This window comes from Zea mays, chromosome 10, assembly GCF_902167145.1.
Source record: "Zea mays cultivar B73 chromosome 10, Zm-B73-REFERENCE-NAM-5.0, whole genome shotgun sequence".
Lineage (NCBI taxonomy): Eukaryota > Viridiplantae > Streptophyta > Magnoliopsida > Poales > Poaceae > Zea > Zea mays.
In genome coordinates this window covers 56908049-56980137 of record NC_050105.1, presented here as the reverse complement: position 1 = coordinate 56980137, position 72089 = coordinate 56908049, and the positions used below count along the sequence as shown (strand labels likewise).

Here is a 72089-nt window from a genome sequence, read left to right as displayed (position 1 = left end):
AGAGATAGGTCAAAGGACACTTGCCTCCACCAACCGACTGCTGCTCAGGGGCTTCTCCTGCGAATTCCTCGGGCTCTTCGACCGGATCGTTCTCTATGCGAGCGCAAACATACATACATCCACATATTTAATACAAAAGAACAGTACACCATACAAGGAAACAAATAAAGCAAATATGCATCAAGTATGACATTTGACATTGCATTTGTTATGGTTAGAAAGAAACGGGAAAGGGTCTCGCAGGGAGTTAAATCTTATGCACTAACGATCAATTACAATTGGTTCTTAACAAAAGAATTCCGTTATATGCACTAGTGGGAACCTAATCATTTTAAGTTGTTCAACAGCGCACGAGATAAACAATTAACTACATAAATCAATTAGCATAACGGATTTTTAAATTAAGCTTCATATTTCAATAACATTAACAATGATTAGCCTACCTAAAATAAAATAGCTATGATCACAGAAAGTAAATAAAATAAAATAATAAAAAAAATAAAAAAAACAGAGGGGGGGGCGGTTGAACCGGCCCTAGGCAGGGCGGCCGAGCTGGGCGGCCGGGGCGGCTGAGCCGGCCCGGTTGAACCGGCGGCCAGGCGAGCGCGGGGGGGGGTCGGGGTGGCCGGGGGCGCGGCCAAGGCCGGCCGGGGGCCAGGGGCCAGGCGGGCGCGCCAGGGCGCGGCCAGGGCGAGCCGGCCATGGCGGCGGCCATGGCGCCGAGCGGCGAGGGGAAAGGGGAGGGGGGATGGGGGAAGGGAGGAGAGGGGGAGGGGGCCTCACCGGCGACGGGGACGGGGACGGGGCGGGGCGGCCGAGCGGGGCGGCCGATCGGCGACGGGGCAGGGGGCGGCGGCGGCTTAGGGCAGGGGTAGGGGCGGCGCTAGGGAGAGAATGAGAGAAAATGAGAGGGAGAGGGAGAGGGTTTGGGGAAAAAGGGGAGGTGGGGGGGCGGCATGGGCCAATTGGGCCCAAGGGGGGGCGCCAGGGGCGGCTGGGCCGGCCGGGGTCGGCCCACGGCGCGGGAGAGAGAGAAAAAGAGGAGAGAGAAAGAGAGAGAAAAAGAAAGAAAAGATCTTCTCCTTATTTTCGAAATCCGATCTTCCTACATGAATGCATTTGCACTTTCAAAGCAATCAAAAGAAATGCAAGGTTCGGCATGGTGCATCAAACAACATAAAGTATTTAGGGTTTTTCTTACACGGGAAATCCAAACCGAATCCCGCTAGAACTTTGGAAAAGGTCAAGGTTTAGCGAAGGGAAAAAGAAAAAGAAAAGGTAACGCCCGAATTTTGGCGAGTAAAGAAAAGAAAAAAAATTCGACTGCAAAATTCGGGGCGTTACAAACCTATCCCCCTTAAAAGAATCTCGCCCTCGAGATTCAGGGCTGGCTAGCAAAGAGCTCTGGGTACTTGGCCACTAGATCATCTTCACGCTCCCAGGTTGCTTCTTCCTCAGAGTGGTGATTCCATCTGACTTTGCACATTCTGATGGTCTTCCTTCGGGTGACTCGGTCTGCAACCTCAAGGATTTGCACTGGCTTCTCAACGTAGGTCAAGTCCTCCTGGACCTCAAGACCTTCCACTGGCAACTACTCTTCTGGCACACGCAAGCACTTCTTCAACTGAGACACATGAAAGACATTATGCACAGCAGACAAACTCTCTGGCAAACTGAGCTGATAGGCCACTTCTCCTCGTCTTGCAAGAATCTGATACGGACCAATGTAGCGGGGTGCTAGCTTGCCTTTCACTCCGAATCTTCTGACTCCTCTGATCGGTGACACTTTCAGATAGACAAAGTCTCCGACTTCAAAACTCAGCTCTCTTCTTCTTGTGTCTGCATAGCTTCGCTGCCTCGATTGCGCTATCTTCAGATTCTCTCGGACCATCTTGATGTTCTCTTCAGCTTCAAGCAAAATGTCTGGCCCAAACACTTGCTTCTCTCCAGGCTGATCCCATTGCAACGGAGTTCTACAACTCCTTCCATAAAGCGCTTGAAACGGTGACATCTTCAAACTGGCCTGATAACTGTTGTTATAGGAAAACTCTGCATAAGGCAATCGCTTATCCCATCCGGACTGATCTTGCAACGCACAGGCTCTCAACATGTCTTCGAGAATTTGATTAGTCGTTTCGGTCTGGCCATCCGTCTGCGGATGATAAGCTGAACTGAAATTCAGATGCGTGCCCAAGGCTTCATGCAACTGCTGCCAGAAATGAGAGGTGAACTGCGTTCCTCTATCTGACACTATCTTCTTTGGCACACCATGAAGACAAACGATCCGAGACATATACAATTCTGCCAATACTGCACTGTTGTAGTTGGTCTTGACAGGTATGAAGTGGGCTGACTTGGTCAAACGGTCCACCACTACCCAAATAGAATCGTAGCCGGCTCGAGTGCGAGGCAATCCGACTATGAAATCCATACCAATTTCATCCCATTTCCACTGAGGGATCAGCAACGGTGGCAACAATCCAGCTGGTCTCTGGTGTTCTGCCTTAATTCTTCGACAACTATCACACATAGCCACATGCTCTGCGATTTCCCTCTTCATTCCGTACCACCAGAATTTCTTCTTCAGATCCTGATACATCTTCTCACTACCAGGGTGAATCGAATAAGCTGTCTCATGAGCTTCCTTAAGAATCAACTCCCGAATAGACTGGACATTGGGAACACACAAGCGGTCTTTGAACCATATCACGCCTTCTGCATCCTCTCGAAAATCTTTGCTTTTGCCTTCTAGAATCAGTCGCCGGATCTCACTGATTTTCTCATCATTCTTCTGCGCTTCTTTGATTTCGCGCTCCAAGGTAGGTTCCAACTCAACTGTGACTCCTCGCGAATTGTTCAGAAACCCGAGACTCAACCTGTCGAACTCCTTGGCCAACTCATAAGGCATCGGGCGAGCGACCATCAGATTGACTTGACTCTTTCTGCTCAAAGCATCTGCCACTACGTTTGCTTTGCCTGGATGGTAATGAATCTCCAACTCATAGTCTTTGATCAACTCTAACCATCTTCGCTGCCTCATGTTCAACTCTGACTGAGTGAATATGTACTTCAGACTCTTGTGATCTGTGTAAACATCACATTTCTGTCCATACAGATAGTGCCTCCATGACTTCAGTGCGTGAACCACTGCTGCCAACACTAGGTCATGGATTGGGTAATTCTTCTCATGAACCTTCAACTGTCGGGACGAGTAGGCCACAACTCTTCCCTCTTGCATCAACACACATCCCAAACCTGTGTAACAAGCATCACAATACACCGAGAAGGGCTTGTGCACATCAGGCAAGACTAGGACAGGCGCTGTAGTCAACTTCTCTTTCAGCGCTTCAAAGGCCTCTTGACATTTCTGGGTCCACTTGAACTCAACTTTGTTGCCTAGCAACGCTGTCATTGGTTTCGCAATCTTCGAAAACCCTTCAATGAATCGCCGATAATATCCGGCCATCCCAATAAAACTCTTGATTCCTCTAGCATCTGTTGGCGCTTTCCAGTTCAAAATGTCTGCCACTTTCTTCGGATCCACAGCCAATCCTTCTTTATTGATTATGTGACCCAAGAACAGGACCTCACTGATCCAGAACTCACACTTGCTCAACTTTGCATACAACTGGTGCTCTCGCAATCTCTGCAACACCATCCTCAAATGATCTGCATGCTCTTCTTCGCTTTGAGAATAAACCAGAATGTCATCAATGAATACCACCACAAACTTATCGAGATAATCCATGAATACACTGTTCATCAAGTTCATGAAGAACGCTGGCGCATTGGTCAAACCAAAAAACATCACTGTGAACTCATACAAACCATACTTGGAAATGAAAGCCGTCTTCGGAATGTCCGAAGGTCGGATCCTGAGCTGATGATAACCTGACCTCAGATCTATCTTGGAGAACACACTGGCTCCTCTCAACTGGTCGAACAGATCTTCTATTCTGGGCAAGGGATACTTGTTCTTGATCGTGACCTCATTCAAAGCTCGGTAATCGATACACATCCTTTTGGTGCCATCTTTCTTTTCTACGAACAAGACAGGAGCGGCCCAAGGCGAGGTGCTTGGCCGAATGTAACCTTTCTCTGACAGCTCATCAATTTGCTTCTTAAGCTCAACCAATTCTGGTCCAGATATTCTGTAAGCTCTCTTAAAGATAGGGGCGGTTCCAGGAAGAAGCTCTATAGCAAACTCAACTTTCCGCTCTGGTGGCATACCTGGTAAATCCTTTGGAAACACATCTGGGAATTCGGAAACAACCTTGATACTCTCGATCGGGTCTGCTTCACTGCTATCAACAGCCATCTGATAACAACTTCCTTTCTTTGGCTCAGGCGGGACTAACTCGGTCACCACTTCCTCTCCTAGTGGGGACACCAACTTGATTGTCCTTTTATCACAACTGATAGCTGCCTGATACTTATCTAGCCAATTCATCCCTAGGATGACATCTATTCCCTGAGTACCCATTACTATAAGGTTGGCGGGAAACGCTATCCCCCTTATTTTCACACTTATATTCAAACAAATGCTATCGGCTCGAATTCTACCACCGGCTGAGTCAATTTGAATGGGGGTTGACATGGTAGTAATTGGAAGATTATGTGCTTCTACCCATGATGCAGTAATGAAAGAATGCGTTGCTCCAGTATCAAATAACACTTCTGCAATATGGGAGTCGACTGGGAACATACCTACTATCATGCCGGGGGTCTCCTGAACTGCTTCAGCCTCCAAGTGATTCAATCTTCCATGATTATAGCGCTGTTGAGGGCGATTGCCTGCTCCAGGCTGAGGCACATTCTGCTTTGCTGGGGCATTGGGGCCGGACTGCTGCTGGGCTGCCTTCTTCGGACATTGCATCACCCAGTGGCCTTGCTCTCCACAGTGGAAACACGCCCTGTTTCCAACCTGAGCTGGTGCTGCCTGACTGTTCTGCTGATTTGCTGGGGCAGGAAGACGAGGTGCTTGCTGATTCTGCTTCTGAAACTGACCTCCTGACTGATTGCTCTGACGGTTCTGGTACTGATTCTGAGGGTACTGCCTTTGAAACTGCTGATGCTGCTGAGGTGGACGCTGGTTCTGCCTGAACTGCTGAGGTTGATTGCCTGAGAAACGAGGACGACTGCTGCTTCCAGGCTGGGGTCCACTGATCTTGCGCTTACGATCTTCCATCTCCTTGCGCTTTCTCTCCGTCATGATCGCTCTATCAATCAGGTGCTGGAATGTCGGGAAGGTGTGGTTCATCAGCTGATACTGCAGAGGGTCAACCAAGCCTCTTAGGAAACGGTATTGTCGCTTGGCGTCAGTGTTGACATCTTCAGGAGCATAGCGAGACAATTGCAGAAACCTGTCCCGGTACTCACTGACAGACAATGGCCCTTGCTTGAGGGCCAGGAACTCCTCCTTCTTCACTGTCATCAGACCTGCAGGAACATGGTACTGACGAAAGCTACCCCGGAATTCTTCCCAGGTGATGGTGTCGGGGTTGGCATGGGTGGCGAGGTAAGACTCCCACCATGATTGGGCTGCTCCTCTCAACAGACGGGGACCATACAGAACTTTCTCCCTGTCATCGCACTGAGCGGTATGCAACTCCCGCTCCATAGTGCGCAGCCAATCTTCAGCATCCATGGGGTCAGAAGAATGAGCGAATGTTGGTGGATGACCTCTCATGAATTCAGCACGCTTGTCTCTGGGCATCTGAGGCATCTGAGGCTGAGGTGGGGCCTGCTGCTGTTGCTGCTGCTGCTGCTGAATGGCGGCCAAAGTCTGACCGATGGCTTGAACTGCCTGAGTCTGCATCAGAAACATCTGCTCGATGGACATCGGGGGCGGGGGCGGCAGGTGCTGCTGCTGAGGCACCTCCTCCTGTTGAGCGGCTCGCTCCTGCTGAGCACGCCTTCCTCCTCTGCGCCTGTTCTCTACCATCTGCAGAATGCAACCACACATCAGAACTGATCTGGCAAGTCTTGCAGCATAAGAAAAGAGTATAGAATTCTTCAACAGCACTGAACAGATGAGCATCTTCACTGATCTCCAACACAGACCACACAGCTTCTCAGATAAAGAGGAAAGGAGAATAATGGGTTTCCCAACTATATAACTAACTTTATTAACATAATAGGTAAACCAAAATGCAGGGGATACCCACACTCTGGTAACAATCATTACAAAGATCCAAACCAAACATAGTTCATCATGACAAACATAAATGCACAGGATATAGCAAACTACCCTGTCTAACTAAGACTAACTAAGACCGAGACTAACGCTAAGACTGAAGCTTCTATGTATATATATTTCGTATTAATTACAAGATCCAACTCTAACGATCTATGGTTCTAGAGTTATCTTGGTCTTGCAGTCGGGATTGCCATAAGACTGGTGTCCACGCTGAGGTGAGCGGTACGGGTGCTGAGTCCCGACGGGAGCGGGGGAACCACCATCCAGGTGACGACGTTCCGCGCGCTCAGCCCGCAACTGGGCGATCTCAGCACGAGCCCTACTCAGCTCATCTAATGCATGGTCCAGCTCCGTGTTTAGCACGGCGGCTAGGTTGACTGTGCTGCTCAACCTAGGATTGCCCTCACCGACAGGTGAGACAATCACGCCTCCTGTGCTGCCAGATGGACGGCGGGGGTAATACTTCAGGTCAAGACCATCAGCTGCCCCACCGAAAACCGAGCAGTAGTGCGAAAGCGCACGCCGTGCAGCGTCTTGCATGGCTGCCTCAGCTGAGTCCCGCTCAGAGATAGAATAGTGCTCTGAACAGGCCTCCGCACCCTGGAGACTGTTCTCCGGGCAGCGCACCAAGCAAGTTGCCTCCCAGCGGTCCGGGTAGACCCCGCGACTATGCTGGTAGACCACACAGCGATACTCGACGGACCAAGTATGCCGGTCAAATGCCCGACGTAGCAGGGTGTCGAGCGCATCGTGGAAGTGACACCCGCGAGCAGCGTCGCGAGTGATGGGTCGAGCAACCCATCCTTCCGGCTCAAGATTAGCAGAGAAGTCGGTGTCGTGGCTCGAGCTGTCGTCGCCATCTCCGTCGTCTGGGTCTCCTCCAGCAGCTGCTCCAGAAGCTGGGGCGCCCAGTGGTGGTGCAGGGGGCGGCTCCAGAGGAAGCACAGGGGAGCAGCTCCTCACGGACTCTATCTCCTGGTGGAGCGAGAAAGAAGAGCTCTGCTGCTCCTGTCGTCGACGCTCCTGCTCCTCACGCAGGCGGTGGTGTAGTCTCTCCAAGTGGCTGGACTGTCCGGCCACGGGACGGCGAAGCGGACGCTCAGCAAGGCGGGAGGGTAAGAAGGGGATGACTGACTTTCGTGCAGTGTGTCTAAGTCGAGCCATCTATAAAAGACATCGCAAGCAAAAGGGTGAGAACAGAATTAATATGACCAGCAAGTAATAAGTAAATGAAGGATCAGAATGAAACACAATTTTTTTGCAAGGTATAATATATAGTAGAACATAGGTTTGGTCGGTATGACCAACTTTTGAAGGGATATCAAAGTCAAGGAAGAGACAGAGGTCTATAGTCCTTAGAACGACCATTCTACTCTAGGCTAGCGGTCCTACAGTCAGCACGGCTTTGATACCACTTATGTCACACCCGGTTTTAGAAGGCAAACCGAATGCGAACCATGTACGTGCCAGGATCAGTTATTCACGTACACAGCAGTTACATAATATGGACATCATCACACAGTGCTCAAAATAGTATTAATAAGGGAAATAGTCGATTACATCATACGTCTGAGACGTCCATATAGTTCTTACAATAAATCAAAGTGCGGAAAAGAAACGTAGATAACGCGGCCTTCACAGGCAGCCGACTGGGGGTTGCCGCTAACCCACACCTAGAACTCGTCGTAATCTTGGAACTCCTGGAAGTCTCCTTCCACAGCTTCATCTTCGCCTGAGCAGTGGTTGCAATGCTGACAACCTGGGGGGGGGGTTGGTGTGTAGAGCAAGGGTGACTACACATCAACATACTCAGCAAGTATCCTGTTTGGCTGTAGTGGACTAGCTTTATGTGGGGATAAGTCAAGCAGTTGCTTTTAGTTGGTCAGGTTATTATTTACTAGTAGAAAGCCAAGTTTTAGCATTAACCCAAGTTATTAACCCGATGTACCCTTTCCAAACGGAAAGAATACCACTTACCAGCACCATAGTCATAACCAAAACCATCAATCTCATAACCACCTGTACCACAATGTCTCTGATCAAGTACCACTAATCACTGGAGCTCCCTTGGCCGCTCATAACCGCGAGCATGGCTGATATATCAGTTTTCATAACACTCTGCAGAGGTTGTGCACTTTACCCACAAGCCGTGATTCCCTCTTGCCTCGGGCCGATCAAACCCTTAAACACTACCAAGGTGAATAGGCAGGGTTTCACTACGTAGCCTTTACAAAGATTCCCCGGGGCTGTAGCCACCCGTTAGGTTTCCTAAATGCACCGCACTCCTCCCCAAGGGGCGAACCCAAACTTGGCAGAGCGAGCCGCATACACCGAGCCCCATTGACGGCACGACGGCTAAGTGAACTACACCCCGGATCCTCTAATTATTCAGCTAAGGGCACCCCATTCCACCCTCATGGTTGCACTGTTTTCCCGGGCGGTCATCCATAGAACAGGTCCTTACGGAGAGGCACTCGAGAAACCGCTCGAGCCCCCTTGAAGGTCACAAGTACAACATCATAATAAGAGAAGGGAAAACAGCGTATCATAGATAATCTCATCATGTTCATTAATTAGAGTTGAGCAATAGCATAAAGCTAAACAGTAATAATCCAACCCAAATAGGTAAACAAGGACATGGATAACAAAAGCTAGTCAATCCTTAGGTATAAAGGTGTAATGCGGGAGGTGAATTAAATAATGAATAGGACAGAGATAGGTCAAAGGACACTTGCCTCCACCAACCGACTGCTGCTCAGGGGCTTCTCCTGCGAATTCCTCGGGCTCTTCGACCGGATCGTTCTCTATGCGAGCGCAAACATACATACATCCACATATTTAATACAAAAGAACAGTACACCATACAAGGAAACAAATAAAGCGAATATGCATCAAGTATGACATTTGACATTGCATTTGTTATGGTTAGAAAGAAACGGGAAAGGGTCTCGCAGGGAGTTAAATCTTATGCACTAACGATCAATTACAATTGGTTCTTAACAAAAGAATTCCGTTATATGCACTAGTGGGAACCTAATCATTTTAAGTTGTTCAACAGCGCACGAGATAAACAATTAACTACATAAATCAATTAGCATAACGGATTTTTAAATTAAGCTTCATATTTCAATAACATTAACAATGATTAGCCTACCTAAAATAAAATAGCTATGATCACAGAAAGTAAATAAAATAAAATAATAAAAAAAAAATAAAAAAAAACAGAGGGGGGGCGGTTGAACCGGCCCTAGGGGCGGTTGAACCGGCCCTAGGCAGGGCGGCCGAGCTGGGCGGCCGGGGCGGCTGAGCCGGCCCGGTTGAACCGGCGGCCAGGCGAGCGCGGGGGGGGGGGGGGTCGGGGTGGCCGGGGGCGCGGCCAAGGCCGGCCGGGGGCCAGGGGCCAGGCGGGCGCGCCAGGGCGCGGCCGGGCGGGCGGCCAGGGCGAGCCGGCCATGGCGGCGGCCATGGCGCCGAGCGGCGAGGGGAAAGGGGAGGGGGGATGGGGGAAGGGAGGAGAGGGGGAGGGGGCCTCACCGGCGACGGGGACGGGGACGGGGCGGGGCGGCCGAGCGGGGCGGCCGATCGGCGACGGGGCAGGGGGCGGCGGCGGCTTAGGGCAGGGGTAGGGGCGGCGCTAGGGAGAGAATGAGAGAAAATGAGAGGGAGAGGGAGAGGGTTTGGGGAAAAAGGGGAGGTGGGGGGGCGGCATGGGCCAATTGGGCCCAAGGGGGGGGCGCCAGGGGCGGCTGGGCCGGCCGGGGTCGGCCCACGGCGCGGGAGAGAGAGAAAAAGAGGAGAGAGAAAGAGAGAGAAAAAGAAAGAAAAGATCTTCTCCTTATTTTCGAAATCCGATCTTCCTACATGAATGCATTTGCACTTTCAAAGCAATCAAAAGAAATGCAAGGTTCGGCATGGTGCATCAAACAACATAAAGTATTTAGGGTTTTTCTTACACGGGAAATCCAAACCGAATCCCGCTAGAACTTTGGAAAAGGTCAAGGTTTAGCGAAGGGAAAAAGAAAAAGAAAAGGTAACGCCCGAATTTTGGCGAGTAAAGAAAAGAAAAAAAATTCGACTGCAAAATTCGGGGCGTTACAAAGAGCCAACAGGATGATACTCGATGCACTCAGGAAAAAGGTGTTCGACAAAAGCGAGAAGCTCGCAGGAAAGTGGATTGGGGAACTGCCATATGTAGTCTGGAGCCTGCGAACCCAGCCAAGCCAAGCTTTACACGGAAACACCCCATTCTTCATGGTGTATGGGTCGGAGGCAGTGCTACCAGCAGATCTGATCTTTGAAGCACCCAGATTAACGTTCGAAAGCATAGCCGAAGCAGAAGCAACTAGGCAGGAAGACATCGATGTACTGGAGGAAGAACGGATAAATGTGGTAATTCAGTCGGCCAGAAACCAGCAGACCCCGAGGCTCTACCACGACAAAGCAGTGCAACATCGATCCTTCACAGTGGGAGATTTGGTCCTTCACCGAGTGCTGACAGGGGAGGGACGGCACAAACTGTCACCACTATAGGAAGGACCATTCATCGTTGCAGAGGTCACATGACCGGGATCCTACCGGCTCACCCAGATGGACAACACTGAAGTGGGGAATTCATGGAATATTGAACACCTCAGGAAATTCTTCCCCTAGCAATGCCTCAAAACTCTTGAGGACAAGTTGTACTTTGTAAGCAGAAGGTTTCATTATCAATAAAGCTTCCATTTTCCAAGGCATACAAGTTCTTGATCAACAACTGACCTAGGTCGGGCACAACTCGAAATCAGCACGACACACTCAGGGTGATCATTATACCCTACTAACGAAGCAATCGGCTTAAGTCGAAAACGCCTTAAGTCGGTGCGACATGCTCACGCTTACACAACTCAGGGTGATCACTGTACCCTACTAACGGAGCAATCGACTTAAGTCGAAAATGCCTTAAGTCGGTGTGACATGCTCACGCTTACACGACTCAAGTTGATCACTATACCCTACTAACGGAGCAATCGGCTTAAGTCAAAACACCTTAAGTCGGTGCGACATGATCACGCTTACACGACTCAGGGTGATCACTATACCCTGCTAACGGAGCAATCGGCTTAAGTCGGAAACGCTTTAAGTCGGTGCGACATGCTCACGCTTACACGACTCAGGGTGATCACTATACCCTGCTAACAGAGTAATCGGTTTAAGTCGGAAACGCCTTAAGTCGGTGCGACATGCTCATGCCTGCGCGACTCAGGGTGATCACTATACCCTACTAGCAAACTCAAATCGGAAGCACTTCAAAGAAAAGTAACTCATCCACATGTCCGAGGCTGGTTTTATATTAGCACCATGCTAAAAGAACGATCAGTTCAAACATAGCACAATTACACGCACACGAAATTCATAGTACATTATTTCACTAAAAAGTACTAACTCAATGAAAAAGTGTTTTCCATCCGAGCAAATCACTGCGCAGGATCATTTTTGCAGGAAGCCTCAGCTGCAGGAGTAGCAGAAGAAGAAGGTCGGCTCATGGCAGTAGGCGCGGCAAGAACATCGGCAACAATGTCTTCAAGCACCACAATGCTAGGCCTCCTCATCAGGATCCGCTCCACGCGAATGGCCTTATCCATGGTTTTGTCGCACATCGCCTTCATAACAACACGGTCATCCTCTAAGGCCTTGATGTTGAGGTGGGTGGCCTCCAGCTCTTGCGTGACAAGCTTCTTTGAAGCACGCAGCTCCTTGATGACAGAATCCTTTGAAGACAGCAGCTTACCAAGTCGAGACAGTTTAGTCTGGGATGCCCTCAGTTCATCCCGATGATGGTCCAGGTCTGACATGGTGAAGCGATGACTCCTCTCTAGAATAGTCAAGGAATTGCTGGCGTCGCGATATAATTTGTCTAGATTATCGCGAGAAGCAAGGAGCGTTCGCCTCACCTCCTGCAAGCAAGAACAACACTAAGCATCGAAGCAAAGTAGAAGCAGTCAAGAAAGTTTACCTCATAAGCCATCTTCTCTAAGTCAAGTTGAGCACTCAAAGAAGAATTCAAGGTGCGGACACTGTCCAAAAAGGAAGAGACTTGATTCAAGTCAGCCTGGCTCTAGGTATACTTCTCCTTAGCATCGGATCACCGCTGAGCCAAAGCTGGTAAAGCAGCAGAAAAAGAGCACAAGGTATAAGATAATAAAAGCAATAAACAACAAAAAAGGAAACTGCAGACTCACTAACCAAGGTTTGAGGCCTTCAGATCATCTATTTGTCTTTGAAGCAGTAGAGGGTTCCACTGCATCAAGGACGAAAGTTGGTCGGGGACAGGAGCACCACAAGATTTCAGCTGAGCAGATACAGAATCAAAGACATTCTGCATCTTCAAAAATTAGCAAAGAGAACCCGTTTGCCAACATGAACAATAAGAAGCAAAGGTCAGCTCATCTGGAGATTGGAGAGAAATAAGGGAAGACCCAAAGCTGGAAGCATTGGTGCACTGCTTGTTGAGGGGACATCAACAGGAACAATGTTGAAGGCATGACTCAGAGAGACCTCAGCTCCGTCAGCAGGCAGCAGATTCCTATCATACGAGTCACTGGCCTCTAAGGTGACCAGACCGACGAGAGCAGCAGATAAATTTGTCACCACGAGTTCCTCAGATTGAACCAGTGGTGATCCAACGTGAATGTCCATAGAAGCAGCCAAAGACGAGTGTTGGGGACTTGTTCTCAAATGCTAAGAGTTAAGAACAAGGCAACATAAAAAGTGTTAAATGTTAAGGTCCTTCGTCCTTCAAGACATTATGTCCCTTCGGATATAATGAATTCTGGACGAAGGTTATGAAGGAAAAGACCTTCGTAACCTCGATAGATAATAAGGAAGAATACATGTATGAAATACAAATAATAATACAGATATTATCATCAACTTATTTTTATTTGCATTATCAAATTCACAATGACAAATTATAAATGTACCTTTGGATTGATGAAAAGTAAAGGTACAGGCGTGATGTGAAAAGCGAATGCCAAGTCAGCGTGAACAGTACGGGAGTACTGTTCATCTATTTATAGGCACGGGACGCAGCCCGTGTAAAATTACATTGATGCCCTTTACATTTATCAGTAACTCTATAGTAACTCTTCAGGGTCTAATTTGGCTTTTCATCTTTAAGTCGATTCCCCTTTTCTGCTGTCATGCCGAAGCTTATCTGTGCATAGCTTCGTTATGATCTTATCCTTCGTCACGATCGCCTTCTGTCCCACTCAAGCTTCGTCTTGACCATACCCGATTTCGAAGATACCTGTTCACACATTTCACTTGGAAAACATTGTCAAATCATATTTTTGAGGACCTTCGGAAGCCGAAGGCCCCCAACAGTAGCCCCTCGCAATATTAATTTGCTGGAACGATAAATTCATATTGCGACATGGACGAAGGCTTTAAGCCGAAGGTCCGAAAAAACACCTTCCCTTTGCTAGAATAGCAACAGTCTGTGACAAGCGGGACCCTCCAGTTTTCAACGCACTAGGTGTATAAATAAGAGCTCACCACGAGTTTATTTGGCACGCTCTCTTGCCATCTGCTTTTACTCACCCAACTTTTAGCCTGCGCGCAACAACACTTGCTTGGCTTTTTAAATTTTGAAGCTTCGGTTTCGAGAGCACTTTCTCAACGTTTGCAAAGATGTCTGAAGATAAGAAAGCTGTTGGTGATTCGAAGCTAAGCCTTTCTGAGGAGATGCATCTGGGCTTTCTTCAATCAATATCGAAGACTAATACAGAGAAGATTACTAGGGAGATTTTGGAGGGTTTATCTGAAGATACTGGTGACAGTGACAGTTATGATGTGGATAGTGGTGGTGAAGACTCCGAAGATCGACCTTGGCGACCAAGCCATGCGGTTTTTGGTAAATCCAATATTAAAGAAAATCATCTTGTCAATATGAGGGGCAGATATTTTCGGGACTTGTCCGTTGTGAGGGCTGACGAAGGAGAGAAGACTTGTCCGACTCCTGAGGAAAATGAAGTCGTGGTATTCCGAAGCTTCTTGAAGGCTAGACTACGATTTCCCTTGAGCAGTTTTGTTGTGGAAATACTGAAGATATTTGAAATCTACCTTCACCAACTTACCCCCGAAGCAATCATAAGGATGAGCATCTTTGTGTGGGCCGTGAGGAGCCAAGGTTTGGAACCTAATGCAAAAAGTTTCTGCAACATACATGAGCTATTGTATGAGACAAAACCCTGGGGTAAAGAGCAGTATCACAACAATTTTGGCTGCTACAGCTTCGGCGCCCGGTCTGGGTCAAGCTGCCCCGTGCCAACCTTTCGAAAGAGGTGGCCCGACGACTGGATGACGGAATGGTTTTACGTGAAGAATGACTTGAAATCACAAAAAGATATTAAAAGTATCATTATGCGCCCTATCTGGCAACGCTTCGGCCTCCGGAGGCCGAAGGTGGAAATGAATGAAGCAGCCGAAGAATGCCAGAGAGCCTTCGGTGTTGTTTGCTCTTTTATTGGGACAAGGGATTTGGTCCAAGAACACGTTGCCTTCAGAGTATGGCCACTTGTGGAAAAATGGGAAATGTCGAAGGAGACCATTAAAGAAACTGACGAAGGTGGACTAGTCAGGCTGAAATACACATTCAAATACGGAGATAAATTCGTTGAGCCAGATGATGACTGGTTGAAAAGTATTGAGGCCATCAGTGATGAATTGCTTGGTGTATACTCAAAAGGCCGAAGATACTGCATTATCAGCGGCCTTCGGAGGCCGAAAAAAGAAGAGGCTCAACCGAGTATTTGATGCAATTGGGTTTGTCTACCCCGACTACCGTTATCCAGCGCGGGGTCAAAAAAGAAAGAATACATCCTCTGCGAAGGAAACTGCTTCAGCCGCTCCTAGCGAGCCGGCGCCGAAGAGGAAAAGGGTAAAGGTTCTCACACACCGGCCATGTTATATTGAACCGGCCACAGTGCCTGAGTTTGTCGGTGAGACCTCTTCGGCCACCGAAGCTAAAGAACCAATTCCGCCGCCAAAAATCGAAGAACTGGCCGAAGTGCCAGCAACAGAAAAGATAGAAGAACCGAGGACTAAAGAAACAAAAACGTCAAAAGTTTTAAGTCCTTCAGCAAAAATTGAGGCAGTAAAAAGCCAAAAGGGTCCAGCAGTGACCCCGAAAAGAAAAAGGATGGTTAATGTGCTGGATATTTTGGAGATAATTAAGTCTTCAAGCACAACTCCGAAGCAAACTGTTGAAACTTCTGAAGTGCATACTGAAGCCTTTGTTGCCGAAGCTTCAAAGCAACAATCTGAAACTGAAGCTGGGCCTTCAGAGCCCACCAAGGTAAAACCCTTGGAAGCCGAAGAAACAAAAATGGCAGAGCCAACTTTGGTTGAAGAAACTGACACTGCTGCCCCCGAAGCATCCTCCAAAGCCCTCGATTATATTGTATGACATGCTTCGAGAAAAAGATTATCTGAAGAAGAGATTTTTGAAGCTAATCACTATGCCCGAGAATTGAAGTATCCAAAGGGGGCCTTAGTATTCAATGGCACAGACGAAGATGACTTCTTATACTGCCTCCCAGACAACAAAGAATTATCTGTCTGCCGGGAGATGGCTAGGAGTATGGGGTTCCCGAAGCTTGAAGCTGGCCTCTGCGCCATGACAAAGGACGATCTTGCAGATAGCCTTGCATATAATAGTCTAAAGGTATGAAAAATGTATATTTGGAAATCTATAATTTTTTAAATTATTCTTTTATTCCTATACTAATTCTTTTCATATAGGGTTTAATACTTGGCAACGCTTTGAGAGCGCAAAAGAATGCTGAAGACGAGAGCTATAATATTGCTTTCAACAACCTACGAACAGAGGTTATTAAGCTGAGGAACGAAGCTTTGGAAAAAGATAAAATTCTGCTTACATTGGTGGATAAGATAAAGGAAGACGAAGCTACTTCTAAAGCTCAAGCTGAAGTTCAGAAACGCGAAATTGAAGATCTTCGGAAACAGTTAGCCAGAGCTAAAGAAGAGCGCATACTTGAAGAGACGAAACGAGAACTTAGCGATCAGTGGGCAAATCATTTAGAAGGAAACATTGAAGAGCTTCGAGCATCCAAGAAAAGGTGCTATGACAAATCTATAGAATGCGCTAAGAAAATAAAAACTAGCTTCGCCAACGTTGGCGCATTCTCAAGCGAGGAAAACTTCACAAGGGGTAACCCCGAAGGCCCGATTGAATGGATCAGTCACGAAGCTGAGGCCTTTGAGGAAATTTTGAATAGCCGCGGAGACATATGTGCCTTTTCGGGTGTCAGGGGGATTGCTACTATTTTGGAGAGGAAAGGCTGTGAGCATGTGAAATCTTTAGCACAATCCGAAACTGCCTTATCCTCCGAAGATATAAAAGACCCCTCGGCCGAAGCAAGCCTGGTCGGTGGAAAATTTTTCACCGACATCTGGGACAATGGCGGCCGGGAAATGGCCCAAGAAATTATTCAAAAAAGCGAAAAAGGCATTCATGATGCTAGAAAAGTAGCAGAGGCCGCTGAGAAAAGCGCAGAGCCCGAAGGGCAAATAGGTATTAACTAGTGGTTTTTGACTCTTTGTTGTAATTTTTTGATTTCGAACTCGTTCACGGTTTGTAATAGTAATAAATCCGTATCTACTCTTCCCTCAGAACCTGCTGAGCCATCTCCGGGCCCCCACACGAAGGGGGATGATGAAATTAGACAAATGGCCGAAGCTATCATGGATAAAGTTGTTGATCAGCTTTTAAACGAAGCTGCAGAAGTAGTCCTAAGGGAAGATTAGATGCTGTTGTAAAAACATTTAGAATGTAATGTTTGTTGAGAATCATGTGTAATATTGTGTAACTTTAGATGTAATATATTAGCTGTTTATAGTTCTATTCTTTACGATGCATGAAACATCATATACATACCGTTTTTGAGCCTTCGGCGAAAAAACACCTTCCCTTCTTTTCATGCTTCGTAAATAATATTCGTGTTCTCATAAAATCAGTAACCAATCCTCGTGAAATCAATAATCAATAAATCTTTCCATTTCAGAGTTTGACGAAGATATAATTCTTCAATGGCTATTGTTTGTTCCGTGTCACTATTTCTTCAAAACGATCTTCGAATATCAATATTGAGACCCCCCTTCTTGCATTGTTGATGCACTATGATGTATGATGTTATGCTATGCAAATGATGTAATGATGTGATGTTATGCAAAATGATATTTGTCGAAGGTCGACATTTATTTTTCACTGTAAGCCTCCCTTAGGAGCTTCTTCGCCTTTTACTTCAGCGGAATCGGCGTTTATTTTTCGCTGTAAGCCTCCCTTAGGAGCTTCTTCGCCTTTTACTTTCAGCGGAATCAGCGTTTATTTTTCGCTGTAAGCCTCCCTTAGGAGCTTCTTCGCCTTTTACTTTCAGTGGAATCAGCGTTTATTTTTCGCTGTAAGCTCTGCATTCCCTTCGGAACGACTTTTGAGCAGAAAACTTACACTGCACTCCCTTAGAAACGACTTTTTGCTGCTTCGAAGCAATTGCACTGCGTTCGTTAGAACAAATTTCTGGTAATTCAAAGGTCCTCCTTGGCACCATAAATTCTTATGCTTCAGCAACTTAAGCCTATGGAGAAGATATATTTTCATTATGGTAAAAAGCGAAATTGTTACAAGAGATTAAAAAACGATAAAAAGCACGTAAACTTCCCATAATTGTTCCTTATTAAAAAGAAAGACTGAAATGCGAAAAGCTGTTGTCGAGGTAGGATATTTGTCAGTAAATATGTTTCGACTCTGGCACAGTGCTATTGACTGTGCGAGCTTCGAACTCCTCTCTGAAGTCCCGCTGAAGGTGAGTGTGCTGACTCCCTTCTGGCTGCTGACCTCGTTGCGTTGGTGGTGGCAGTGGAGGCTGTTGCCAAGATGCTTGGGGTTGACTTGCCGAAGCAACAGAAGCTGCAGGGTGATTGCCTACATATTCTGGAATGTAAGGCGAATGGTACGAAGCAGTATGCATGACTTGCTTCGGCTGACTCTGTTGTGCTGCAGCTTCTGCTATCTCCTTTTGCTTCTGGATGGTAACATGGCACATCCTGATGGTATGGCCCTTGTCTTCACCACAGAATAGGCAGTAAATTTTTCTTGGCTGATCCCCAAATCTTCCCCCAAAGCCCCTGGCGCCTCTGCCCCTTGGCGCTGGCGACCGGAAAGAGCTTTGTTGCTGCCCCGAAGCTTGCGAGGAATACTGTGGCCTTTGCTGTTGACTTCCTCTGTCATCACTTTGAGTAGAGTTGTGAATTGACCTAACGTGCCTCGGATGGAATCTTCCTCCGAAGCCCCTGGTCATTTCAGAGAACCTGAATGCTTCCTCCCTTCTTTGGCGAAAATCATTGTCAGCTCGAATATACTCGTCCATCTTCTAGAGCAACTTCTCCAAAGTTTGAGGAGGCTTTCTGGCAAAGTACTGAGCTGAAGGTCCCGGCCGAAGCCCCTTGATCATGGCCTCAATGACGATTTCATTGAGCACTGTTGGTGCCTGTGCCCTCAGACGCAGGAACCTTCGGACATACGCCTGAAGGTATTCTTCGTGGTCCTGTGTGCACTGGAATAAAGCTTGAGCAGTGACTGGTTTCGTTTGAAACCCTTGGAAGCTGGTTATCAACATGTCCTTCAGCTTTGCCATGAAGTGATTGTCCCTGGCCAAAGAGAGGAGTACCAGGTTTGTGCAACACTCTTGACAGCCATGACGAAAGACTTTGCCATGACTGCAGTATTGCCACCATACGAAGATATGGTTGCTTCATAGCTCATCAAGAATTGCTTCGGGTCTGAATGACCGTCGTACATGGGGAGCTGGGGTGGCTTGTAAGACTGGGGCCATGGTGTAGCCTGCAGTTCTGTTGACAGAGGAGAAGCATCATCAAAAGCAAAATTTCCATGATGGAAATCTTCATACTAGTCGTCCTCATTGTAGAAGCCCTCCTGATGAAGCTCTCTGCGCGGAGGCCTTCGGTTCTGGTCATCTTGAGCAAGATGACGAACTTCTTTCGAAGCTTCATCTATCTGCCTCTGTAGGTCAGCTAGACGAGCCATCTTTTCTTTCTTTCGTTGAACCTGTTGATGGAGCATCTCCAAGTTTTGGATTTCTTGATCCAAGTCGTCCTCCGGAGGCGTTGGACTGGTGGCCTTCCTCTTCTGACTTTGAGCCTCTCTAAGAGAAAGGACATCCTGATTGGGATCCAGCGGCTGCAGGGTGGCAGCCCCTGTGGCTGAAGCTTTCTTTGGCGGCATGACGAAGGTGATGCTTGCCGAAGATGTTCAAAACTCAAAAAATGGACGTGAGTTCACCGGAGGTGGGCGCCAATGTTGGGGACTTGTTCTCAAATGATAAGAGTTAAGAACAAGGCAACATAAAAAGTGTTAAATGTTAAGGTCCTTCGTCCTTCAAGACATTATGTCCCTTCGGATATAATGAATTCTGGACGAAGGTTATGAAGGAAAAGACCTTCGTAACCTCGATAGATAATAAGGAAGAATACATGTATGAAATACAAATAATAATACAGATATTATCATCAACTTATTTTTATTTGCATTATCAAATTCACAATGACAAATTATAAATGTACCTTTGGATTGATGAAAAGTAAAGGTACAGGCGTGATGTGAAAAGCGAATGCCAAGTCAGCGTGAACAGTACGGGAGTACTGTTCATCTATTTATAGGCACGAGACGCAGCCCGTGTAAAATTACATTGATGCCCTTTACATTTATTGGTAACTCTATAGTAACTCTTCAAGGTCTAATTTGGCTTTTCATCTTTAAGTCGGTTCCCCTTTTCTGCTGTCATGCCGAAGCTTATCTGCGCATAGCTTCGTTATGATCTTATCCTTCGTCACGATCGCCTTCTGTCCCACTCAAGCTTCGTCTTGACCATACCCGATTCCGAAGATACCTGTTCACACATTTCACTTGGAAAACATTGTCAAATTATGTTTTTGAGGACCTTCGGAAGCCGAAGGCCCCCAACAACGAGCCTGGCCCGACACCCTCGGGGGGCTAGGTCGCCCTCAGCACCACACTCGGGGGCTGGGCCCTCCTTAGCAGCAACCTCCGAAACTGAAACACCCTCAGTCGTACCCAGAGGAGCCGGGTGACTCTAACCAACAGCATCAAGGGCCAGCGTGTCCTCGTGAGCTAGACCGCCCTCCAAGGTCGACGAAGCGTGAGAAACTGTCCGGGTTACCTCTTGCCCGACAGGATTGCATGACAAAGGGATATCATCCGGAACCTCTGAACAGACGATGGAACTTTCAACTTCAGTAGGCTCTGATAACAGGTTTTTAGGGATAATCTCTTCTAATGCATGGTCAAAGGCAAACATTGTCAACCCCCTGGAGGCTAACAAGTCCTGATAAGGCCTGTGTCGGAATGTCACTACTCCTGCTGCTACGGGTGTTCTTACGAATCAAGGGAATTTCTTCTTCTTCCTCCTCTTCGTCCTCATCAAGCACACAACCGCCAACTCTATCATCACCACAACCTCTGATATCGTCCTCGAGGGTGGTGCTCGCCGAGCCACCACCGAGGAGTGATGTCGAGGGACCAGCATCTTGTTCTAAGCATGATATTCGCCGAAGTCTTTTCTTTCTCTTTTTCCCCTCATCAGGCGCAGTTGGGTAGTTTGTCCGGCGCGATCGGTTGCGACAAACACCTTCAGGATTCTGAACTTCTTCGTCCTCACCAAGATTCTACCCAATCGCAACAGCTATCGACTCAGTACGGGCAGGGTCAGACGATTCTCCATCCAGCATACTAAGAACTACGTTCACCTCGACCTCATCAGCACTGATCGGCATCTGGAAATGAGTCTACCTCTCTGCTTCAGGAAGATTCCGGAATGAAGCGATGAAAGCCTCGATGTCACCCAATGAGGGTCGCACTCTATGACCCAGACTACCATCTTGAACATGAGGATTGGAAATGAATTCAGAAAAGGGACTCTGTGGAGGCATAATAAGATAGGGGAGCACCAGCATTCGAAACCTTGCCCCTTAACATCAAGTCAATCCGGCTCAGCAGGTCCTCGTGAGGAATCCGTCTATTGGTAATTCGGGTAGGGTCATTGAGCCCGGTGTACAGATAAGCTGGGTACACTCTATCTTTTAGAGGTTGGATGTTCTTGAAGACAAAGTCAGCAACAACAGCTTCGGCAGTCAGGCCCTTGTCTTTCAGCACACATATTTCGGCAAGCAATACCCTGGATTCGGCTAGCTCTGAGGCTGTGGGGGACTCTGTCCAGCTGGGTGTGCGGACATCGGTCTGCCTCCCCGATCGAGGGGGGAGGGACTTGTTGTGGTTCTCCATGGTAAACCACTCAAGGCGCCATCCTTTAATGTTGTCCTTCAGGTGGATATCAAGATATTCGACTTCCCTACCTCGATGAAGCTCCAAGCTGGCACCACCAACAAGATGATGTTGTCCTCCAGCCATCTCGGACCGACAGTGGTAGAGATATTTCCAAAACCTGAAATGAGGAAGAATTCCAAGGAAAGCCTCGCAGAGGTGAACAAACATGACAATTTGAAGAACAAAATTGGGGTTTAAATGTGTAAGATTCAGAGCGTAAAATCGAGGAGGCCGCGAAAAAAGGGAGAGGCCGACAGGGCCAGTCCTCGGATGAGAAAGGGCACGAAGACGACAGCTTCGTGGGTGTTCTCTGTTGGCTTCATGTTCTTGACTTAAATAGGAGGGCCCATTACGACCTCTCTTGTCCTTCTTTCTAAAGAGCAAAGGCATTGCCATAGCCTTTGAACCCTTCGATCGACTCATTGGTCGAGGTCTTGCTCAGCCTTATCAAAATGTTTGCTCCTCGGATGGATGGTTAGACGGTGTCAACCAAACCGATCATCAAGGTCCTATTCGATCTTCTCTCCCAACAACTATTCTTATAGTTGTTAACATGTTTCTCAATTTCAAAGTATAAATTATTTTTATTTTTAAGATTAATATTTTTTTACATACATATCTTAACATGGTGTATATATTTTCATACATAGCAAAAATTATATACTTGAAAAGGCTAAAATACTTTATAATTTGAAACAAAGCAAGTGAGCTTATTTATCTCCTTAAAAGGGATATTTGTGGAAATTCATTTCTGTATATCTTCTAAGAAATTATAAATAGTTCAAAACGGCTGATAAGTGGACACTCGCCCTTCGCACAACGAAGAAAATTAAAAGCGCAACCATACGTAATCTTAATCTTAATAAACATTACTCACCCCGTCCCAATATATTAGTCGTTTTAGCTATTGATTTTTATGTCCATATTTAAATAGATGATGATAAATCTAGACATATATGTAAAACAAATATATTAATTAATATATCAATCAACTAAAAAGGTAAAACAAATTTTATTTTGGGACAAAGGAAGTAACAAATTGAAAAAATAGTACATTGTCCGTGCGGTGACATGCAATCATATTTGGTACCATAAAAATTAAATTTAATATTAATATGAACACATGATCCATATATCAGATATTAAACTGATACGAATAAATATTATATTTTATCTAAATCAAAAGATTAAGAAAGTTATGAATTAAAAAGGAGCATAACCTTTTTTATAGCTCGCTCGATCGGTCCTCCTTCTACACCTAGCAGGATGGTATGCGGACGTTGTATTGTGTTATGCTCCAGTGGTTTCTAATGATTATCCCTATTTGATGTATTGTTAGACGAATTTGATGTACAGAACTATGCACTTTACACGTGAAGCACGACGTATAAAACTATCTTTTCAAAGGAGTAGAGAAATAAGATAAATAAAATTCATAAATGTGCTTTCCTACACAAAGTCATTCGTCAATGTAAGAAATACACACAAAAAAAAAGTCAAATCTTAAAATGGCGAACATGCGAGCCCCTAGAAACGATGACAACCAAGAGAGTGCCTCCTGTCCTCCTAACATCGATTTTCCTCCGGAATCGTAACCTCAGAAAGCCAAATCTCATTCTCCGGCGCTCAGGCCCACCCAAGCGTCGACTCTCCCGATCCAATCGGTACCTCCTAGTTCCTCGCCGGCGGTAGCGGCGTCGGGCGAACAGCGGTGACTTGGCGAGGGCGCTTGGCCGGCGACAATCATCCACTAGGTACGCTGTTCTTTCTCTTGCCTTCCTGCTGCGCGCAAACGAGCGCCCCCAAGTTATATATGCATTCGGATCTGACCCAATTACGGTATATACATGTGTGGTATCCACTAAATTCGATTTTTGTTACCGGGTGTACATGTCTTTTACTCTGCCCGCTTCTGACTCTTTTCCTTCTCCATTTCCTGTAATCTGATGTGCTGAAAAAATTATTCACGGGTATTTTATGTTGATGATGCTAAAATAGCAGATCCATCATCTATTTGTGGGAGTATTTGATTTGCAAAACTCAAACTTTTCAAGTTTTGACCAACAATTGGTCACATTATTATTCATGCTTCGTGCACAAGTGTTGCATCAAAAGATTCATATCCAACTTGACCAACAATTAGTGGAATTATTCATGCTTCATGCACAAATGTTGCACCAATAGGTTCATATCCAAAGCGCTTTTAGGATGGTGTGGATTCTGTTGTAAAGATAACATAATTCAGGACCACCCAATCAAAATATGCCTTGTATTCATGAATGGAGGGAGCAAACATTTGTAGCACCAGTGAGTTATCCCATTAAAACTATGAGAACGATTTTTCAGGATGGAAGGTGAGGCAGAGACCGTGGTTGGTTCTTGTTCTAAACCATGTGGGCCTCTGGAGGACTACTACATTCCAGATTACATTCTGAAGCCAGGTGCCCAACAAGTACTTGTTGATCATGCGGCACCCTGCCCCGTTGTAGTGTTCATCAACTCAAGATCTGGAGGCCAACTTGGAAGTAGTTTAATCAAAACATATCGTGAGCTTCTCAATGAAGCACAGGTACCTTTTGTCTTTCTGGAAATGCTAGACCATGGAAATATGCTTCTGGTCTTAATTGCATTTTGAATCTGTAATTTTTGTGAGAGCTGCTCAGTTACTTTCAGGTTTTTGATCTCTCAAAAGAGGCTCCAGATAAGGTATTGCATCGTTTATATGCCAACCTTGAAAGGCTGAAGATGGAAGGAGACATTCTTGCAGTTCAAATTTGGAGGACACTGAGGCTAATTGTGAGTCATAACACTTTCAGAATTTAGATTATTGTTATACTGTGGTATCTATCTCTTTTGCTTTCCCATTGTACTTATTTTGACTTAACAGATTTCAATTAGGTTGCAGGCGGTGATGGTACAGCTAGCTGGCTGCTTGGGGTAGTCAGTGACCTTAAGCTTTCCCACCCACCTCCAGTGGCAACTGTTCCTCTGGGAACCGGAAATAACCTCCCCTTTTCATTTGGATGGGTAAGTGGCCAACATCATTCTTTTAAACAGATTTCCTTTATATTATTGTGTCGCTGATGTTTCACACAAAAGGAAAGTTGAAGTCATTTTTATGTTTTCTCATCCATGATTAAAGATAGAATAATCAAATTCTCCTCTATCTCATCCATGGTGAAAAATTGAACATACTGATTAGTATACTGACGCTCCAATCACTATCATCCATCTACTTGTTACCTGTATACATATTGTCTAATACTTTGTACTCCTTTTGTTCCAAAAAAAAACTTGGTCCTAAGTCAAACTATCTAATGTTTGACCAAATTTATATACTGGAATACTAGTGTTTATATTACCAACTAGTCGGTTGCCCGTGCATTGCGACGGCTTACAACAATATCCACGTAAACTATCCATCAAAAAAATTCAAGATTTTTTATTGATTGTCTCCGCTCTCTGTATAATATATTTTTTGATTTGACTAACTGATGTTATTGTTTACTCCATGCAAATATGTCTTGGTACAACACGACCAATGAAGTGAGCGATTAGAAGAGAGTTCACAACGATTGACTGAATGAACAGAGATTATAAAATAACATAATTCCATCATACAAAGACCAAATAAGAGAAAGTTTGTGAGATCAAGTTTCTAAAATAAGTCCAATGAAGTCAAACTTATAAAAAAAGATGATCAAAATATGAAGTGATTGCTAAAGTCAGACATAAAAAAAAACTGAATGCGCTCCATATAAATTATGCTACTTCGTAGCAATTACTAACGTTTAAAACCAACAATAACCTTTCATTTTGCTGTTAGTGTGACAAATCATTGTTGCTCCATCCAATTCAGCAACTCAAACAACATGTAGTACATTGCGCCAATATCGTCTCAAAAACAACCTAATGCTTGCAAGAGACAAGAACGTCGTGCCGTGCTTGGGCTGTAGCCTCGGCCCGTAGTGCTGGCCCAGCCTGACACGATTATTTTTTTATTTTACAAAAAAACGTATATACATATATACAATTTATATTCAATATTAAAAACATCATGGCGTGATGTTCTACTCGTTAGACAGTTTCACCCAGTGTCTCCCACACTTCTTCTATCAGGGAATGGGTTCGAACCCCACCTCCTGCACCGTTTTTTAACATTTTACGCTGATTTAATTAAATGGATCGATGGGCTAACGGGCTGGCCCGACACAGTTAGCAAGCCGGCATGACGTGTTTGTACCATAGTTGTGGCCCGCGTGCATCTAGCCCATGTCGGGCGTCGTTACGCTGATTTAATTAAATGGATCGACGGGCTAATGGGCTGGCCCGATACAGTTAGCAGGCCGGCATGACGTGCCTGTGCCATAGTTGTGGCCCGCGTGCATCTAGCCCATGTCGGGCGTCGTTTGGCATCTATAGACGTGCAGCGGATTAATTTGAAATAGCTGTGAGGGGTTATTTGTAAAAAAAATGACGCATGACGACCGTTGAAACTGGTGCTTTAAGTATAGTATAGAATAAGTATCATTGGACACATCATGAAACATATTTTCATAATATAGTTATGTGTTGTCATAAACATTAGCTATTTTTTGATTTTTCTATAGATTTGGTCAAACTTAAGATAACTTGATTTAGGACAAAACTAAAACATTATGTTTGTTTTGGAACAGAGGGACTACTTTGCATATGTTCAAGCTGTTGTTTTAATATTTATTTTTATTGATAAGCTGCGGTGAGTGTAGAAATTTTGAAAAGTTGATGCACACTTTTGAGTTCTATGATTCTATCAGGTCATATGCAAATCCAATTTAGTTGATAAAAAAACTATTTTCTTACGTGACTTTAGCTTGCAATCTTGCATGCAATTGCTTCTACATGTAAGAAAAGATTTGTTTATGTTGAGTTCAACATTGCAGGGAAAGAAGAATCCTTCTACTGACCAAGAGGCTGTAAAATCATTCCTCGGGCTAGTAAAGCATGCAAAAGAAATTAAGATTGATAGGTACTGCCCAAGAAAAAGAGCTCGTTGTTAGTTGTTTTAGGTTATGTAATGATTTCCCTAAAGATGAAAATATTGCTAAATTTGTGTAATATTCTTCAGTTTGTAGCTTTGTGCTTGTCTAGCCCATCCTTGTGGTAGCCTGTACGGAATTATTTTCTTCATAAAGAAAATGTCTCCTGTGTGTTTGCGGCAAAAAAATTGTCTAATATTGCCTCCAATAATGGAGCATGTTCCTATGCTCATTTTTCTGCTGCTTGTAGGATGCAAATTTATTTATTACAACAACAAAGCCTTTTAGTCTCAAGCAAGTTGTGATAGGTTAGAGTTGAAACCTAGTAGAAGTCACTAGTGAAGGTTGAGGCATGTGTATAGCTCTTTTCCATGCACTCATATTCACGGCTAAAACTTTGGGTATATTCCATCCTTTTAAGTCTCCTTTTACTATCTTTTTCCATGTCAACTTCAGCCTTCTCTTGCTTCTCTTTCCCATGCAAAGTTATTTATTTACATTAAAAATAATTGAATAGTTAACCCTTCATCATCATGTCTTTCCTCAGTTTAAAGCATGCTTATTCTTTTCTCTCATGCTAAGGCAGACACAATTTACTGTAAATTTTGATGTTTCAGTTGGCACATCATTTTGAGAATGCGAGTTCCAGAGGAAGGTCCATGTGATCCTATTGCTCCATTAGATTTGCCTCATTCATTGCATGCGTTCCATCGTGTCTCAAGTAGTGATTCTCTCAATATGGTAGTACACTCTTTCTATTGCAACTTTTTTTTGCTATGAATTATGTTTGCTTGAGAAAATGACATGCACCATTACCATCAAAGGCATTTGGTTAATGGATTTAATTCAAAGCTTCCATGATCATTCTTGATTACTTCAGGAAGGTTACCACACATTCCGTGGAGGATTTTGGAATTACTTTAGTATGGGTAAGGCTTCAATGTTGTTCTCATCTTTATTGTTACACAAATGCGGCAAGACCATTATGTACCTATACTATCCAGTTGTTTATTTATATTTTTTATCTTGATATGTGATCCTGGGTAGTAGTTCATGCTACAAAGGCTAGTGTTTCGCCAACCCACTAAGGAAAGTAGTGCAAGTCTAGTGAGATTATTGTTATGGCATCATTCTCTTTTTAATTAAATCTATATCTGGTGAGTTCTTAAGCAGATAACAAATTAAAGAATTCAGGCACTAGAGTCAAACATGATGATCATGACTTGACATGTTGCAGGGATGGATGCAGAAGTGTCTTATGCATTTCATTCTGAAAGGAAGAAGAATCCAGAGAAGTTCAAGAATCAGCTGACAAATCAGGTAAATGTGTCATATTTTAGTTTTGTTACTATATTTTCAATCTGCTTGTTAAATAAATGACCACCTAGTTATGCTAAAACTTTTGATTTGTTCATCTGCATCGATTATATAGGGTACATACGCTAAGCTTGGACTTAAACAAGGATGGTTTTGTGCTTCTCTTAGTCAGCCATCATCAAGGTAAAATTCGCAAAATTAGTCATAATCCTAAATCACAGACACTGCTCCCATGGTGCTTGTCTTTTGTGATATTTACTGTCTATTGTCTAGGAGACTAGGGTCTAGGACTAATGGTGTATTGTATCTTGATCACATTTAATATACATTTGACTTCAGGCTGCAGGAGTGTGGTAAGAGGAGTGCCATATTTGTCATTTTGTCACTCTCTAACTGTAGTGACTAATTCATTTTGTGTTTTTTATTGCTCCAAATCACCAGTTCACCACCATCCTTTGCATTCTGAATTTACAATTTGGGAGACCAGCTTTTTTTGGAGTATTATTTACAATACTAGATATTCTAATTCTGTCACTCTCGTGTATCTTCCAGGTTTCCCATTTCTCCTTTTGTGTTTAAAGGATAAACTAGATTGCTTTGTTTCAGGAACCTTGCTCAAATTGCAAAAGTAAAGATCATGAAAAGAGCTGGTAGCCTCTGGGAGGAACTTCACATTCATCACAGGTAAACGTAGGCGATTTTTTTCTGTTATGGGTCCTAGTTCAGAGGGGAATAACCAACGCCGGAAAGATAGCCGGACAGAGTCGGCTAGGGGGAGACTAGAGTAGAGAGAGGTGTTAGATTAAACTTCTTTGATTGATTCCCCCTTAAGGAGGTACAACTCATCCTTATATAGATAGGAAGACTTGGCCCCCAAGTAACTAACTCAATCTTATCTTTTAGAACGAAACCAGCGCACATTTGCGCCCAGGGAAGCCCTCCACGTCATCATGATGCATATCATCCGTAGGATCTTGATCGAACAGTAAGACCTTTCTCGAAGATTGTCCTCAGTCCTCTGCTATATAAAAAGAAGAAAATGAGTGGAGTCTCACATCGTACCAGTCTGCCAAGCAAACAGTCTGCCAGGCAAAATACCAAAGACCAAAGGAGACTCGCGGAAAGAAAAGAGAGAGTAAAAAAGATAAAAAGAAGAAAGAGGGAGTCACAGTTGTTCAACATACATCTCTGAACATCCTCTGCTATATAAAAAGAAGAAAATGAGTGGGGTCTCACATCGTACCAGTCTGCCAAGAAAAATATTAAAGACCAAAAAGACCCCACGGAAAGAAGAGAGATAGCAAAAAAGAGAGAAAAAAGGAACACAAAGAGTCACGGTTGTTCAACATACAAAGCAAAGATATCCTTGGTGATCCAGGAGTGCAGCAGGGGGAAAGAGGTACGAACCGAACCTTAACAAAACACCATCTTGGTTCCATAGCCTTGCCATTTGCTTCTCGAGAGGCATCTCCATATTCCCTTCGCCAGCTTAAGAAAAATATAAAGTTCCAACAATTATGCAATCTTTTCCTTCTTCAAGTCCTAATATTGTACTGACTGCAAGGTGTAGGAAAAAGGTTACCTGAACTCTCTCCATGCATAAATAAAAACATGCCGTATGAATAACTTACATGGAAAAATATAATTGTACCATCAAAACATCTTTCGAAGGTACAAAATAGCAGTCCTAATGACCTACTCTCTACAGTCAGTCAGTCACAGATAAGTGACCTTTTGCAATTGTTTTAGGCCAACCATTTCAAACATAGGCTGCATATTACCTTTTATTCAGAGTAGCAAATACACTTTCATGAAGTAAAATATGATGGATGGAAGAATCCATTTTTCCTTTAATATTAGGTATATATATATCCGGGAAAATGGTATGAGTATTTTTGTTTCTCAATGTAGTTCCATAAAAATATATTTTTGCTCACTGTCTCCAATCACCAAAAAAATTTAGGGCAAGATTTAGTACCATCCACTTGATCACTATAAATATGTACCTCATCCAACCCACTGACAATATAATACATACATACATAACAGAAAATTAACTACCCAAGCCCATAGCTAACCAATGGCCCTTTTGAGAGCGCGCCAACGGCGCACCATGCTTTCTAGTCTAATCTAATCCCAAGTAACTAACTCAATCTTATCTAATTTAATCCCAAGTAACTAACTCAATCTTATCTAATCTAATCTTTATCCACTAATCCTAACCCTGAGCCTATCCCTATGGCTTCCATGCTCTGGGCTACCGCCCCATGACATTCCTCCACCCTTTGAAGACAGCTTGTCCTTGAGCTGTAATGGGGTGCATGGCAACAGCCTTGCTGTCTATCTTGATCTGCACGTGAAAGTGCAACCCTAACTAGAAGCCTTTTATATCTCGACTTTAATTTATTTGCAAATAAAATAAAGAACCTAACATATGTCAAGGTTGGTCCCCCTGGATCCCATGGGAACAACCTCCTCCAAGCTGCAAAGGCCAAGACGTGGCAGCTCACCAGTCCTATGGCTGGAGCTGTCGCGCGTTCCAGTGGAGACAATGCCACCCAACCAGACATGTTCTTGTTGTACACATGGCTATAGATCAGGACGGTGAATTGGGGTGGAGGATCGGCCAACCCTGCTGAAGGCCTTGCCTCCCCATGTGTCGCGTGTTGTTCAACGCGCAATATCGATGCAAGTCGTTGTGCCAGGGTCGCCGCTTGACGTGCTTGATGCTGCGCCAGGACTGATCGGCCACCAGACTCCACCTTTGCCGCGAGTAGATCACGAAGTTGGAGGATAGTAGATCGGGCTTGCTCCAAATCTATCCTGGCACGAGTGAGCTCCTCACGCCAGGTCTGTCATCATCCATGGCAGAAGTCATGGGAAGACTCACTATACCAGATGTTATGGGTCCTAGTTCATAGGGCGATAACCAGCACTGGGAAGATAGTCGGGCGGAGTCGGCTTTGGGGGAAACTAGAGCAGAGAGGTATTAGATTAAACTTGATTGATTCCCCTTTAAGGAGGTACATCTCATCCTTGTAACTAACTCAAGGTATAGATCGGAAGACTTGCCCCCCAAGTAATTAACTCAATCTTATCTAATCTAATCCTAAGTAATTAACTCAATCTTATCTAATCCAATCCCAAGTAACTAACTCAATCTTATCTAATCTAATCACAATTAACTAACTCAATTTTATCTAATCTAATATTTATCCACTAATCCTAACCCTGAGCCTATCTCTATGGCCTCCATACTCTGGGCTGCCACCCCATGACATTTTCTCTCCTATGCATTATGTTGTAATCCTACAATATGGTATGAAGACCAAAGCTTCTTGCTTGAACTTGGGAAATCATTGTTCTGTTATATTTGTTCATCATTCCATCATACTGCTCCTTCATCTGTATTTCTTTTGGGCAGTAGATGGGTTTTTAACCTCTGCATTTGTACCTCTTGCAGCATTCGGTCCATCGTGTGTCTGAATTTGCCTAGTTTTTCTGGAGGTTTGAATCCTTGGGGCACACCTGGCACGAGGAGAGCAGAAGATGTGAGTTTCGATGTCTTTGTTTCTGTGAACTGAACATGCATAATTTGCAAGCCATGGAGATTAGTTGACTAATCTATTATGGCAATGTGCAGAGGGAGTTCACTGCACCTTTTGTCGACGATGGACTTCTTGAGGTTGTTGGCTTCCGTGACGCCTGGCACGGGCTGGTCCTGCTGGCCCCTAATGGACACGGCACTCGCATTGCCCAGGTATGAATTGCTTCTGCTACCTATTCCTCCTCCTCATGGAAATCCTTACATCTCAGAAAGGTGAACTCAGGCCCATCATGGTTTTGTGGTACACTAAAACGGGGTCAGTCTTCCCATCTAAATCTGATTTCACCATCCTGTTTCACAGGCCCATAGGATCCGCTTTGAATTCCACAAAGGCGCAGCAGAGCACACGTTCATGAGGGTTGACGGAGAGCCCTGGAAGCAGCCCCTTCCCAAGGACGATGACACGGTTGTGGTGGAAATCTCTCACCTTGGGCAGGTCACCATGCTAGCAAATGAGCCGTGCAGGTCCAAGAGCGTCAACGACCAGTCGTCACTGTCGCCGGCGCACGACAGTCATGGTGATTACAATGATATCGCTGAGGAGGACGAAGACGAGTGGGAGGACGGCAGGAGGAAGTTTGGGGCGGCAGATACATTTAAGATTCCTGACGAGATTGACATTGCTCATTTCAGTTGAGCTTTGACTAGTGCATCGTCGTGTGCGTTCTGATCATACGAGTATGGTTTGGTTTATAACCATCTCCTTTCTTTTGATTTCATATATTTGCGATATGATTGTTGCAGCCATGTGTAAGTGAATCCTAGGTAACCAAGTGCTGCGTTGCTATATATGACCAATGTATGTATAGATTCAGTGGAACGGTAAAAACACGCGAACTCTACGGTTTTCTCCTTTTGTTGTTACCAGTTCAATTGAACAATATAGCGGGTGTTTGGTTTGGGTAATCACGCTATTCAAAATATTCAAAATAAGGTGATACATTATGGGTCTATTATGTAATCACTCCATTCTAAATAAGTTGGTGCATCATAGGTCTATTCTTTAAATTTGGTGGGATGACTCTATTCTTTATATCTAGTTAATCATTGATCAACTCATTATATTTCACAAACTAAACAAAAAGTCAGCAGTAAGAAGACGATGGACTAATTTATTTCTCAAACTAAACATCCAACAAATTTAGTGGGATGACCTCATTTCTAATATTATTACTAATTAACTATGAGGAATAAGGTGTTGATGGGTCAACTTATTTTATTCTATAAACCAAACAAAAAATGAGGAGTGATGTAAACCCTAAATATGACATTAATGAAGTTAGCAGTGCTTTTATTGTGTAATACCCAATTTGTAAGAAAATATTAAAGGAGAAATTATTTCCTTTATATATATATATGTTATCTCTAATTACTATCACATGTGAACATCTCATTTAAAAACAAATAGTTAATAAAGGACATGCCACTAAATTGTGCATCATGATGGAGTTTTGCTTGTTTGTGCACTTGATAATAAAATAATAACAATAGAAATATAATAATGAGGTGGAAAAATTTGAATTTAAACCAAAGGTGCACTTTAGGGAATTGAGAACAATATAAAGAAAATAGGGAATAAATATTATGCAACACAAGATAAACATTTTTGGCATGTCCAAATTGTACTCTTAATCAAAGAATAATTTACCACAGTGTTGAATTTGAAATTTGAATTCAAAATGTGAAGGGAAAACAAATCAGAAAAATAAAAAAGAAAATAAAATAAAAAGGAAAGCTTACCTGGTCCCTAAACCCTCGTATTTATGACAAGCCATGAGCTCGAGCGAAATTTCGGCACCATAACCCCTTTGTTCTCCATTTGCACGCCTGAAATGGTGCAATGGAGAACAAAGGGGTTATGTTGTCGAAATTACGTACGAGCACAAGCCTTGTAATAAACACGGGCTCTGTCAGTCACTCTAAGGCTGTCCAATAAAATGATAATTCTAGACCAACTCACCTCACGTACGTCGCATGTAAGGTGTGTTGGCCCGAAACGGGTGACATATAGGTTTTAATCCATTTGTCAACTTTATGATACACGTGTTTACGCTACAATAGACTCCATTTGTTAACAATACATACGTTTACGTTACATACACTACCAGAATCTGAGTCTTTGCCGAGTGCTTGGCGCTTTGCCGAGTGCTTTTTGTCGGGCACTCTCGGTAAAGAAGCATTTGCCGAGTGCCGCACTCGGCAAAGTCCTGCTCTCGGTAACGACGGCGTTTGCCGAGAGCAGGACTCTCGGCACAGGTCTTTGCCGAGTGCCAAACACTCGGCGAAGGGCGGCTCTCGTCAAAGGACCGTCATGCGCCGTCTAAAGCTGACGACCGTTATCTTTGCCGAGAGCCTAGTTCTGGCACTTGGCAAAGAATCTTCTTTGCTGAGTGCCCCCCGTTTGACACTCGGCAGAGCAAGCTTTGCCGAGTGCCCCAGTTGGACACTCAACAAAGTATATTTTTATTTTTTTATTTTGCCAACCAAATTTTTGTGGTATGTTCTTACACTATGTAGACCTACATGTACCATTTTGGGACAATTATATAAGTGTTTTCTATAACTGTTAGATTTAGATCGTTTATTTGAATTTCTTCGGAAAATTCACATTTGAACTGGAAGTCACTCGAAACTTGGAAAACCGTGCATGCAAAAATGATATCCATACTATTTAGCACAAGTTACGACTGATTTCAAAAGCGGACCGGAAACTTCGAGCATCATGCCCACTAAACATGGCCGTGAACTTGCCATCCAGCTGTTTAAAAATTGTATAAAACATAAACAAAGTCAGAAAATCATGAAACTTGTCCACATATCATGATATCATATATAGAGGCTATGATAAAAAATTGAGAATGTTTCGAGAAAGTTGTGAGGCAGTATGTGTAGAAACCTGCTTGATCTACACATGAAATCATAGAGTTTCAATGTAGTTCCCTTAGGTTTTTACACATACTGCCTCACAACTTTCTCGAAACATTTACAAATTTTTATCATAACCTCTATATATGATATCCTGACATGTGGACAAGTTTCATGATTTTCTGACTTTGTTTGTGTTTTATACAATTCTTAAACAGCTTGATGGCAAGTTCACGACCATGTTTAGTGAGCATGGTGCTCGAAGTTTCCGGTCCGCTCCTAAAATCGGTCGTAACTTGTGCTAAATAGCATGTATATCATTTTTGCATGCACGTTTTTCCAAGTTTCGAGTGACTTGTAGTTTAAATGTGAATTTTCCGAAGAAATTTAAATAAACGAACTAAATCTAATATTTATAGAAAACACTTTTATAATTGTCCTAAAATGGTACATGTAGGTCTACATAGTGTAGGAACATACCACAAAAAGTTTGGTTGGCAAAATAAAAAAATAAAAAAACACTTTGCCGAGTACCCATGGGATGACACTCGGCAAAGTAAGCTTTACCGAGTGTCAGACGGGAGACACTCGACAAAGAATTTTCAAAAACCCTAAAACAGACATTTGCCGAGTGCTTGTCAGTTGGCACTCGGCAAAGACGTCTTTGCCGAGTGCCAGGTACAGGGCACTCGGCAAAGAATATTTTTAAATTAAAAAAACCTTTGCCGAGTGCCAGATTGCGGGCACTCGGCAAAGAAGTAAAATATACCGGCCGACCGACTTCTCGTTCTCCTCTCACTCTCTCTCACTCACTCCCGCCGCTCACCCGCCGCCGCCGCCTACTCTCCCTCACCCACCACCGCCGCCTCCCTCGCCCTCACCCGCCGCCGCGCCTGCCTCCCCGACCATCTCCCCCGCTCCTCTCTCACTCTATCTCGCTCACTTGACTCAACCACAGCTGCTCCTCCCCGCACACACCGCCGCCGCCGCGCCCGGCCTCCCGGAACCACCGCCGCCTCGCTCCACCTCCCCGCGCCCGCCACCGGCGCCCCGACCGTTACCACCGTCGCCCCGACCACGTTAAATAGTTGTTTTTTATTAAATTTGGATTGGAATGGTTATAGTGGTAATGTGATGGTGGATGTGTTTAGTAAATATATGTTCTTTAAATTTGTTCTAATGCGTAAATATATGTTCTCTAAATTTGTTATGTGATGGTGGATATGTTTAGTAAAATATAGTGGTAATGATGATTGGATGCCGATTAAATGTGATTCACGACCATCGTGTCATTTGTATATCTATGTGTCGGCCATCGTGTTGATACTTTTATTTGCAGGTTTTAGAAACCTCCCCGTGCAGGGGAGGTGCTGCCAAAATTTTCTATTGCTAGGCTTTTGTTAAAGGATGGAGGACCGTGAGTGGATGTACACGGGCCGTAGAGGAAGGAACGATGTCACCCCTGAATGGATTAGAAAGACCGATGATTTCGTGGAACGGGCATACGACGAATCTGCTAAAGGAGCGAGTATAGTCCCATGCCCGTGCAGCAAATGTGCCAACCAGAAAAGAAAATCAAAGAAGGTCATAGTAGAACATATTTGGAAGAATGGATTTACGCCAGACTATACTCGGTGGATCTTCCATGGTGAACCGTATCGTACGAGAGAGGAGGGGCTGAGACAACGCGTCGAGGATTATGATGCTGATGCGAGGGTAGCGGATATGTTGAACGACTATCATGAGGCACAGTACGCCGGAGGATGTACGAATGACGAGCCAGAGCCGACTGCAAAGGCGTTCTACGACATGTTTGACGCGACACAGAAGCCCCTTTACGGCTAGACTTAGGTTTGTCAACTGGATGCCATTGGGCGTGTAATGGCGTTCAAGTCGCAGTACATCATGAGTCAAGACACATTCGATGGCTTGTTGACGGTTATTGGCAACTTGCTTCCGGAGGATCACGTTCTGCCAAAGAGCATGTACGAGGCACAGAAACTCCTTCGTGCACTTAAGATGACGTATGAGCAGATACATGCTTGTCCGAAAGGCTGCGTGCTATTTAGGAAAGAATACGCAGAGGCAAAGTACTGTCCGAAGTGTAAATCATCTAGGTTCATGGAGGTAGACTCTGATGATGGACAGAAGAGGCAGCTCGACATCCCCTTGACAATCCTATCGCACCTTCCGTTCATACCGAGGATCCAGCGTCTATACATGACTGAGGAATCCGCGAAATTGATGACATGGCACAAAAATGGAAAATGATACAATCCTGACAAGATGGTGCACACATCTGATGGTGAAGCATGGAAACACTTTGATGCCATTCACCGTGATAAAGCCGAAGAGGCTCGTAATGTACGTGTTGCGTTGGCCACAGGTGGGTTCAATCCCTATGGAATGAGCGCTGCCCCGTACACATGTTGGCCCGTGTTTGTTATCCCAATCAATCTCCCCCCGGTGTGTGCTTTCAAAGGCAGAATATATTCGTGTCGTTGATAATTCCTGAACAACCGGGAATAAAATGGGCGTGTAGCCTTTGATCGATGAATTGGTACGTGCTTGGGAGGAAGGGGTATGGACGTATGACCGAGCTACGAAGACAAACTTCAAAAATGCATGTTTGGTACCAATACTCCATGCATGACTTACCGGCATATGAGCTATTCTGCGCCTGGTGTGTTCACGGTAAGTTCCCATGCCCAGTTTGCAAGGAAGCTCTTAGGTTCATTTGGTTGAAAAAGGGTGGCAAATATTTGTCCTTCGATAAACATCGACAATTTCTCTCTCCTGACCATCCATTTTGCCTAGACATCAAGAACTTTACGAAAGGTGTCATAGTGACAGACCGCCCACTTGCAACGATGACTGGTGCCAAAATTCGTCAACAGATAGATGGGCTCGTGGCCAATACAGAAGGTGGTTTTATGGGATATGGTGAGCAGCATATGTGGACACATAAGTCGGGCTTGACTCGGCTCCCCTATCATGACGACCTGCTCCTTCCACACAACATTGACGTGATGCACACTGAAAAAATGTTGCCGAGGCACTTTGGGCAACAATTATGGACATTCCTGATAAGTCAAAGGATAACGTAAAGGCAACAGTGGATCTGGCAGCGTTATGTGATAGACCAAACCAAGAGATGAAGCCGCCAAGTGGTGGGAAGACATGGAGAAGGCCTAAGGCCGATTTCATCCTAAGCAGGGCCTAGAGGAAGGAAGTACTTCAGTGGATCAAGATGTTGATGTTCCCTGACGGGTATGCAGCTAACCTGAGTAGGGGGTGAACTTATCTACTCTGCGAGATGAAGAGTCATGACTTTCACATATGGATTGAACGGATTCTTCCTGCGATGGTTCGAGGCTATGTCCCAGAGCATGTCTGGCTAGCGCTTTTAGAATTGAGCTATTTGTTCCGTCATCTTTGTGCAAAAGAGTTATCTCGGACCGTGGTTGCAGACTTGGAAAGATTGGCACCCGTGTTACTGTGTAAGCTTGAGAAGATATTTCCACCCAGCTTCTTCAATCCAATGCAGCATTTGATTCTTCACTCCTCTATGAGGCACGAATGTGGGGGCCCGTGCAGGGACGTTGGTGCTATCCAATCGAGAGATGTCTAAAGACTATTCGAAAGAAATGTAGAAATAAATGCAAAATCGAGGCTTCCATTGCAGAGGCATACTCTAGAGGAGGTGTCAAACTTCACAACAACTTACTATGGTGACAAACTACCGAGCGTGCATAATCCACCCCCTCGTTACAATGATGGTGAAAGGGAAATAGGGCTAACCTTTTCATATAATTAATTTTGGTGGTCGAATGTCCAACACAAACATATGGACTAACTAGTTTGCTCTAGAACTCATGTATTATAGGTGCATAAGGTTCAACACAAACCAATAAAAGATTCAAGTTAGGGACTAAATTAAACTGGAGCAAAGAACTGAGTGTGCTGTGGTCTGGCGCACCGGACTGTCCGGTGTGCCACCGGATAGTGTCTGGTGCACTAGGCCCATACAGGGTTGAACCAGCCACTCTCGGGAAAACGCAGGCGCGCTCTGCTATAATTCACCGAACTGTCCGATGTGCCACTGGACTGTCCGGTGAGCCAGCAGGGAACGGCTATCCAGCGCGCAACGGTCGACTCTGACAGCGGGAACAATGCAGCACAGTGCGCAGCAGAAGTCAGAGGGCACCAGACTGTCCGGTGTCGCATGAGGACAAAGCTCCAACGGTCAACTTCGCTCCAAACCCTAACGGTTGGGTGACGTGGCGACGCACCGGACACTGAACAGTGTCTGTCCGGTGGCGCACTAGAATGTCCGGTGCGCCCATCACCAGCATCCTCCCCAACGGCTATGGAAGTGGTTGGGGGCTATAAATACCCCCAACCACCTCATTCATAACCAAGCATTCCAAACATTGCATTCAATACAAGAGCAAAGACTCCACTCCAAGACACATCAAATAGATTTGATCCTCTCCAAAGCCTCCGATTCAACTCAATTCCATTAGGGACTTGTGAGAGGGTGTTCTTGTGTTCTTTTGTTACTTGCTTGGCTTGGCCTTTTTCTTTTTCTTTCTCTTATTCTCAAGTGCTTTGTAAGCGAGGCAAGAGACACCAAGTGTGTGGTAGTCCTTGCGGGGTCTTAGTGACCCGTGAGATTAAGGAAGAAGGCTCACTCGGTTTAAGTGACCGTTTGAGAGAGGGAAAGGGTTGAAATAGACCCAGTCTTTGTTACCTCCTCAACGGGGACTAGGTTCTTTGGAACCGAACCTCGGTAAAACAAATCACCATGTTCACTCGCCTTATTTCTTGGTTGATTTGTTTTCCCTCTCTTTCCGACTTGAATTTAACTCTAACGCTAACCCCAGCTTGTAGTGTGTGTTTTAAGTTATAAATTTCAGGTTTCGCCTATTCACCCCCCCTCTAGGCGACTTTCAATTGGTATTAGAGCCTGGTGATTCATTAGAGTCTAACAACTCGAAGTGATGTCGGGAGATCACGCCAAGAGGGAGATTATGACCGGCGACAAGTCTGCAAGCTCAGGGAGGACTCTCTCAAGGGAGTCCAGCAACAAACACAAGGAGGAATCCTCTTCCTCCATTAAGTCGCATCGGAAAGGTGACAAGAAGAAGATGAAAAAGTTTGTCTACTACGAGATCGACTCTTCGTCACCCTCCACATCAAGCTCCGAGTCATCTGTCGCTTCTAAGCGCCATGAGCGCAAGAAGTATAGTAAGATGCCTCTTCGCTATCCCGTATTTCAAAGCATGCTCCATTACTTTCCGTACCCTTAGGCAAACCACCATATTTTGATGGTGAGGATTATTGTATGTGGAGTGATAAAATGAGGCATCATCTAATCTCACTCCACGAAAGTATTTGGGATATTGTTGAGTATGGAGCGCAGGTACCTAAGGTGGAGGATAAAGACTATGACTCGGACGAGGCCGCCCAAATTAGGCACTTTAACTCCCAAGCCACGCCTATACTCCTTGCCTCCTTGTGTCGAGAGGAGTATAACAAGGTTCAAGGGTTAAAGAGCGCCAAAGAAATTTGGGACGTCCTCAAGACCGCGCACGAAGGGGACGAGGTGACCAAAATCACCAAGCGGGAGACGATCGAGGGGGATCTCGGTCGATTCGCCCTCAACAAAGGAGAAGAGCCGCAAGCAATGTATAACCGGCTAAAATGATGGTCAACCAAGTGCGCAACCTCGGGAGCACCAAGTGGGATGACCATTAAATGGTCAAGGTTATTCTTAGATCACTTGTTTTTTGTAATCCCACTCAAGTGCAACTAATCCGTAGAGACCCTAGATATAAACAGATGTCTCCCAAGGAAGTAATTGGCAAGTTTGTGAGCTTTGAACTTATGATCAAAGACCCCAAACATATTGTCAACTTGGAGCAAGGCACCACCTCCACACCCGAGGTGCAACCCGTCACATTCAAAGCGACGGAAGAGAAGAAGGAGGAGTCTACATCGAGTAGGCTTCCAATCGACGCCTCCAAGCTCGACAATGAGGAAATGGCGCTCATCATCAAGAGCTTCCGCCAAATCCTCAAGCAAAGGAGGGGGAAGAACTACAAGTCCCACTCCAAGAAGGTGTGCTACCGGTGTGGTAAGTCTGGTCACTTTATTGCTAAATGTCCTATCTCTAGTGCACAACAAGAGCTACAGTCATTTTCGGCGGCCAGGGGAGGGCCGCCGAAAATAATTTGCTATTTTCGGTGGTCTGACACAGCCGCCGAAAATAGTCCTATTTTCGGCGGCCTCTGACACAGCCGCCGAAAATAGTGTGCTATTTTCGGCGGCCCTACCCTAGCCGCCAAAAATAGTGTTTTTAAAAATCGTCGTGTCCCTTCTTCTCCATTGTTTCTCTCCTCTATCTCTCTCACCAGAACGCCGCCACGCGCGCGCCTCCTCTCGCCACCGCGCCGCCGCCTACTCCGCCACCGCGCCCGGCCCTGCGCCGCCGCCCGCGCCCTGCCCCTGCGCGCGCTGCCCGCGCGCGCCGTCCGCCGTCTGCCCCCACACCGTCCGTCCGTCCCCGCGCTGCTCGCCCACCGGCCTGCCCGCCACTCCACCGCCGTCGTCGAGCCGCCGCATCGAGAGAAGGTAATTTTTTTTGCGTATTATTTTCGGCGGTTGTTATTTAGGTGCCGCCGAAATTATTATATATTTGTAATTGTGTTTGTTTGATTACTGTTTGTGATTCGTATTATTGTTTAATTTGATTTCATTAATGTATTAGTGAATATGTGATTTAGAGATTAGGGGCATATTGTATTTAGGCATTAATTTCATATTAATATGTTGTACTATTATATTATTAGCTTTAACAATATATTATATTGGTACGTAGAATAGTTGCATAATTAGTGTATGTGGTACTTAGTTTGATTTGATTAGTATTATATCATTGTTTGTTTTGTATATAAGTAATATTATTTAGTGGCAGCGAAGTTATGCTGCCAAATTTTTTTGGGGTCCTGCTAGGTTCATGTGGGTTTAGAACCTATCCGTGCCTATACATGTAGGACTGATACCCTTGACGAAGTTGAATAATATTTTCACGATATGGTTCCGTTTAACAGTCTCAGGAATGGTTGACGATCGTGCATGGATGTACAATGGTTAGAGTAGGAATGGACATCATTCTGATGATTGGGTAGCTAAGACCAAAGATTTTATGGACCACGTATTCTCCTTGTCATTAACTGGCACTGTCAGATGCCCTTGTAGGCGGCACGAAAACAATATATTTCTTAATAAGGAAAGAGTTAGTTTAGATCTTTGTCAGTTTGGATTTATGCCCGGATATTAGGTGTGGGAACATCATGGTGAGGTAGTACCCAACCGGAATGTAGAAGAGGAGGAGAACAATGATTGGGCTGGCGATGATGCAATGCATGAGATGCTAGATTCGCTATGTCCAGAATTAAACCTAAGCTCCAAGGATCCTGCCACACCAGAGCTTTCCAGAATTTTCAAACTACTAAAAGACTCTAAAGAGCCGTTGCATGAACACACAGATGTGAGTATACTCGCTTTTGTGACTCGGCTCATGGCCATTAAGTCCAAGTACCTTTTCTCGAACAATTGTTACAATGAGATTTTAAAGTTATTAGGAGATGTGCTCCCAAATCCCAATAAGTTGCCTAAAGACATGTACCATTCAAAGACAATTATCAAAGGTCTCGGTATGGATTATGAGAAGATTGATGTGTGCAAAAATAATTGTATGCTTTTCATGAAGGAGCATGCGGAAGAGAAAAAATGTCTGAAATGTGGACAATTTAGATTTGTGGAAGTTGTTAATGATGAGGGTGAGAAGGTGATGACAGATGTTGCACATAAGCAGCTCTGCTACTTGCCACTAACTCCTCGAGTGAAACGGATGTTTCTATCTAAAAAAACCGCTATGCACATGCGATGGCACAAAGAAGGTGTCCATGATAACGATGACCTAATCGTGCACCCTTCAGATGGGGATGCATGGAAGGCTCTCGACATGTTTGATCCCAACTTTACAGCTGATTCGAGGAATGTTCGATTTGGCCTCGCGACCGATGGCTTCACACCTTTTGGTCAAATGGCATCATCATACTCATGTTGGCCCGTCTTTGTTATTCCATACAACCTTTCACCTTCTCTTTGTATGAAATATGAATTTATATTTCTTTGCTTAATCATTCCTGGCCCAGACTATCCTGGAAAGAACCACAATGTCATGTTAAAACCCTTGATTGAAGAGTTGAAGGAGCTTTGGAAAGGTGTTGAAGCATACGATGTTTTTACAAAACAGATATTCAAACTTCGAGTTGCGTATTTGTGGTCGGTGCATGACTTCATGGCGTATGCTATTTTTACCGGTTAGAGTACACATGGTAGATTGACATGTCCATATTGCGGTTCAGATACAGATTGCTTCCGTCTTGCTCATGGTGAAAAGATCACTTACTTCGATTGTCATCGACGCTGGTTGCCTAGGAAACACCCCTTTAGGAGCGATAAGAAAAACTTTATAAAGAACACTGTGGTCACCAAAGGACCGCCTAAACGTCTTAACGCAGCAGAAATATATGCTTAGCTGAACAACCTTGTCCTAAATGAAAAGGGGGACAAGTACGAAGGATTCGGAGTGGACCACAACTGGACACATATATGTGGTCTCTGGAAGCTCCCTTATATGTCGTCATTGATTCTTGTGCACAACATTGATGTCATGCACCAAGAAAGTAATGTTGATGAAGCCCTCATACACACCTGCATGCATTTTGAAAAAACAAAGGACAATCTGAAAGCTCGAAGAGATCTAGCAATGCTTTGTAGTCACCAACCCAAGTGCTCAATGACAATGGTAAGCTGCCACGTGCCTTGTTCTGTCTTACCTCTAAAGACAAGATCGAGGTAATGAGATGGATGAAAAAAAATTAAATTTCCCGATGGTTATGCTGCAGGCTTGAAAAGAGCTGCGAATTTGAAAACGGGAAAACTAACTGGGTTAAAGAGCCATGACTTCCATATATTAATGGAGAGGATTATCCCTGTCATGTTTCGTGGTTATATGCCCGACGCCATGTGGCAAGCAATAGCTGAGCTAAGTTATTTCTACAGGCAGGTCTGTGCCAAAGAAATAAGTAAAAATATGATGGAGAAGTTGGAGAAAGAAACACCAGTGTTGTTATGCAAGCTAGAAAAAATATTCCCACCTGGATTCTTCAATCCGATGGAGCATCTACTTATTCACATTCCATATGAGGCAAAGGTTGGTGGACTTGTACAATATAGGTGGATGTATCACATTGAACGTGCACTCAAAAACCTACGAGGCATGGTTCGAAATAAGGCTAGAGTAGAAGGATGCATCACTGAAGCTTTTTTGCTAAAGGAGGTTTCATACTTCACGAGTGTGTATTTCATAGAGGAACATAATGTCTATGCTGCTACCATGCGATACAATGTCGATGAGGAACCTCCTATCAATGATCTCAACATTTTCCAATGGAGAGGCACAAGTACTAGTAAGGGCACGTTCTACCACCTTAGCATGGATGAAAAAATGTCCGCATTGCTATACATGTACTCTAATATGGAAGAGATGGAGCCATATTTCATGTAAGTCTTTATTTTACCCCTTAATTTCTTTACCAAAGAAGCCATATTTAATTACTTATTTGTCATACAGTAAGTTCGACAAGGAAAATTGGACTTATTCCCATCAGCCTACAAGCAAACAACTAGATACAATGCGACGACATGGGAGGCAAGGAAGACCTAATTTTGTTGACTGGTATCGCGAGCATGTAAAGTCTTTATATTCCTGACTTTCATGTCATTTAGCCTTTTACGCGAGGTAGTCATTTTAACTGTATATTATTTGCAGTGCACAAAGACTCCTAACATACACGAGGACTTGAGACATCTATCTTATGGGACGGTGACTTGCAGAACCTTTGGTCAATATGATGTGAATGGCTTCCGTTTTCGTTCAGACCAATTTGAAAAGTCTCGTCCTCATGCAGCCACACGTAACACTGGAGTTCTGACTAGGGCACTCGATGCACTCGGCAGAGAAACTAATTATTATGGCATCATTCAAAACATCCTAGAGTTTAATTTTGCAGGGAACAAAACTTTGAAATTAGTATTCTTTCTATGTGATTGGTTTGACAACACTAATGGGATTAGACAAAGTCAATATGGCATAACTGAAGTAAAGCACAAGGAACAACTTCGAGGCCATGATAATTTTATCCTTGCACACCAGTGCGAGCAGGTCTACTATATGTCGTACCCAAATCCGAAGTTTAAAGCATGGTGGGTAGTTCATAAGGTGAACCGTAGGGAACGTTTACATACTCCTTGCACTGCTGGTTATCAATTCGAAGACGAACAGGCCAATGATGTTTATCAAGAAGAAGAATTGCCAACCACTTTTACTATCGACGAGGGTGTTGCACTGAACTCACTAGTCGGAGACCGTAACGATGTCACTACTGATGAGTGTGTTGCACAGAAACGAAAACAAAATCCAAGGAACAAAAAAGCCACATTGCGAGCTTTGGATTGAAGAAGACTCCTTGATCGTGATTCTGATGAATTTTGATGTGTAATGCATAATTTCATTTTATGTGATGTATTATATGATTTTGTATTAATTCACTTAATTTTATGGAGCTAATACCTTTAATGTTTTTCTATTGAACATGATGAGTGGTAGGAAAACAAAGCGCACTGCTAGGGGGTTTCTTAATGCGGCTAGCAGGATACTCCCTGGTGCACGTTCCCTTTTCCAAGGGAGTTCTTCTAGCCAGAGCAGACAGGAGGCGTTGCTGAGACACGCCCGACCAGAACTGCGTGAGACACCTATCGCTCTACAATGGAGTACCGATGTAAATGTTTATGTAATTGATCTTATTTGTAAGTCACTTATATATAAATGTGTCATACATGTCTCTATTTGTTGTCCATAGGAAGAGGAGGACGACGAGGAGGAGGTGCAACACCATGAGGAGGAGGACGAGCAGGCCCATGAGGAGGAGGAGGTGCAGGCCCATGAGGAGGAGGAGGAGGTGGGCATAGATGCTGAGGCGGATGACGATACCAACGAGGCTCCTGTCGTTCGACGAAGGGGCACTCAGAAGGGCCACTTTGTCCTACCTCCGTCAGCACCTGCACAATCTGAAGCTCGGGTACTGATCATCCCGTTTGGTGATAGGTACTCACGTTTGGCCACTTTGTTGTTACTTATTTGTTTATTGTACACTATATATATGACATGACTTCCTTGTTGTTTTGTCATGCAGCCAATGGGATGACACGTCATTCGACGACCGAGGTCACCATAGACAGGTTAATCAAGTCTTAGGTAACCTCTGTCGTCTACATAATCCAGGAATTGTCACCGACCCGAAAGGTGTGGTGGTTCCTTGCACTAGCTGGTCACACTTCGCACTAGCTCCACATGCTACATATGGAACAGCTCAAGGCGCCGTCAAGCACGACTTTTGGGTAAGAGTAATGTTTCAAACTAACATTTATTAGTTGTTTTCAAACTAATTTTATTTTCGATGTTGGACAAAGATGCTATCTTGTGGAACCTGAGGCTCAAGAGCATGCAGACTGAGTATTAGAGAAAAATGTGAAGAAGGTGTGCAGGGATGCATTTTCCAATGCTCGTGTACAGGTTGTGAACGCATACATGAAGCGCCGAGGTCATTCTATCAACAACTTTCGACAATATTCGGATGTCTACTTGACTGTAGACCAGTACATGGAATTTTGAGCTAACGCTTTATATGCAGGTAACTCTTCCATGGATGGAACACCGGTCTAGGCTTACAAGGCTTTGTGTGAGATATGGGCTTTGCCAGAGTGGATTGAGAAGTATAACAGGAATCGACATAGGCAGCGCCTACAGGACGACGAGGACAATGATGAGGTCATAGTCAACCATACATATGGGGCTGATGGACACATTCGGTTGGCGAAGCGAATGGTGAGTATGTAGTATTCTATTTTACTCAGAAATGAAACCAGATTAAACTCATATATTTGCAGGAGGCTCAAATTGGAGTTGTCTCGAGCCCAATCGATGTTTATAGGAGAGGGCATAGAGCGAAAAACAGTGAAATCTTCGATGAGCTGTGTAGTCAAGCGGCCGTTGAGCATATGGTTAGTTGTTGTTAGGATTAATGTTTTCTTGCCATATAGCTATAAGTTACATGTGTGCTGAACCTTCGTATTGTATTGCAGGAGACATACGAGCAGGAGATGGTTAGGAAGTATGGAGAAGACTACGATTGGCAAGGAGTGCCTACCATCAACGTTGAAGTTGTGCATTCTATTGGAGGAAAGGCGCATGGACGGTATTAACTTGTGAATTTTTTCAATAATATTTGAACTATGACCGAATAGCTAATTTTATTGTTTTCAAGATATTCTATGTTTACCGGTGTGATCGATTCGACGGAGTTGCGTTCTCATGGCGGCTCTTCGTCACAGGCGGGCTGTGGTAGTAGCAGCCATAGTCGGCGCCCTGTATCTAGCATGGAGGACACTATGAGGGAGCAGCAAGAAAAGTTTCATGAAGAGCTGCGGCAACAACAAATGGCATTCCTCCAATAGTAATCAGAGTACATGGCTGTTTACAACGCACAGACGTAACAAGCAATGAACGTGAGTGTCTTATTTATTCTCAACACGCTCGATATTGGTTCTATAACTAATATATTATATTTGCAACAGTCTTGGTTTCCATAGCAGGCACAACAGCAACCATTTGTTTTCCCTCAGTTTCAGTCGCCGATGCCTCTGTGGGGATTACATGCTCCACCACCTCCACCTCCACCTCAAGTGCTTCAATTTAGTTAAGACTTGTCGTTTGTATCAACCTAATTTCAAATCTTTACTAAACTTGATTTTGTAGGGATCCGGGGTCATGGGCCACAACACGCCACCACCGATGATACCAGCACAGGAGGAGCTTATGCAGGGGAGGGAGCTACTCCAGGAAAGGTTAGTTTGACAAACAATTTGTTTGAATAGTGACCATGCATGTAAACACTGCCGTTATTAATGTCTTCTTTTTTTCTTTAGAATCCAAACCCGTTACACGACTTCGTCAACGAGTTTTTCGCTTCTGGAGGTAGTGGTCACAACTCCAACGACCCCGATATGTGATGGTTTAGTTTTGTGCCGAATTCTGTATTGTAATGGACTATTTGTGAACTTTATGTTGTATGGACTATTTGTGAACTCGGATGTTGTAATGGACATATTTGTGAATTGTGGTCACAACTCCAACTTTATATTGTGTACTATTTGTGAATTGTGCAATTGTGGATTTAATGTTTCTGTGATTATATTGTTGATGAATTTGCTGTTATTTTTGCATTTTATTCAATTTTTTCTCTAAAAATAGTAATTTTCGGCGGCCTCGTAGGGCCGCCGAAAATAAGATGTCCTATTTTCGGCGGCCAGAGACCTGGCCGCCGAAAATAAGTTGTGTTCGGCGACCAGGTGGCAGCCGCCGAAAATAAAGACTTATTTTTGGCTGATTTTTTCTGGCGGTCAGGAACCGCTGAAAATAAGCCTAAGGCCACCGAAAATAGCATATTTTCGACGGCAAAGACCTTATTTTCGGTGGTTCCTGGCCGCCGAAAATGACTGTAGCTCCCGTAGTGGTGAAAGTGACAGGGACGACAACAAGAAGGGGAAGAAGAGGAGAAGAAGCGGTACTACAAGAAGAAGGGCGGCGATGCCCACATATGTCAGGAATGGGACTCCGATGAGAGCTCCACCGACTCCTCCTCCGACGAGGACGCCGCCAACATCGTCGTCAACAAGGGCCTCCTCTTCCCCAACGTCGGCCACAAATGTCTCATGGCTAAGGACGGCAAAAAGAAGAAGGTACAATCTAGAGCCACCCCCAAATATACAACATCTAGTGATGAGGGTAGCTCTAGTGATAGTGAAGATAATTTAATGTCTCTCTTTGCCAACATTAGCATGGACCAAAAGAAAAAGTTAAATGAATTAATTGAAGCAATTAATCAGAAGGATGAACTCTTGGATAGCCAAGAGAACTTCCTAATTAAAGAGAACAAAAAATTTGTTAAATTGAAAAATGCTTATGCTCAGGAAGTAGAGAAATGTAAAAATTTATCTAAAGAGCTTAGCATATGTCAAGATTCAATTTCTAGTCTTAGCACAAAAGTCAGAGGGAACAGTCGACTCTGACAGTGGACAACGGTCGACTTCGCTATAATCCAGCGCGCAACGGTCGACTATGACAGCGGGAACAATGCAGCACAGTGCGCAGCAGAAGTCAGAGCACAGAAGTCAGAGGGCACCGGACTGTCCGGTGCCGCATGAGGACAAAGCTCCAACGGTCGACTTCGCTCCGAACCCTAATGGTTGGGTGACGTGGCGGCGCACCGGACACTGAATAGTGTATGTCCGGTGGCGCACCGGACTATCCGGTGCGCCCATCGCTAGCAGCCTCCCCCACGGCTATGGAAGTGGTTGGAGGCTATAAATACCCCCAACCACCTCATTCATAACCAAGCATTCCAAACATTGCATTCAATACAAGAGCAAAGGCTCCACTCCAAGACACATCAAATAGATTTGATCCTCTCCAAAGCCTCCGATTCAACTCAATTCCATTAGGGACTTGTGAGAGGGTGTTCTTGTGTTCTTTTGTTGCTCTTGTTGCTTGGCTTGGCCTCTTTCTTTTCTTTCTCTTATTCTCAAGTGCTTTGTAAGCGAGGAAAGAGACACCAAGTGTGTGGTAGTCCTTGCGGGGTCTTAGTGACCCATGAGATTAAGTGACGGTTTGAGAGAGGGAAAGGGTTGATAGTGACCCGGTCTTTGTGAAGGCATATCATGCTATATGTATTGACCAACCTTGAAGAGGTGACACCATACATGGAACAATTTCTTCATGAATTCTGGCATCAATCAAAGGACCCGACTCCACAGGAATATGATACTCTTCTTAGAAAGGGTGCGAGAAATGGATTGCCCGATGTCATTTCCTAGTTCAAATGTAAGGTACATGTTTAGTTTGTCAAAGAGATCCATCTATGAACTCAATCTAGCGTCTTTTAACTTGCGAATACTTGCAGGGCCAAAGAGATCCGTCTATGAGTGCCGAGTTGACACAAGTAGCCAACAACTTTGCTTATAGGGTCAAGGAATATTCTAGGTATGACGTCAATGGATACCGTTTTCACACAACAAACTACGACCAAAGTCAGCCCAATCGGAAAACAACGTGTTCTAGAGTCTTTGCGCCCGACCTTGACGATGTTGATTATTTTGGACGAATTGAAGAAATATATGAACTCAATTTTTATGGTTCCAAACCTCTTACTCTAGAGATATTCAAATTTCATTGGTTTCACCCTCAAGTGATGAGACAGACACATTCTAATCTTGGGATAGTCGAAATTCAACAAGATTCCACCTTACCAGGAGACGATGTCTATATCGTGGCCCAACAGGCCACACAAGTGTATTATATCCCATATACGTGCCAAACGAAATAACATCTTAAGTGTTGGGATGTTGTGTATAAGGTATCACCGCACGATAGATTACCTGTTCCTAACGATGAAGATTATAACTTAGACCCGGACACATATGATGGAGAGTTCTTCCAAGAAGATGGGCTAGAAGGGTTATTTGAGATAGACTTAACCGAAGCTATTGGAATGGACATAGATATTGAAATGGTTGTTGATGATGAGGATGATGAGGTGCAAAATGAGAATGACTTAGTAATCCTTGAAGGCAATTACATTAATGACGAACTTGCGCCTTCAGATGGTGTTGACTAAGAAATGGTTGATAGTATGATCCGGCTAACCCCAACACATATGAAGATTATTTTTAATCAATGTAATGCTATAGGTTTTTTTTATTTTGCATCTGTTTTTAAATACATCTTTTTATGTGTACTTATTTGTTTACTCTTAATTGCAGGTTGTTGGACAAAGATAGTGGACGGTTGGCTGAGGAGGAGGAGGGGGAGGAGGAGCAGGACAGCGGACGAGGCATAGTAGGACGACGACGTCCAGCAGCATGCGACGCAGCAGAACGACGACGTCCAGCAGCAGGCGGCGCAGCAGGATGGCGACGACCAGCAGCAGGATGACGACGACCACTCAGCAGGACGCCTCAGGTTCTGGCGCCTCAGGTTCGAGGAGCGTCTACCTGCGAGGTCCCGCGAGTCTCCCTCAGCGTCCCATACTTTGGGACAGGCGACCACTGATTCGGCCGGATGGGGAGAGGCATGTAACTTTATATTCTTCATTCTTGATCATATTATGTGTTCAAAATCATAATATAAACTAATACTTTTTATTTTTCACTTGGACAGGTCTTGTACGGTTGTGGAGAATGCTGGGGGTCATCGTCGCAACCCCAATGGCATCCTTGACCTGCTGTGCAGGGAACACTTCCCTGGACTGGTTGAGTATGCCGGAGTGACGAGCCCAGCCTACACCTTCGACCACTACACCATCGCCCTCAATGCAGTAGACTAGGACGGCTGGGAATTCAACAACAAGGCGGAGCGGGTGAAGCAAGAGATGTGGGTAAGTCTTACTATAATATAAAATACGTTACATTCGTTGCACATTCTTGAAATAATGTATGGATACATCGTTTTTGTATGCAAGATTTCTTCAGATGCGAGGCTGGATATGAGGCTAGGGCGGATGTGGTGGCCACCACGAGCTGTAAGAAGCTCGTCATGGACATGCACTATGAGGCACGAATCCAGGTCATCGTCAGCTACCACGGCTCCATCCTTGGGGAGAAGGTGACCAAGCAGCAAGCCCGAACCATGTCGTTGACCAGAGACTAGTACCTGCAGGTAAAGTCATGCATGTTTGGTACCAGTACTACATGCATGAATTTAATTTTATCTTCTGATATGCAGTGTACGTGTTTACTTTGTAGATGATTCCATATTGGTGCGCCACACATCCTTTGTGCTGGGAGCAGATGGTGGATATGTGGTGCTCGCATGAGTGGGACGAGGCGCACAATGCTAGCTGGAAATGGCGTTTGATGATGCAAGGTTCCTCCCACCACAAAGGCAGCTGCAGCCTAGGCCAATATGCAGAAGCATGGGTACGCCCTCTTTTTTATTTAGGTATATAACACTGGATTAGATATTATTTCTAACTATCTCGTTGGTTTTTTGCAGTCGGCGTCACATGGTGGCCAACCTTGCTCCATCTTCTCGGCCTATGCTATGGCCCATAAGGGCAAGGCGACGCCCGACGTCACCTACAACCCAGATGACGGGCCCAAGGCGTTCAACAACCCCGTCGTCTACAACCGCCTTCATGACTACACCGCCATGGCACAGGAAGTCCATGGCCCAGAATACGATCCAAGGACCGAGCAGATCGACCCCGATGTCCTCATGAGGGTCAGAGGAGGCAAGAGACATGGACGGTACTAGATTGCCGACGGGGCAATCGACTCGTCGTCCACTCCCACTCTGTCTCAGGTGCGAGCAAGGAGTACGAGCTCGAGTCCAGCCATACGACCTCAGCACAACAGCTCACAGCATCACATACAACAACTCGAGGTTAGTGCTTCTGTAACTCGTCATTTCTTGAGTTATATACCTTCTCTATGAGAAACTATAACATTGGCTTGGAATATTATAGACCCAGCTAGAAGAAGAGAGGAGGGAACATCAAGAGATAGAGGCAAGGATGATGGTGGAGCGGGAGGCTCGCCTAGCAGATCAACAGAGGATGGCGGAGATGTTCCAATACATGCAGAGCCTTGGCGTCGCACAGGGTTTCGCTCCGCCACCTCCATTGTTCCCTACAGTTGACCCTGCTTTCTTCCATACTCTTGTGAGTATTAAAATTGTAGTTAGATGTTGGTAATACATCTGGTATAACACATGCAATCTCTTCTTTGTGCACGAACAATCTGGGGCGGCATCCAACAACCCTCATGGATCACCCGGCCCATCGCCGCACTAGTCCAGCCGCTCACCTCGATGAGACTTATGTTCTTAGTGTTGAGACTTCAGAACTTGTTGGTAATGTTGTATTGGATACTTATGTTTGTGTTGAATACTTATGTCAGAGCTTGAGACTTATGAGACTTATTTCTTGATTCTTATGTTTGTGTTAAGAACTTGGATACTTATGTTTGTGTTATATACTTATGTCTATGATGATATCTGTGATGTATATGTGATATCTGTGATGTATATGTGGTATCTTTTGTTTCTTTGGATGGAATAGGAAAAAAAATAAAAGGTGTATACTGGTCACTTTGCCGAGTGACAGAGCCATAGCACTCGGCACAGAGGCAAGCTTTGCCGAGTGTCTACTATAGCACTCAGCAAAGAACCTGGCAAAGGGACCCGCTGGTGGATCCTTTGCCGAGTGCAGTTCGGTCGACACTCGGCAAAGAGGTAACTTCTTTGCCGAATGTATTAGGAGACACTCGGCAAAGACGTCGTCTCCGTCACCCGGTGCCGTGACGGACACTTTTCTTTGCCGAGTATCGACTGGCACTCAGCGAAGTCTTTGTCGAGTGCCCGATAAAAAGTACTCGGCAAAGAAGTTGTTGCCGATGTATTGTTTGCCGAGCTCTCTTTGCTGAGTGTCACACTAGGCAAAGTGTTTGCCGAGTGTTTTTCAGGCTTTGCCGAGTGCTTTAGACATTCGGCAAAGCGCCCGATTCCGGTAGTGAAATAACTTTATTTTGGGTGAAAATAATATCAAATGACGTTATTCCCGAGGGTTTAATAATTAACATCAGAAATTACATATTTAGCTTATCTAACTACCTCTAATCTAACTAAAATAACCTAAATAAATTGTATAAACATTTTACTGTCGTCGGAAATAACACAATACACAATACATATATGCAAAGATAACCTAATTAAATTTGTGAAAATTCTTACTTCAACTGTAGAGGAGGGGGTTGCCAAAACACGGAGGACGAAGCCGTTGGCGTGGGCACGATAGCCAGTGAAGGATGGAGGTCGGCGTGCGGTGGTGGAGTGCAGCTGGGCGGAGGGCGGCCGTCGGCGATGGTGGATGCACGCTAGGCACGATGGTGAATGCGTCAGGATGCGAGCGTGGCGGAGGCGATGCATGAGCCAGAGAGGTGATTGGGCCAAAAAATGAAACGACGGCGAGGACTCTGTTACCTAAAAACAGACTATGGGGAGAATCTGGCTATGTAGAGATTCTGAGTATCATTAGGATTACGTGCGGAGGAAGATAAAGGTGTCCATAGGGCTCAGGATCTAGAAAGTGACGGATTCTTACTATTGCAACGACTCAACCGATTATGTGTTTATGTTGATTTTGAATGGTTTTTACCCAAACGAATTTTATAGAAGCTGTCTGAAAAGCTGAGCATTTAGCAGTCCACATCAGCTTTTGGTGGCCAGAAGCTGCAAAAAATTGAAACAAATAGGGGCATGTCCGATGGCTCATCCAACAGCCGTCGGAGATAATCTTCCTATGTCTTTCAGATAAGAGGTTAGACGTTAGTTTTATTTCTAGCGGCCTCTAGTAGCCATCATCATTAGTTAAAGTCTGACGGCTTTGACATTTATTGTTTTCCCATTATGGTTACGTTGTTAGACCATTCAGAAGCATAATTGCTATAACAACTACCATCTTGGATGTTGGAATGATGATTCCATCGTGCTCCCACGCAGGCGCTGTGTCGATGCATGCTCCAGTGCCACGACTCCTCCCTAGGCATTATCGGACTTGACTTCTTCACTTGGTGTCATAGGCACTCATCAAAGGTCTTTTTGCACTCGGCAAAGTTTTTGTTGAGTGTTGTACTTGACAAAGAACAGTCGGTTAAAAAAGTATCTGTGAAGGGGCATTTGTCGATTGCTTTTCGTTCGGCACTCGGAAAAGGCTTTGCCATGTGCCAAAAAGCACTCAGCAAAGAAAAACACTCGACAAAATATAAATCGGAAACATCTAGAAACAAGATTTTTTTAGTTAATTGTGGGTGGCACCTACCATTCAGCGCTCACCCGTCTCACGTGTTGCAACATTTTTGGCATTTTTTCGCAAGTCGTAGCCGATGGGGTTTGGACTCACGACCTCCCTCTCGAGCGCATTTTTTCGCAAGTCGCGGCCGATGGGTTTCGAGAACTCACAACCTCTCTCGCATGTAACCTTCTCTACCACTACACCACTATCTGAAATGTGTATACATTACGTTTTTTTCTCCACGTATTATAACAAACCAAGAATAAATTGATTGTTTGAGGTACTAAATGAACTCAAATTAAAAAGTTGTCAACTATAAAGTTGCATAAATTTTTGAGATCTACAAATTTTATTTTGCTACTTTCTTCATCTATAGTCGTTTACAAAATTTGAATTTTCAAATTTAAAAACTTCAAATGTATTTTCCATTTGATGTCATTTAAAAAATTCAAATTTTAAAATTTAAACATAGTTTTGCATGACAAGATGATTTCAAATAAAACATTTGTCACCTACAAAGTTTCATAACTTTTCAAAACATACAAATTTTTTATTTTGGTGGTTTTTCAATCAGAGGTTGTTTGGAAAATTTGAATTTTTATTTTTTTAAATTCAGATGTAGTTTCTGTTGACAATATGAGTTCAAATCAAAAGGTTTGCCAACTACAAAATTCTATAACTTCTCAAGATCTACAAAGTTCATTTTGATTGTTCGGTTAATTTTCATCCAACATGAAAATCATGAAACTTCTATGGAGGCCGACTAGGTCTATGCACATCGTACGTGACAACTTTCAGGAAACACTGCCAAATTTTTATCACAGGCTCTACATATGATATCATGACAAGTTTCATGATTTTTTGACTTTGTTTGTGTTTTTTACAATTTTAAAACGACTAGTTCACAAGTTCATGGTCATGTTTCGTGAACATGGTGTTCGAAATTTCAGGCCTGTTCTTGAATTAGGTTGTAACTTATGCTCAATAACATGAATATAATTTTTTCATTCATTGTTTTCCATTATTCGAGTGACTTGCAGTTCAAATTTGAATTACCTGAAGAAATTGAATTAAATGTACTAAATCTAATAGGTATAACAAACACTTTGATAAATGCTCCAAAATTACATATGTTGGTCAAGAGACTGTAGGAACACATAATAAAAAAGTTGGAATGGAAAAGAAAAAACAAATAAACTTTGTCGAGTGCCTTAGGAAGACACTTGACAAAGCCATTATTTGCCGAGTGCCATATCTCAGACACACAGCAAAGGTGTTTCACAACCTGTCCTACCCGGGCCACTTTTTTGCCTTGTGCCTATGATGGGGACACTCGTCAAAGAATTTGTTAAAAATAAAAAAATCTTTGACAAGTGCCAGATCTTAGGCACTAAGCAAAGAGTTTACACATAATCCTAAACTGATTGTTTTTTACTTCACTTCTTCATGCCGCAGCATCCCGCGAATACAGGCCACCCGAGCGACGTCGTGCCTGCTCTACCCCCTCGCCGTCACCACCGTGCCTGCTAACACAACCACTGTAGCCATCCCTACCGTCGTGTGCCTGGTCCGACCATCCCTCGATGCCACGGTGTTGTCCCCACTGCGCTGTCGTCCTCGGTTCCTCGTCCCCTGTTCCTTCTTCCCTGGCTCCAGCCATCATTGTGCTCCCTCTTCCCTAGATCTGGCTTCGTCGTCCTCGACTTCTCGTCCCTGGTACTGGTATGGAGAAATCTGTCTTTTCTAGGGATATGCATCTCAAATTGTTGTTGTTAAATTGATGCATGGACTTGTAGTTAGAAAATTACATATATAAACATTGTGGTTAGAATTAATGTGTATATTGTGTCTTGTCAAACTTCTAATATATTTGATGTACTGATTTATGACATGTGCCTTTTGTGTGAAACCAATGTTTGTGTGGATAAGGATGTCGATTAGATGTGGTTTGATGTATTCTGTGACATGGATTGAAAATACATATGTGATTGTCGGCTATCGTGTCATTGATATATATGTGCATTTCGGGCATCTTGCTGTTAGTTTTATTTGCAGGTTTTGGAAACCTCACCTTGCAGGGGAGGTTCCTACGATTTATTGTGTTGAGAGTCTTGTGTTTCTTTTTTTGCAAAGGTCTTCCTAGTCGTTGCGGGTCTGCCTGCACCATGTCCCGTCGTCACTACACTGACCCTCGACAACCCCACTGGACTGACTCCACCGCCACCATAGGTATAACCTCTATTTTTGTATCATGATCGTAGATCATGTAACTGAGAGCACCTAGTGGGGTGAATAGGTGATCCTACGAAATGACTTAAAATAACACAAACTTGGCCTAAAAATAAACTTAGTGTAAACCAAAACAAAGTTTGAGAGAAGAGAAGAGAGAAAAAGTCCTCTTAACTTGATTGCTCTTCCAAGATATGAATTATACTAAGAGCAATATCACAAGTGAAGTAGAGAACTTAGGAAGAAAGAAAAATCGCAATAAAGGAAAAGGACAAGAGAGACAACAATTTTTATCTTGTAGTTCGGCCAAGCCTACATCCACATTGTGATGTCCTCATTTGGACAAGGGTTGCAATCAACCCCTCTCAAGTGATCACGTTGATAAAACTTGAGTGCCACAATTCTTACTTCACAAGTATTCTTGTTCGTAAGTAATTTCCACAACTTTGAGTCTCTTGCAGCCTTACAAAAGTTAGAAGTTACAACTTAGAGTAAGGTAGGGAGAGAAAGTACACACACAAGAGCAATTCAGAGAAACACACACAAGAGAGAAGATCACGAGTGCACAAAGTCATGAAGACGTGAAAACAACTCAAAAATGTCACTTGGATCTCACTAAATCACTAGAACGCTTTGTTGTAGACAGTTAGAGTGTTAGTGTGCTCTTGGAGCACTTGGGTGTAGAATGGAGGCACCTAGAGGTTGTATTTATAGCCCCAAGAGGCATAGGAGTCGTTGCCTCCTTCCTTAGAAAGTTGTAGATCTAGGCTATCTGCAGGCGCACTAGACCAGGTCTGTGTGCCCCTAGTTTGGGATCTGATTAGCACCTGTCCTTAGCTAGGTGGCACCGGACCAGTCTGCCGCACCACCGAACTGTCCGGTGATATTAGCTAGAGGGTGGTCACTTGAGGTAGCCGTTGGAGAACCGGTCTTGTCAATTTAATAATTAAAATTCCTGACCGAGAGTAGTACGGCTAGTTCGCATAGACCTAGTCCGATGCAACCCAGACTAGTGCAAGTTGGACTCTTTTGTGCAAAACCCATCCAAGTCTTTTTCGTTGTCTTGGGGTTTTCCCTATGACTTAGATAAGCATTATTAGTACTTAATCCAATAGACTAAGTGTGGGAAACATACCTTTCTCACATAGTTTCTCCAGGATTTGCAATATGGCTCAATACAAGTCCAAAAGGCACTTACCTTGCAGAAATGGGTTAGTAGCCAAACCAAAGTGCTAGAAACATAGAATATGGTATGTGCAACTTATTCAAATACTTAAACCTCATGTTTATGTTGTTTTACCCAACTTTGCAGTTTTGGCCTCTAGATATGCTCATTTGGACTTAGTGCCTTCAATTTTCCTTTACTTGAACCGGTGCTCATTCTCAAATCAATTTGGTTAGTCCAATGTGGTGTGTTGGATACTTAATCACCAAAATAGGTAGAAATGGTCCTATGGCACATTTCCCTTCCAATCTCCCTCTTTTTGGTGATTTATGCCAACACACCTAAAGCAACTCAAATCTGACTAACTTATCCAAAATGAGACAAAGTTGGAAAATTGAATATCAAAGTCAAACCAAAGGACGATTCAAATGATTTGGCACATTTGGATCCTTTATCCACCACTTGTTTCGAATTTTGCAATCAAAGAGAGTTTTTCTAACTTCTATGTCAAGAAATATTGGTTTTGCAAAACACTTGTATTCATAAAATACCCCAAAACTCCCCCTTTCTCTCATAAGATAACTTCTCCCACATAAGAGAAAAGATTTTGCAATAAGAGGGTACCTCTTTGCTATCAAGAGGGTTTTGATCAAAAAGACAAGTTTAAAAGATTGAATCTTTTTAAAATTCTAAGTCGTGGTTGATCTAGTTGTTTTGGCCTTTAATTTCTCCCCCTTTAGCAATAAGCACCAAAACGGTGAAATTAGTGGCCTAACCTCATTCCCTCACCAAAAATAGCAAATGAAGAGAAAAGACAATGAAAAACCAAGGCAATCTAGAACAAAGTAAATTGATACTGTTTATGCAATGGAAGCTTCTTACTTTGTCAAAATCCACCTTTCCCATGGAATCCTCCTTTGATACTACATCAAATCAACTTAATCAAAAGTAGTCTCAAAAGGTCAACTTGTAGCATGTCATCCCGCTCAACATATGCATCAACGCACAAGTACTTCTGAAGTCTGGGGATGGCATTCTACAACTTGAGCACCAATATAAGCATAGGCCAACAATATGTGAATTAACTCTAATGTAGCTACAAGAGCAAAAGTCTCCTCAAAGTCCAAACCTGTGACTTGGGTATAACCTTTTGCCACAAGTCAAGCCTTGTTCCTTGTCACCAACCCGTATTCATCTTGTTTGTTGCAGAACACCCACTTGGTTCCCACAACGTTTTGCTTTGGACGTGGCACCAAGCTCCATACTTCATTTCTCTTTAAGTTGTTGAGCTATTCCTGCATGGCCATCACCCAGTCTGGATCCTTCAAAACTTCTTCTACCTTGAGAGGTTCAATAGAGAAAACAGACAAGTAATGCTCTCAAAAATTAGTGACACGAGATCGAGTGGTTACTTCCTTGTTTATATCCCTTAGAATCCGATTCACCGGATGATCACGTTGTATGGTGGCATGGACTTTGGGTGGTGGTAAAAGTCACCACCCTGCATTCATCTTGTTTATTGCAGAACACCCACTTGGTTCCCACAATGCTTTGCTTTGGACGTGGCACCAAGCTCCAGACTTCATTTCACTTTAATTTGTTGAGCTCTTCCTTTGTGGCCATCACCCAGTTTGGATCCTTGAAAACTTTTCTACCCTCAAATGTTCAATAGAGGAAACAAACAAGTAATGCTCACAAAAATTAGCGTCACGAAATCGAGTGGTTACTACTTTGTTTATAGCCCCTAGATTCTGATCCACCGGATGATCGAGAAAGAGTGGTATCAACTTTCCCGACCTTGAAACCATTTGAAATGAGAAAATCTCTAAGGCATTCATACCATGCTTGTGGGACTTACTTAAGCCCATAGAGCACCTTAGAGAGTATGTACACATGGTCAGGATACTTGTCATCCTCCAGCCAGGTGGTTTCTCCACGTAGACTTCCTCCCTTGATCGATCCATTGAGGAACACACTCTTCACGTCCATTTGAAAAAGCTTAAAGGAACGGTGAGCAGCATAGACCAATAATATGTGAATCGACTCTAACCTAGCTACGGGAGCAAAAGTCTCCTCAAATTCCAAACCTGCGACTTGGGTATAACCTTTTGCCACAAGTCACGCCTTGTTACTAGTCACCACCCCGTATTCATATTGTTTGTTGCGGAATACCCACTTGGTTCCCTTAACGTTTTTCTTTGGACGTGGCACCAAGCTCCAGACTTCATTTCTATTTATGTTGTTGAGCTCTTCCTGCATGGCCATCACCTAGTCTAGATCCTTCAAAATTTCTACCCTGAGAGGTTCAATAGAGGAAACAAATAAGTAATGCTCACAAAAATTAGCGAGATGAGATCGAGTGGTCACTCCCTTGGTTATATCCCCTAGAATCAGATCCACCTGATGATGGTGTCATTTGGTGGCACAGACTTAGGGCGAAGGTGCATGTGGAACATCTTTTTCCTCTTTGTCTTCTTCTTCAAGCTCCCCCTTGATCAATGTCGTCATCATGAGATACATGTTTCTCGTCTTGAGTAGGGGGTTGCACCATTGTTGAGGAATATGATACTATTCTTAGAAAGGGTGCGAGAAATGGATTGCCCGATCTCATTTCCTAGTTCAAACGTAAGGTACATGCTTAGTTTGTCAAAGAGATCCGTCTATGAACTCAATCTAGCGTCTTTTAACTTGCGAATACTTGCAGGGCCAAAGAGATCCGTCTATGAGTGCTGAGTTGACACAAGTAGCCAACGACTTTGCTTATAGGGTCAAGAAATATTCTGGGTATGACATCAATGGATACCGTTTTCACACAACAAACTACGACCAAAGTCAGCCCAATCGGAAAACAACGTGTTCTAGAGTGTTTACGCCCGACCTTGACGATGTTGATTATTTTGGACGAATCGAAGAAATATATGAACTCAATTTTTATGGTTCCAAACCTCTTACTCTAGTGATATTCAAATGTCATTGGTTTCAACCTCAAGTGACGAGACGGACACATTCTAATCTTGGGATAGTCGAAATTCAACAAGATTCCACCTTACCAGGAGACGATGTCTATATCGTGGCCTAACAGGCCACACAAGTGTATTATCTCCCATATACGTGCCATACGAAATAACATCTTAAGTGTTGGGATGTTGTGTATAAGGTATCACCACATGATAGATTACCTGTTCCTAACGATGAAGATTATAACTTAGACCCGGACACATATGATGGAGAGTTCTTCCAAGAAGATGGGCTAGAAGGGTTATTTGAGATAGACTTAACCAAAGCTATCGGAATGGACATAGATATTGAAATGGTTGTTGATGAGGAGGATGATGAGGTGCAAAATGAGAATGACTTAGTAATCCTTGAAGGCAATTACATTAATGAAGAACTTGTGCATTCAGATGGCGTTGACTAAGAAATGGTTGATAGTATGATCCGGCTAACCCCAACACATATGAAGATTATTTTTAATCAATGTAATGCTATAGGTTTTTTATTTCGCACCTGTTTTTAAATACATCTTTTTATATGTACTTATTTGTTTACTCTTAATTGCAGGTTGTTGGACAAAGATGGTGGATGGTTGGCTGAGGAGGAGGAGGAGCAGGACGGCGGACGAGGCATAGCAGGACGACGACGTCCAGCAGCAGGCGACGCAGCAGAACGACGACGTCCAGCAGCAGGCGGCGCAACAGGATGGTGACGACCAGCAGCAGGATGATGACGACGCTCAGCGGGACGCCTCAGGTTCTGGCGCCTCAGGTTCGAGGAGCATCTACCTGCGAGGCCCCACAAGTCTCCCTCAGCATCCCATACTTTGGGACAGGCGACCGCTGATTTGGCCAGATGGGGTTAGGCATGTAACTTTATGTTCTTCATTCTTGTTCATATTATGTGTTGAAAATCATAATATAAACTAATACTTTTTATTTATCACTTGGACAGGTCTTGTACGGTTGTGGAGAATGCTGGGGGTCATCATCGCAACCCCATTGGCATCCTTGACCTGCTGTGCAGGGAACACTTCCCTGGTCTGGTTGAGTACACCGGAGTGACGAGCCCAGCCTACACCTTCGACCACTATGCCGTCACCCTCGATGCAGTAGACCGGGACGGCCGAGAATTTAACAACAAGGCAGAGCGGGTGAAGCAAGAGCTGTGGGTAAGTCTTACTATAATATAAAATATGTTGCAATCGTTGCACATTCTTGAAATAATGTATGGATACATCGTTTTTGTATGCAGGATTTTTTTAGATGCGAGGCTGGATACGAGGCTAGGGCGGATGTGGTGGCCACCACGAGCTGTAAGAAGCTCGTCATGGACATGCACTATGAGGCACGAATCCAGGTCATCGTCAGCTACCACGGCTCCGTCCTTGGGGAGAAGGTGACCAAGCAGCAAGCCCGAACCATGTCGTTGACCAGGGACTACTACCTGTAGGTAAAGCCATGCATGTTTGGTACCAGTACTACATGCATGAATTTAATTTTATCTACTGATATGCAGTGTACATGTTTACTTTGTAGATGATTCCATATTGGTGCGCCACACATCCTCTGTGGTGGGAGCAGATGGTGGATATGTGGTGCTCGCCTGAGTGGGACGAGGCACACAATGCTAGCCAGGAATGGTGTCTGATGATGCAAGGCCCCTCCCACCACGAAGGCAGTCGCAGCCTAGGCCAATATGCAGAAGCATGGGTACGCCCTCTTTTTTATTTAGGTATATAACACTGGATTAGATATTATTTCTAACTATCTCGTTGGTTTTTTGCAGTCGGCGTCACATGGTGGCCAGCCTTGCTCCATCTTCTCGGCCTATGCTATGGCCCATAAGGGCAAGGTGACGCCCGACGTCACCTACAACCCAGATGACGGGCCCGAGGCGTACAACAACCCTATCTTCTATAGCCGCCTTCATGACTACACCGCCATGGCGCAGGAGGTCCATGGCCCAGAATACGATCCAAGGACCGAGCAGATCGACCCCAATGTCCTCGTGAGGGTCGGAGGAGGCAAGAGACATGGACGGTACTGGATTGCCGACGGGGCAATCGACTCGTCGTCCACTCCCACTCTGTCTCAGGTGGGAGCAAGGAGCACGGGCTCGAGTCCAGCCATACGACCTCAGCACGGTAGCTCATAGCATCGCATACAACAACTTGAGGTTAGTGCTTCTGTAACTCATCATTTCTTGAGTTATATACCTTCTCTTTGAGATACTAAAACATTGGCTTAGAATATTACAGACCTAGCTAGAAGAAGAGAGGAGGGAACGTCAAGAGATGGAGGCGAGGATGATGGCGGAGCGGGAGGCTCGCCTGGCAGATCAGCAGAGTATGGCGGAGATGTTCCAATACATGCAGAGCCTTGGCCCCGCACAGGATTTTGCTCCGCCACCTCCATTGTTCCCTATAGTTGACCCTGCTTTCTTCCATACTCCTGTGAGTATCAAAATTGTAGTTAGATGTTGGTAATACATCTGGTATAACACATGCAATCTTTTCTTTGTGCACGGACAATCTAGGGCGGCATCCAACAACCCTCATGGATCGCCCGGCCCATCGCCGCACCAGTCCAGCCGCTCGCCTCGATGAGACTTATGTTCTTAGTGTTGAGACTTCAGAACTTGTTGGTAATGTTGTATTGGATACTTATGTTTGTGTTGAATACTTATGTCAGAGCTTGAGACTTATGAGACTTATTTCTTGATACTTATGTTTGTGTTAAGAACTTGGATACTTATGTTTGTGTTGTATACTTATGTCTGTGATGATATCTGTGATGTATATGTGATATCTGTGATGTATATGCGGTATCTTTTGTTTGTTTGGATGGAATAGGAAAAACAAATAAAAAGGTGTATACTGGTCACTTTGCCGAGTGATAGAGCCATAACACTCGGTAGAGAACCAATACCTGGGCACCGGTAAAGCTTCTTTGCCGAGAGCTGTGGCTCTGGCACTCGGCACAGAGGCAAGCTTTACCGAGTGTCTACTATAGCACTCAGCAAAGAACCTGACAAAGGGACCCGCTAGTGGATCCTTTGCTGAGTGCAGTTCGGTAGACACTCGGCAAAGAGGTAACTTCTTTGCCGAATGTATTAGGAGACACTCGGCAAAGACGCCGTCTCCGTCACCCGGCATCGTGACAGACACTTTTCTTTGCCGAGTACCGACTGGCACTCGGCAAAGTCTTTGTCGAGTGCCCGATAAAAAGTACTCGGCAAAGAAGTCATTGCCGATGTACTGTTTGCCGAGCTCTCTTTGCCGAGTGTCACACTAGGCAAAGTGTTTGCCAAGTGTTTTTCAGGCTTTGCCGAGTGCTTTAGACACTCGGCAAAGCGCCCAATTCCGGTAGTGAAATAACTTTATTTTGTGTGAAAATAATATCAAATGACGTTATTCCTGAGGGTTTAATAATTAACATCAGAAATTACATATTAAGCTTATCTAACTACCTCTAATCTAACTAAAATAAACTAAATAAATTGTATAAACATTTTACTGTCGTCGGAAATAACACAATGCACAATACATATATGCAAAGATAACCTATTTAAATTTGTGAAAATTCTTACTTCAACTATAGAGGAGGGGTTTGCCAAAACACAGAGGACGAAGCCGTTGGCATGGGCACGATAGCCAGTGAAGGATGGAGGTCGGCGTGCGGTGGTGGAGTGCAGCTGGGCAGAGGGCGGCCGTCGGCGATGGTGGATGCCCGCTAGGCACGATGGTGAATGCGTCAGGACGCGAGCGTGGCGGAGGCGATGCATGAGCCAGAGAGGTGATTGGGCCAAAAATGAAACAGCGGCGAGGACGCAGTTACCTAAAAATAGACTATGGGGAGAATCTAGCTGTGTATAGATTCTGAGTATCATTAGGATTACGTGCGGAGGAAGATAAAGGTGTCCATAGGGCTCAGGATCTAGAAAGTGACGGATTCTTACTGTTGGGGGTATGCTTCGTAGCCGAAAATCCTGAAGAAAGAAACACCTTCGGTAGATCCTCTCAAAAGCAGTGCCGAAGTTATCACTCATAAAGCTTCAGCATAGTGGCATGACCCAAGACGAAGGAGTGAACCGACTTAAAGATGAAATGACCAATAGACCCATGATAGTTTGTGTCATGATTGTAATCGATTGTAAAGGGCATAAATGTAATTTCACACAGGCTGCGCCCTGTGCCTATAAATAGATGAACAATACCACCGTACTGTTCACACAATCTTGTAATCGCTTGCACGCGACACTTGGATTATTGCCTTCTGTCAAGACGAAGGTATAAATGTGATTAAATGTTATGTTTTGATATTTGAATTTATATAATGAGATATATGAATAAGTTTATGTGTTTTGATATATTATTCCTTCATGTCTTATATTTTATATTTCATCTTTCATTATTTCTCAATTCTAGTTACGAAGGTATGATGTTCGTGATTTTTGCTTATGACCTTCATCCGAAGTTCATTATATCCTTGGGGAGATAATGCTTCAATGGACGAAGGTCATTAACATTTAACATTTTATGTTGCCTTGTTCTTAATATGAAGCATTTGAGAACAAGTCGCCAACACTTACTATTGCAACGACTCAACCGATTATGTGTTTATGTTTATTTTGATTGGTTTTTACTCAAACAAATTTTATAGAAGCTGTCTGAAAAGCTGAGCATTTAGCAGTCCACATCAGCTTTTGGTGGCCAGAAGCTGCAAAAAATTGAAACAAATAGGGGCATGTCCGATGGCTCATCCAACAGCCGTCGGAGATAATCTTCCGATGTCTTTCAGATAAGATGTTAGACGTTAGTTTTATTTCTAGTGGCCTCTAGTAGCCATCATCATTAGTTAAAGTCTGACGGCTTTGACATTTATTGTTTTCCCATTATGGTTACATTGTTAGACCATTGAGAAGCATAATTGCTATAAGAACTACCATCTTGGATGTTTGAACGATGATTCCATCGTGCTCCCGCGCAGGCGCTGTGTCGATGCATCCTCTAGTGCCAAGACTCCTCCCTAGGCATTATCGGACTTGACTTCTTCACTTGGTGTCATAGGCACTCATCAAAGGTCTTTTTGCACTCGGCAAAGTTTTTGTTGAGTGTTGTACTTGACAAAGAACAGTCGGTTAAAAAAGTATCGGTGAAGGGGCATTTGTCGATTGCTTTTCGTCCTGCACTCGGAAAAGGCTTTGCCACGTGCCAAAAAGCACTCGGCAAAGAAAAACACTCGAAAAAATATAAATCGGAAACATCTAGAAACAAGATTTTTTTTAGTTAATTGTGGGTGGCACCTACCATTCAGCGCTCACCCGTCTCACGTGTTGCAACATTTTTGACATTTTTTCGCAAGTCGTAGCCGATGGGGTTCGAACTCACGACCTCCCTCTCGAGCGCATTTTTTCGCAAGTCGCGGCCGATGGGTTTCAAGAACTCACAACCTCTCTCGCGTGTATCCTTCTCTACCACTACACCACTATCTGAAATGTGTATACATTACATTTTCTTTCTCCACGTATTATAACAAACCAAGAATAAATTGATTGTTTGAGGTACTAAATGAACTCAAATTTAAAAGTTGTCAACTATAAAGTTGCATGAATTTTTGAGATCTACAACTTTTATTTTGCTACTTTCTTCATCTATTGTCGTTTATAAAATTTGAATTTTCAAATTTAAAAACTTCAAATGTATTTTCCATTTGATGTCATTTGAAAAATTCAAATTTTAAAATTTAAACATAGTTTTGCATGACAAGATGATTTCAAATAAAACATTTGTCAACTACAAAGTTTCATAACTTTTCAAAACATACAATTTTTTTTTTATTTTGGTGGTTTTTCAATCCGAGGTCATTTGGAAAATTTAAATTTTTATTTTTTTTTAAATTCAGATGTAGTTTCTGTTGACAATATGAGTTCAAATCAAAAGGTTTGCCAACTACAAAATTCTATAACTTCTCAAGATCTACAAAGTTCATTTTGATTGTTCGGTTAATTGTTCATCCAACATGAAAATTATGAAACTTCTACGGAGGCCGACTAGGTCTATGCACATCGTACGTGACAACTTTCAGGAAACACTGTCAAATTTTTATTACAGGCTCTACATATGATATCATGACAAGTTTCATGATTTTTTGACTTTGTTTGTGTTTTTTACATGTTTAAAATGACTAGTTCACAAGTTTGTGGTCATGTTTCGTGAACATGGTGTTCGAAATTTCAGTCCTGTTCTTGAATTAGGTCATAACTTATGCTCAATAACATGAATATAATTTTTGCATTCATTGTTTTCCATTATTCGAGTGACTTGTAGTTCAAATTTGAATTACCCGAAGAAATTGAATTAATTGTACTAAATCTAATAGGTATAACAAACACTTTGATAAATGCTCCAAAATTACATATGTTGGTCAAGAGACTGTAGGAACACATAATAAAAAGTTGGAAGGGAAAAGAAAAAACAAATAAACTTTGTCGAGTGCCTTAGGAAGACACTTGGCAAAGCCATTATTTGCCGAGTGCCAGATCTCAGACACACAACAAAGGTGTTTGCACAACCTATCCTACTCGGGCCACTTTTTTTGCCTTGTGCCTATGACGGGGACACTCGTCAAAGAATTTGTAAAAAATAAAAATTCTTTGACAAGTGCCAGATCTTAGGCACTAAGCAAAGAGTTTACACATAATCCTAAACTGACTGTTTTCACTTCACTTCTTCACGCTGCAGCATCCCGCGAATTCAGGCCACCCGAGCGACGTCGTGCTTGCTCTACCCCCCCCCCACCGTCACCGCCGTGCCTGCTAACACAACCACTGCAGCCATCCCTACCGTCGTGTGCCTAGTCCGACCATCCCTCGATGCCACGGTGCCCTTGTCCCCACTGCGCTGTCTTCCTCGGTTCCTCGTCCCCTGTTCCTTCTTCCCTGGCTCCGGCCATCCTTATGCTCCCTCTTCCCTGGATCTGGCTTCGTCGTCCTCGCCTTCTCGTCCCTGGTACTGGTATGGAGAAATCTGTCTTTTCTAGGGATATGCATCTCAAATTGTTGTTGTTAAATTGATGCATGGACTTGTAGTTAGAAAATTACATATATAAACATTGTGGTTAGAATTAATGTGTATATTGTGTCTTGTCAAACTTCTAATATATTTGATGTACTGATTTATGACATGTGCCTTTTGTGTGAAACCAATGTTTGTGTGGATAAGGATGTCGATTAGATGTGGTTTGATGTATTCTGTGACATGGATTGAAAATAAATATGTGATTGTCGACTATCGTGTCGTTGATATATATGTGCATTTCGGGCATCTTGTTGTTAGTTTTATTTGCTGGTTTTGAAAACCTCACCGTGTAGGGGAGGTGCCTGCGAATTTTTGTGTTGAGAGTCTTGTGTTTCTTTTTTGCAAAGGTCTTCCTAGTCGTTGCGGGTCTGCCTGCACAATGTCCCGTCATCACTACACTGACCCGCCACAACCCCACTGGACTGACTCCATCACCACCATAGGTATGACCTCTATTTTTGTATCATGATCATAGATCATGTAACTGAGAGCACCTAGTGGGGTGAATAGGTGATCCTATGAAATGACTTAAAATAACACAAACTTGGTCTAAAAATAAACTTAGTGTAAACCAAAACAAAGTTTGAGAGAAGAGAAGAGAGAAAAAGTCCTCTTAACTTGATTGCTCTTCCAAGATATGAATTATACTAAGAGCAATATCACAAGTGAAGTAGAGAACTTAGGAAGAAAGAAAATCGAAATAAAGGAAAAGGACAAGAGAGACAATGATTTTTATCTTGTAGTTCGGCCAAGCCTACATCCACATTGTGATGTCCTCATTTGGACAAGGGTTGCAATCAACCCCTCTCAAGTGATCACGTTGATAAAACTTGAGTGCCACAATTTTTACTTCACAAGTATTCTTGTTCGTAAGAAATTTCCACAACTTTGAGTCTCTTGCAGCCATACAAAAGTTAGAAGTTACAACTTTGAGTAAGGTAGGGAGAGAAAGTACACACACAAGAGCAATTCAGAGAAACACACACAAGAGAGAAGATCACAAGTGCACACAGTCACGAAGACGTGAAAACAGCTCAAAAATGTCACTTGGATCTCACTAAATCACTAGAACGCTTTGTTGTAGAGAGTTAGAGTGTTAGTGTGCTCTTGGAGCACTTGGGTGTAGAATGGAGGCACCTAGAGGTTGTATTTATAGCCCCAAGAGGCATAGGAGTCGTTGCCTCCTTCCTTAAAAAGTTGTAGATCTGGGCTATCTGCAGGCGCACTAGACCAGGTCTGTGTGCCCCTAGTTTGGGATCTGATTAGCACCTGTCCTTAGCTAGGTGGCACCGGACCAGTCTGCCGCACCACCGAACTGTCCGGTGATATTAGCTAGAGGGTGGTCACTTGAGGTAGCCGTTGGAGAACCGGTCTGGTCAATTTAATAATTAAAATTCCTGATCGAGAGTAGTACGACTGGGTCGCATAGACCTAGTCCGGTGCAACCCAGACTAGTGCAAGTTGGACTCTTTTGTGCAAAACCCCTCCAAGCCTTTTTCGTTGTCTTGGGGTTTTCCCTATGACTTAGATAAGCATTATTAGTACTTCATCCAATAGACTAAGTGAGGGAAACATACCTTTCTCACATAGTTTCTCCAGGATTTGCAATATGGCTCAATACAAGTCCAAAAGGCACTTACCTTGCAGAAATGGGTTAGTAGCCAAACCAAAGTGCTAGAAACATAGAATTGGGTATGTACAACTTATTCAAATACTTAAACCTCATGTTTATGTTGTTTTACCCAACTTTGCAGTTTTGGCCTCTAGATATGCTCATTTGGACTTAGTACCTTCAATTTTCCTTTACTTGAACCGGTGCTCATTCTCAAATCAATTTGGTTAGTCCAATGTGGTGTGTTGGATACTTAATCACCAAAACATGTAGAAATGGTCCTATAGCACATTTCCCTTCCAATCTCCCTCTTTTTGGTGATTTATGCCAACACACTTAAAGCAACTCAAATCTGACTAACTTATCCAAAATGAGACAAAGTTGGAAAATTGAATATCAAACTCAAACTAAAGGACAATTCAAATGATTTGGCATATTTGGATCCTTTAGCCACCACTTGTTTCGAATTTTGCAATCAAAGAGAGTTTTTCTAGCTTCTATGTCAAGAAATATTGGTTTTGCAAAACACTTGTATTCATAAAATACCCCAAAACTCCCCCTTTCTCTCATAAGATAACTTCTCTCACATAAGAGAAAAGATTATGCAATAAGAGGGCATCTCTTTGCTATCAAGAGGGTTTTGATCAAAATGACAAGTTTAAAAGCTCGAAACTTTTTAAAATTCTAAGTCGTGGTTGATCCAGTTGTTTTGGCCTTTAATTTCTCCCCCTTTAGCAATAAGCACCAAAACGGAGAAATTAGTGGCCTAACCTCATTCCCTCACCAAAAATAGCACATGAAGAGCAAAGGCAATGAAAATCCAAGGCAATCTAGAACAAAGTAAATTGATACTGTTTATGCAGTGGAAGCTTCTTACTTTGTCCAAATCCACCTTTCCCTTGCAATCCTCCTTTGATACTACATCAACTCAACTTAATCAAAAGTAGTCTCAATAGGTCAACTTGTAGCATGTCATCCCGCTCAACATATGCATCAATGCACAAGTACTTCTGAAGTCTAGGGATGGCATTCTATAACTTGAGCACCAATATAAGCATAGGCCAACAATATGTGAATTGACTCTAATGTAGCTACAGGAGCAAAAGTCTCCTCAAAGTCCAAACCTGTGACTTGGGTATAACCTTTTGCCACAAGTCAAGCCTTGTTCCTTGTCACCAACCCGTATTCATCTTATTTGTTGCGGAACACCCACTTGGTTCCCACAACGTTTTGCTTTGGACGTGGCACCAAGCTCCAGACTTCATTTCTCTTTAAGTTGTTGAGCTCTTCCTGCATGGCCATCACCCAGCCTGGATCCTTCAAAACTTCTTCTACCTTGAGAGGTTCAATAGAGAAAACAGACAAGTAATTCTCTCAAAAATTAGCGACACGAGATCGAGTGGTTACTTCCTTGTTTATATCCCTTAGAATATGATTCACCGGATGATCACGTTGTATGGTGGCATGAACTTGGGGCAGTGGTAAAAGTCACCACCCTGCATTCATATTGTTTATTGCAGAACACCCACTTGGTTCCCACAATGCTTTGCTTTGGACGTGGCACCAAGCTCCAGACTTCATTTCACTTTAATTTGTTGAGCTCTTCCTTTGTGGCCATCACCCAGTTTGGATCCTTGAAAACTTTTTGTACCCTCAAATGTTCAATAGAGGAAACAAACAAGTAATGCTCACAAAAATTAGTGTCACGAGATCGAGCGGTTACTACTTTGTTTATAGCCCCTAGATTCTGATCCACCGGATGATCGCGTTGTATGGTGGCACGGACTTGGAGAGGACATGCCTATGGAACATGTCTTAGAGGAAGAGTGGTATCAGCTTTCCCGACCTTGAAACCATTTGAAATGAGAAAATCTCTAAGGCATTCATACCATGCTTGTGGGACTTACTTAAGCCCACAAAGCACCTTAGAGAGTATGTACACATGGTCAGGATACTTGTCATCCTCCAAGCCAGGTGGTTTCTCCACGTAGATGTCACACCCGGTTTTAGAAGGAAAACCGAATGCGAACCATGTACGTGCCAGGATCAGCAATTCACGTAGACAGCAGTTACATAAATGGACATCATCACACAGTGCTCAAAAAATACCATAAAAGGGTAATAATAGTCGATTACATCATATGTCTAAGACATCCACATAGTCTTTACAATAATCAAAGTGCGAAAACGAAACATAGATACACGCGGCCTTCACAGGCAGCCAACTGGGGGTTGCCGCTAACCCACGCCTAGAACTCGTTGTAATCTTGGAACTCCTTGAAGTCTCCTTTCACGGCTTCATCTTCTCCCGAGCAGTGGTTGCAATGCTAACAACCTAGGGATGGGGGGGGTTTGGTGTGTAGAGCAAGGGTGAGTACACATCAACATACTCAGCAAGTGTCCTGTTTGGCTGTAGTGGACTAGATTTATGTGGGGGTAAGTCAAGCAGTTGCTTTTAGTTGGTCAGATTATTATTACTAGTAGAGAAAGCCAAGTTTTAGAATTAACCTAGGTTATTAACCCAAACGTACCCTTTCCAAAC

The 72089-nt window shown here is 43.9% G+C and overlaps 1 protein-coding gene and 1 pseudogene across 1 annotated transcript; one reads left to right on the top strand and one right to left on the bottom strand.

The window, feature by feature from the left end:
- Window positions 1-22667: 22667 nt before the first annotated feature.
- On the bottom strand, window positions 22668-22817 carry LOC111590430 (uncharacterized; annotated as a pseudogene).
- A 386-nt stretch (window positions 22818-23203) lies between these two features.
- On the top strand, window positions 23204-32233 carry LOC100127508 (Diacylglycerol kinase 2). Its single transcript, NM_001112765.1, is given in 13 exon segments — window positions 23204-23371; window positions 23964-24186; window positions 24291-24413; window positions 24516-24644; window positions 26540-26625; window positions 27253-27376; window positions 27516-27564; window positions 27873-27955; window positions 28068-28135; window positions 28559-28636; window positions 31416-31503; window positions 31596-31712; window positions 31861-32233. Coding segments are annotated over 12 exon segments (1503 nt in total). The 5' UTR covers window positions 23204-23371; window position 23964; the 3' UTR covers window positions 32197-32233.
- Window positions 32234-72089: the final 39856 nt, after the last annotated feature.